The sequence below is a fragment of the Nothobranchius furzeri genome, chromosome 19 (genome assembly GCF_043380555.1).
Source record: "Nothobranchius furzeri strain GRZ-AD chromosome 19, NfurGRZ-RIMD1, whole genome shotgun sequence".
NCBI lineage: Eukaryota > Metazoa > Chordata > Actinopteri > Cyprinodontiformes > Nothobranchiidae > Nothobranchius > Nothobranchius furzeri.
In genome coordinates this window covers 15,242,840-15,314,928 of record NC_091759.1, presented here as the reverse complement: position 1 = coordinate 15,314,928, position 72,089 = coordinate 15,242,840, and the positions used below count along the sequence as shown (strand labels likewise).

The following is a 72,089-nucleotide window of genomic DNA, read 5'->3' as shown; positions in this document are numbered from 1 at the left end:
TAACGATGTTGGAGGAATCTGAAGGTGGTGAGTCATTCTGGCAGATTGTAATTAACACCTGTCTCATGCAGGTGTTCTGACATTGTAAACCTCACACACAGAACATTGTGGATGTGACAAAATAAATCAAGAAATGATTCCCATTCAGGCTATTAACAGCGCGCTGAAGATCTGAAGTTCAGAGTGCGTCTGTCAGAGGTCAGACGCGTTCCAGCGGAACCACGGCTCACGGGTGAGCACATCTGGGCTGGGCAGAAGTTATTTTACAACATCGGTTTAAATAGCGCCAATAACGAGAAGAGGTGACTTGAGCGGCTCATGGAGCTGTGCCGCACTCGCGCGCGCACACACACACACACACACACACACACACACACACACACACACACACACACACACACACACTGATTCAACAAGGGCAGGCTGCGTAAACTCCGGCGCGCCGTCAGACTGAAGGAAGAAATGAGCGCTGCCTCCTCTGTGATAAAAACTTTTAAGAGGTTTTATAACATTTTTCATTCAAGGTCATATTAAGATATTAGCTTCTATTTTGGGATGACGTATTAAAGTCGGGTCCGCTCCAGCAGTGACTCCTCATGAACCTGACTACAACTCATGTTACTGCAGCATTTGTTATTCCAGTCAGCGTGGCAGCGGATCGCAGATTCAGCCACACCATAAAACAGCAATAAGTCGGTCTGAGGCAAAAGTGAACCTCATGGCTATAGCTTTTCCATCTTGTCCCCCTATAGACATTTGATTACGCACAAGTAGGTGATCAGCTCAGGTTTACGCAGAGCAGAAGGAAGGAGAGCGCTCTGGTTAAACGTTCCTGCTTTAAGAAAACCGTTAAATTGCATTGTTTATGTGCTACCTGGGCACTCTAAATATTTATTTAAAATTAAATCAAAGGAAATTGTAATGGTATTGAATGCTTATTAATTACTATTTAAAAAATACATTATACATAAACATAAAAATGAAAGTGATGGGGAAAAAGGTTGATCATATTTTTTTAACCCTGTCTGTTGAGTGACTGTTTAGCGTGACATATGATACATATATATATATATATATATATATATATATATATATATATATATATATATATATATATATATATATATATATATATATACATATATATATAGCCATGCCCTGACGTGGGGCTGGGGGGTGCGTCGACATGGTCGAGACATAGAAGGGGGTGCGCGGCTAAATAAGTTTGGGAACCGCTGTGTTAGGAGATCGTTTTAGGCCACTGCTGTAAAAAAAATTAGGCACAAACCGGAAAAGCTTCTGCCGATCACAATTTGACAACGGATTATGAAAGATGGGATAACGTTCGAAACGCAGGGATTCTTCCTGATGTAAGAGGAAGAGTCTTTGTTTTGTTAGTTTTGGCGTTGACATCATCCTAGCGCGCAACGTTCTGTGACTCTTATAAAAACAGTAAAAATGGTGAACAACGCTGGCAGCGAAGGGCTTTACAGTGAATGAGTTAATAGTTATATTTATTAACTTGCCCAAAGTTAACGCCAAAGCCATTTCAAACAAAAGCTATTGTTGTTGTTTTTCTGTTTCACAGCTCTAGCATTTAGGCTGTTCGGCAAATGTAAAACAATGTGAATGGCCAGACACAAAAGTGTTCGGGCCAATGGTAGACCTGCTGAGTCTTGCTTCACACTTGTTTATAACCTTTCTAAAAACCTCTCCCAGGTTCCCCACTTAAACTGTATTTCTCATTCTCCTTTTTCACATAGTAATACCTTGCTTTATGATATATTCTTCCACTCTAAATGTACCATTTGTTATTTAAGTACAAATACTCATATGGGACTGGTTGTGCAGCACCAGGCTAAAGACCAAAGGTGACAGATCATTTGCTGCTGTGGCCCCCAGACTCTGGACGTCTCTCCCACTGAGATCAGTGGACTCAGGGGTCTCCTTTAAAAAGCAGCTGAAAACTCTCTTGTTTAACCTGGCTTTTGCGTGACCTTCATCACCACCCTCTCCTTGTTTACGCCTAACCTGGTATCCACTGATTTTTTTCCTTTCCTTCCCTTTCTTTATTTTTATTATGAATAATTTTTTTCTTCTAATTTTAACCATTTTTTATCATTTATTTGAAGACTCTTTTTAAATTTTTTTTTTGGGTATTTTGAATTTTTTTGTTCTTGTGAAGCGCCTCGAGATTTTTATCTTGAGAGGCGCTTTCTAAAATATAATTTTCTTTCTTTCATTCATATCAGGGGCATTTTAGGAGATACAGTGGCTTGCTCAGAACAGTGTGGTACACTGCTGGGGCTAAGGACCAAACTTCAGTCCTCAGATTGGGGACCTTTCTACTATAAGACTAAAGCCATCCCTTCACTGCTTAACGGCCTGAGCAGCTAAATGCATTTTTTTTGCAGCCATTCTTGCTATAACTAAAGAGGTCTCACCAGTGGCGTAGAAAGTTTGAGCTGGGCCCCGGTTGAAATTAATCTGAATAAAAATGAAATAGAGTTCTTAAACATGGAGCTTATATTTTGACCGTCAACATATAAATATTGGACAATGGGTTTCCATAGACTCCAATAACACATTTTTGAAGATAAATGGGAGGTGGCCACCACCGCCATTTTGACCGTGTCACAGGTTCCGTCAAGCCCAGACAATTCCACAAAAGGGAAGAGAGGTGAAGCTGAGGGTGGGGCTGTAAGGCTGGGATCAACTGACGACACCCGGTGGGAGCTAAGCTAACGGAGGTAGCAACCTAGCTACAACCGGAGTTAACTGTGCACAACACCAGAGCTTCTGAGTCAGAGATACGCCGGGCTGACCGCTGGGTAAAACCGGGTGGAACACAGAGGTCTCCGAGAGCTCCACAAGCCGGCAGCCGCACAGCAAACAAGCGCCGCTGCGATCTGAGATGCGCAGAGCTGCCGCTGGGGAGAACCGGGTGGAAAGGTTTCCATCCCAGAGCTCCACAAGCCGGCAGCCCGCGCAGCAGACAGAAGCCACGATCAGACAGAGATGCGCCGAGCTGCGGGGAGGGGAGAACGGGTGGAAAACATCGGTCTCCCGAGAGCTCCACAAGCCGATAGTGGGAACCCAGCTCCACCAACATGTTATATTTCAACCCATTTTCTAAAGTGCAGCATTATGTTAAATGCACTGGGTTTTACCCTATTACATTTAAATTTCATGGTTAAACAGTACATGTTAAAATCTAAGCTCAGCTCGGCAGTGACCTAAAATACATAAATATAATTTTACTTACCGAAAAAAATGAAGTGGAGACTCCTTGGACGCTCTATTAGTGCAATTAATGCCACAGCAAGTCATTTTGTCCAACAATTGCACAAATAATATTCAAACAAGAATACACAAACACAGAGACTCAAAATCCCGGAGCAGTTTCCAGGCCAGACCGAGGCTCTACTGAGGCCTTTCCACGGAGCTAGCTCTGTGGTCACGTGGGTCTGATGCTCATTAATTATACAGAATTTTAGGTTTTTAATACACTTAAACAGAAGAGTGAGAAAAAAATTCACCCCCCTCAGAGTTGTCATGAGTGTAAACTAGATCATTTAAACCAAAAACATGTTTTGGTACCAGGCTGTAAACATGTTTATTTCTGCTGTGAAATTGGTATTTTTAACATGGGAGTCAATGAGGATTTGCTCGCTTCTGACACCAGCCCCTAGTGGATGAGGGTGGAACTGCAATTTTTGGTACTTCCGGCATTTCTTCAATTTTTGACCCGTATTGTGGGGGCCAGATTTTGACTGGTTGAATTTGTTATTGAGCCTTCCTCCAGCTTCAGATCAATGCAGCTCTCTATAGCAAAGAATTGGAGCCTTTTGTCATGACTCGAGGTAAGTGCCTAACCCAAGACATGCAGAATCAGACTCGTCGGGCAGATTGAGTAAAAGAAAAGTTCTTTATTCATAAACGGGAACAAAAACAGCACAGGGAAGTCCTGTGGGAGTGAGCGGTGCAGCTCGAGTCCAAGTAGCGCTCGGGATGAATGAGGGAGGCGGGGGAGCCGAGGTCAGCGCTGGGCAGAGGGGGAGCGATCCGGGATGGGTGAGGTAGCAGAGAGGGGCCAAACAGGAACAATGGAGGAGGATGGGACTTGGTGTATGTATCCAGAGTTTGAAAACAGCGAGGGTGAAGCAGGTTGTGTGAGGATCCTGAGGGAAGGGAAACAAACACCAGACATAAGGGGTAATCCAAAAACGTAATCCACAAATCAGTCCGAGGTCAAAATCCAAGTATCCAAAAACGAGACAAAGCAAGCAAACAAGTACAAGAACAAAGGGCTGGGGCTACCTAAACTGGTGCAATCATCCGGCGTAGTGAGGTGTCTCCATCCTCCTTTTAAACCCGAGTTCCTGATTGGGATCTTCTGCAGCTGCCGCCCCCTCCGCTCCTCACCTGTGGGAAATCAGCTCAATGACAGTTAGAGTGGAGATGGTGTCACTCACCTCGGCTCGGGAACATGACACCTTTATGACATTGCTGTTGGAAAACCAAAGGCCCCAGAATCACCTGAGCATTTTTACATTCATGCATTTGGCGGACACTTTTATCCAAAGTGACTTACACAGAGGCAAGGCAGTAAGGCAGGTGACGTTTCTTGCCCAAGGACACAATGGTGGATTGACTAGTAATGAACTAGGATCAAACTGCCAACCTTCTGATTAATGGATGACCTGTTCTGCCTCCTGAGCCTCTGCCACCCCATTTGGAAATAGTTCTGACTGTTGCAGTCCAATCAGTATCTGTTGACCTTTCATTGTACAGTTCTGGAAGCATTGAGTTATTTTTTCAGAGAATACCGTAAATCCTCTAATACAGGCCCAGGCCTGTATTTGACTCAAGCTCATCAAGCTCCAGGCCTTTATTGGAAGGAGGGCCAGAATTAGAGGCAGGCCTCAATTTCTATTTGAGCAAAATGAACTAATGGTTCGCTGGAGTTTTTGACAATTACAATTGCGCCCACATTTTCAAAGTTAAACACTTTTCTTTTAACAACGGTAGTTTCTGCTTCAGCCCTCTCCCCCCTCCCCCTGCTTCAGCCCTCTCCCCCTGCGCAGTGGGAGGGTTACGCGACAGTGTGACGTAGATCTTTTCTATCAGAAGCTAATGCAGGAGATAGGTGTAGGATACTGATAGATAATTTGATTTTATCCCATATTACATTAAAGGACGACACACCCTTTGATAGAGAGAGAGAGTAAATTGATTATTTGTAATGTCCATGTGCATGACTCAACCAGCCCCCATGTCCATGTGTGTGGCTCAACCAGGCCCCACTCTGCTCCAGCCTCAGCCTTTACCTCACCAGCTCTGCATACCCGTGGTCTCTATCAGGAGACTAGAATGTTAGGTAATATTTAATCTCCATAACCCTGGAATCTGTAATAACACACATGACAACAAGGAAGACATTTTACCCTGAGTCTCCAGAACATGGAGAGTTAACGCAGAGAAACCTCCTCCGAGGCTTCCCCACGTCACTCCCGTGTGCTCCCAGTTCTTCAGGGGCTTTATTCACCAAAGGGTGGGGGGAGAAGGCGGACTTTCTCAAGTTACAGAGGTACAGAGTTTTCTCAATTAACATCCTTGCTCTACCTTTCATGAACAGCAACAGTTGGCCATCTTTTAGGCCTCAAAAAGGTAAAATTATAAAAATACCCAACAGATACTATTTTCAAGTTTAGCCTGCATGAAACGATTATAAATCAGAAAAAAAAACTTAAAAAAAATGTTTTTTCAGTTAACTACGCCTTGAGCCCAGCTAGCCATTAGAATGAAATAATACTTGATCTTGGTATTATGGTACCAAAGTGGATATTTTCACACTTCCACGGGATTTCACAGATTTCAGACATCTATTCTAGGTCACTGTTTTCTTCTTGATCCAATTTCTTGTAACCAAGATGTCTGGGTCACTCCAAACACAAGCTGCTAAGTCTTTGAGAGCAAGCCAGTGGTCACTCGTATCCTGTTATCTCTAACAGAGACCTGTCACGGCAGCCCGACACTGCTTAAGACATGACCGATGCGGATGGTCACGAGAAGACAGCTTGGCTCCCGTCTACACAACAGCAGGCTTTGTACAGAAAAAGACATGGATCAGTTATGAAGAACCTATCACTGTGAATCAGCTCCTGTGTTCACAGCATAAGGGGCTGATTCACAAGTGAGTTATCTTTCAACAAAGCCCTTGACAGTGTAGAAGACCCCTGACTGTGTTGCAGCAGTGAAACAGCCGTACAGACCAAGAGGGGAATACCGCTCAGTTCCCACAGCTCAACCCAGCTGGTTTAAACATGCTTGTTTGATTCTGAGGTGCTCTGCCTGATACTTTCATCACAACCGAGTACCAAGTCCTAATGCAGATGCAACGTAAAAGAAGACTTCCGTAGATTTCACTTTTAGGCATGTCAACAAATTAAATGGAAAGGTCCAGCTGCCACTGACAACCACATTAGGATCTTTTATGGTGTTTATCAGTTCAGACAGCTACAGTGTGTCTGTTTTTCTGTTTTGTATACATGCTCTCAAAAATATGTCCATCTGTAAATTTTAAATCTGAGAGGGGATGGACATTTGAAGACTGAAGCAGATGGTTCAGAACGACTGAGAATTGTTCTTATTGCCATGCTCCCAAAGCAACAACATGGTGGTCTGCACAGCAGAAGTACCTGCAGTATCATATATGAAAGTGTTGCATACACACACTGCCAAGGAAGTTATACTAGATCATTTATAGAAAAAGACAAATGGTATCTCTGCCTTTAAAAAGTTTTTTTTTCAGACAATAATTGTTTCACGAGCATTATCAGACACATGCATGCACGCTCCTTGGTTGACAGTTGTGATAGCTATATGTCTAAGGACTGAAACACACATTTTCATACTTTTTTGCGTTTTTCTACACAATGAACAACATTTACTTGAGTTTGTGCTGCTCAGATTTTTTGTGGCCGCGTCGATAGTGGGTGCTGCAGTACCTGCCTTGTTCGTGTAAAGTTGGGACACCATAGATAATCCAAAAGACTTTAGATGAAGGCAACCGGACATCTTTGGTTTCTTGAAGACGTTTCACTTCTCGGAGGAGCTTTGTCAGTTTTGACTGGAATATGGAAGAGTCAACCATATAAGCTGTAGCTGTCTATTGTCGTGTAACGAGCAGAGACTCACTCTGAATACCCCCCCCCCTACCCCTGATGAGTCGTTGGTCTCTATTGTGAGGGAGTCATTGTGTTGAGAAACCAAAGAAGTCCAGTTGCCTTCATCTGAACCCTTTTGGATTACCATGATCTGGATGATTGAGAACCTTCACCAGCAGACAAAGAGATAAAAAATGACAAAGAAAATCACAAGACAACCTAGGATCAGAAAAGAAACAATAGACATTATTTTAGTGAGGAGACTTTATTAATATCTGCATAATAAATGCATCAGTGCCACCTCCCATGTAAACACAGAAAGGAGTTTTTTAATAATACAGCTGCTGGCCACACTGGGTTTGTAAAAACAGGCTCATTTCAGAGGGTCCTGGCAGAACAATCATGACAGCAACACTCGATTACAGGGAGGGGAATATTACTTTTCAGTACATTGCAGCAAAAATTAAGCACAGTTTCCTTAATGTAATTATGTAATCATCTCATTGTATGGGATAGGTGGCGCCTTGATTCGACTGTGGGCAGGACAGATCTGTTGTATTGTATGTGTGACGGCGGACCTAACGTAGCTTCTGACTAAAGACTCTGGACTTGCGCTCAAGCATTGATGGAGACCTTTTCCCTGTGGACTTCTCTGTCACCTGGGGAGTGTTGCAGATTAATTCCCCGCCAGGGCAACAGAGGGTGTAGCACTTTTCTGGGGTACCCTGCCACCATTACAGTCATGTAATGACTAGATAGAGTATTTACTGACTCGGCAGCCTGCCCCAGCTCTTTTGTTGCTCTTGGTGTCGTGACGTTTAAAGACACATTTGGATGCCAAGAAAGTGCTTATTTTCAAACGGGGCGAAACATTATTCTAGGTTTTGTTTGAAAATACATCCAGGACTACAAATGAGCATCACCAAAGTGACATCATCGAACCAGACATGGAGACAAACAGAGGGAAAATGGCTGTTAAGTTCAGCAAAGTTCATATTCTTCCTTCGGGAGGAAAGGACCACCATAAATCTGGCCATGTGGTAAGTAGCAGCTATGCTAGGGGAGAGGAGATTCTGTGGTGACGTCACATATGTGACGTACAGACGTCTGATTTGTAGTCATGCTAATTAAAAACTTTTACAAGCTAATAAATCTCAAAGTACGTGACTGGTGTGGTGAAAACACACATCATTACTTTTCATTTAAAGTGCAGTACAACCTAAGTGCGATCCAGGGCGTAGGGCAAAGCGGATTAGAAATAGCTCTTTTAGCCTCGTTGACTTGCATTCGTTTTTCTTGTTCTTCCTCAGACCCATGAGCCGACCGGTAACGGAAGAGACTTGGGCTCCTGCAGAGATGATATTTCACAGTAGCATATTTGGGATTAAACAATCTGTTGTTGAAAAGCACTGCTAATCCAACTCCTTAGCCTTGTTGGCTCCTCTTCAAATCTGTATCTGCTTGCATCATCTGAAAACACAGAAACATTAGCATCGGGGATATGATCCTCCAAACACACGACATTCCTGATGTTCCGACTGGGTCCTCATTAGTGCTTCAAGCTTGTCTAATTTATCCGCAAGAGATCTCACATCACCTGTTAAAACCAACAAAAACATTAGTTTAAACTCCCTCTTCCTCCATCTCTGCTACATCCACGAATCATCCTCTTTAACTCATCAAGCATCTGGGGCCGCAGTTTGGGTAGATGTCAATTAGCTGCTCCATCTTGTAAACAAGTCTCTTGTTTCTATGGCTACACATCATGGCAAGTGACCAAAAAGAAGAAATGCAACATCTCCAAACAAAATCCTTCAATCTGAGAAATTGAAATGAAGTTCCCCCCAAAAAACTGTTTGTTAAAAACAGCTGCAGTAACAAGCTGCGCCTCGTGCATTATTCATGATAATGGGGTTTAGGGAAATAGAATTTGCATCCTTCTAACAGAAAGAGGCTGATATTGTAAAGATAACTGTGTGAACATCATGCGTCCTTGAACGTCTTGGGTTCTGATGATTCTAAGGCTTTCAGAGACCAATTTGCACATTCTGTTGCAGCTGTAATAAAAATATTAACAGCGTTGAGTTCAACAGGATCCCATTTATTAGCACAGCTGATTGACCTTAGAACACACACAGTTCCAGATGTTTACACAGTTGAAGCTGTTTTAGATTTTGGCCTGTCCCTTTGAAAATTCACAGTGACAGATCTGGCAGAGATGGTAATATGGTTCCTCTCATGCATCTGTGATAATGAGATGAGCAGGGATTTGTTACAGTCTGTGGTTTCTGCTGCTGCCATGAACGTTTGTGTCACCAAGTATGCCTCTCATTTTCACAAGCCTGGCCTGCCTTCAGTACTCGCTGCAGCTGGCATGCGTCGGTCCTTGTGAGAGGCTGTTTTTGGCGTTTGCCATCAGTGGTCACAGTCTGGCCGCAGGGATTTTATAGCAGAGACTGAAGGGGGCGACTCAGCATTAAATCTTGCTTTTACCAAACTGACAGATGCTGTCATATGAAAAGTAAAAGCTGTTTTTCTACATTCAGGCGCTGAGTTGTGGGAAAGAGCGATGAATCAACCTCTTGCCCCCTCTTGAAAAATGTCATATTAGCCATTCCGAATGCTCTGTGGTTGTTGCTCCATCATGAACTCGTATGACACTTGTCTTATTTTATAAATCACACAGTTATATGACAGCTTTTTATCTTTTTTTGAATGCATAACCTGAATTGACTTAAAGTATGTGAATTTAAACCTAAAAGACAGTCAATCTAAATCTAGTATTTAGGTCCATCTTCAGCAGTAAATTGGGAGCCTTTATCCTAGTTTACATGTACGTTAAATGTCTACTCTAGAATGAAGTACTCCATGCGCTGTTTCGTGGGACGGCGGTGGCAAAAGAGTTAAGTACCCATCTCATAACTGGATGGTTGTGGGACTGAGCGCCACAGTTGTTGTGTCCTTGGCCAAGACACATACCCCGTTTGTCTGCTGTGGGTGGTCGGAGGGAGAGGTTGTGCCTGTGTAAAGCAGCCTAGCTTTTATAAGTGTGCCCCAGGGTAGCTGTAGCTACGCTGTAGCTACGCTGTAGCCCATGGCCACCTGTGTGTGTGTGTGTGTGTGTGTGTGTGTGTGTGTGTGTGTGTGTGTGTGTGTGTGTGTGTGTGTGTGTGTGTGTGTGTGTGTGTGTGTGTGTGTGTGTGTGACTGATTGTGTTGTGAAGCACCTTGCAGGGTTGTGGAACCCTAGAAGGCGTTGACCTTTTACCATTTTGTGTCGACATTCTGTCGGTTAGCTTATAGCTACACAATTAGTGAACAAACGCTGGTGGGAGAGAAGCAGAGTTAAAACAGGACACACATAAGGGCAGAAGGAATGGACAACAAGGCTGCAGAACTGCTTATTTAGTACTGTAGCATAGACAATCTACATAATTAGGATTTAACGCTGTTTGCTATGCAGCTTTGGCTTATGAACTATATTTACATAGATATCCACAGATATTTATATAATCGATAGAAGTTCATACACCAACTGGCTTGATCTATTTTTAATCCAAATATTAATATTTTATTTAAGAGATTTAATTAATAGCAAAAGTTTATTTATTAAATCAGAAGACTTAAAGAGATCTTTGCTCGTTCAATGACCACATATACACCACTCTGTGTTTCATTTCAAAGAAGAGTCAGGTTTAAAAAGTTAAGAATTTATTACTAACAATTTAAAGATGACAATTTAAAAGACGATTCATAAATGACAATTTATAACAGCTTTGATATTAAAACTTAGTATTATAGCAACCTGTGTCTGGATGAAAACTAAAATGAAATGTGTGTGTTTGGATGTGTGGATGTAGTCTCAGAAGGTTTCTATCAGGGAGAGAAAATGCGTTCTGGGTGAAAGAGTTGTTTTCCAGCTAACTCAAGTATTTCTTAAAGGGAACAGCATTCCAGACGCAATCTGTGTTCTACCTCACCGTTCAGACGACCCTCTGTGTGGATCCGGAGGTCAAGGGAGGATGTGTCAGCCTCTGGGTACTCGGTCCGGTAGGGAAGACCCGAGTGGTACCGACTCTCTGGTCCTAGAGTTGCCGCAGGCACACAGGGGTTGAGTTTGCGTCTTAAATGAACTCTGAAGGAGTTTGTGTCAGCTGGTTGCAGGTGGCGTTTGTTGGAGCAATTCTATCGGCATGACAGAACAGCTTAGTGGAGGCTTCGAGCGGCCGTCTGAATCCTCTGGGACTCTCGTGCCACGGAGAGATTTTGGTGAGCTCAAGAACTGAACTTGAACTGAGGAGTTTAGGTTTTAACAAACGTCAGGACACGCCCTCTAAGAGATAGAAAGCTTTGGTTATGGAGCAAAGACATGTGAGAGCAGTTACCTTTAACCTGTCTGTGTCCTGCATGGTGTGTATAAGTGCACATAATCTTTTACTGATCAACATTACTGATTATCATAAATAATTATTATTATTAACCAAAGAATAATAATTAATTTCAGTAATTAAATACATTTATAATGAACCATGATGATTATTTATGAACCTTGTAATAAGACAGTGAAAAGAGTTAATTAAAAATGATTCTTTTAAATCTTGAAGTGTCCTTCGTCTTGCGGACGGAACAGCAGTCAGATAAAAGGCAGTCAGATTAAAGATGGTTTACAGCAGACTTCGTGTCTCCTGTGATGGATAATCTGTAAATAGAAGTACAGCCAGGACAGCTCGACCCAGCTGAGGAAGTGTGACCTTTGAGTCACAAATGAGGCCATTCATGTCGCTACAGTACTGTTTGATGGTGTTACACGTATTACTTTGTGGCGAGGATATTATCGATTTTACTTCCAAAAGTAACCTGTATCAGCTCAACTAAGCCATTTACATGCAGATGAAGTTGGTTTCCTGTTGCATTATCTAGATGCTTCAGCTGGATTAGAGCCAGTGTGCCTTTAGCAAGACTAAATCCTTCTCCGCTCGCGTCTGTACGAAGACATGCAACGCCATTATGCTCGGTGCAAGAGCTCTCCGACGGGCTCGAACAGGGTGACAGAGACATGCCCATTTTTTTAATTATCTGTCAAAAGCCTGCGATTGGTCAGGATGCTTCTGGTAAATCGTCAACAGCACCGCCATTAACACGTCAAAAAGTAAAAAGATATTTAGAGGCAGACCCTGAACACATTGAGGAACACATCGCAGAAAAAGTCTGAAAGTATGAAAGTGTGTTTACCCGTGGCTGAATGAGTACATGGATGTTACAATGTTATGCAGCAAGCATTTTATTCATGATTGAAAATGATGAGAAACGTGGGTTTAGAGGTGCCAATCGCATGAAGAGGTGCAGGAGAATGAGGAATAAACTGTAATGGTGACTGTAATGGTGGCAGGTCACCTCAGAATAGTGCCACGCCATCATTTCTCCTTGAGGGGAATCCCCAGCTGACAGAAACGCTTCTGTCAATGCAAGTGCATCTCTCCCTTGCGGAGCTGATGAAGAAGTAAAAACGTTTCCATGAATAAAAAAGTAAACAATTGCTGTCTGTTGTTATGGCAAAAGTTCTGTTTTCTTGTGTGTATGTAAATGCACTGAGTGGTGAATAAGATGAGCTCCATGAGTGAACGAGTTAAGGAACCGCCACTGTAATCCTTGAATCTAACTTGTGTTTTCACTTTGTTCTCCTGTCCTTCATGGCTCACATTCCTGAGCCAGGTCCAATCTGAAACACAAAAGTCTGACCCCTCCTCCACTTACAATACTCTCACAGTGTCCACCCCGCTGACTAATCTATGCATGTTGTTTTCCAGAGCTGTGAAAGAGTCTCAGTAGATATGGGGGCTTTTCAGCTTCCAGTTTAAATAAAGCAACTTTTGCAACCTTTCTATTGGTTTTATTTTGAGATATTTTTTCTTTTTTCTATTTATCGAAGCTGTAATCACATCCTGTTGCCACTATTTGTGTATGAATGATGTATTATTAGGGTACCAACATTTTTGAGTTGATCTGGTGGACAACGGGAGGTACATACAGACAGTAGCAGAGGCTTTTACCCATTTCAAAAGTTTAGCAAGAAACAACGTTTTATGTGTTACATCATGGATGAGATTCACCCTTCTGGCTCATTCATACATAACATGAACGTATACAAGCCTAACCTTCTGATATTTGTGTTGATTTCCTTTATATTTCAGTACATTGCCAAAGAGCTGAAGACACAAATAGCAGAACCTTTTGTAAACAGACGGTATTTCCAAACTGATCTATGATGCTGCCTCGCTTGGCAGAGGCGCTGCCTGTCGATAGGCAGGGCAGGCAATTACTATAAACCCCAGGGGCCCCCAGGGAGCCGACAAACTTGAAAACAAGTCAGAACCATTGTGACTCGATAGTGAGTAGCTAAGTCTGCCCCCATCTCGTACCATACCAATGATTTAGTTGCTTTATTTAAAGAAAATAAAAATGGTTGAAATCACGAGGCAAGATTTTTCAACAACAAAAGGTCACTTCATTATTACGCTCACACATTTGTTACTTTACACCAAAGATCTACGGATCTTTTAGCTTAACAGTTGGTCTTCTCACCTTCACTCTCTAAAGCTGCTCTGCTAACTTTGGATCAACTGCTGCTTTTGTTTCAGTCTAGGGCTGCAACAACTAATTGGTAAAACCAATAAAACTCGATGCAGAAATGCATCGGCAATGCTTTTCCTCATTGATTCCTTGTGTTGTGCAACTTTTTTTTGTGTTGTGCAACCTTTAAGAGTGGGTGGGCGGGAGGCGGGGTTAGGGGGCTACAAAGAGGGGGCCCGTGGGACGCCTTCTGAGTACCGCTGATTTAGGTGATAGCATGTTGTTTTGCACGCTGTTGAACAGGTTTCTAATCCTGTTCTGTTGTTAAAGTAAAAGGAGTGGAGAAAAATGTTTCCCTAGCAACGTTTAAATTTGAAAATGAATTTATTTTTTTGCTGATGATGTTCTTTTGAATTCAAGTCCAAATCATTTGATTTTGAGAGTCTGCTGATACAGAGCATCGATCTGATGCTTCACTAAAGAAAGCAAAGAAACAGATCCAGGATGTTTCTTATATTTTATTTAATTAGCTTTATTTTAACATTTGGCATCTCTGTTAACAAACAGAGCACAATCATCTTCTGTTGTTAAAGTATAGGAAGGAGAGAAAACATTTTTCCCTAGCTTATTTTGAAAATTTCCCATTAAGTCTGATTAATTGAGTCGAGACCCCATCCGATTCATCGATGATCCAAATAATCATTTGTTGCAGCCCTATTTGAATCTCCATCTGTTTCAGTGGCTGCAGGCTCGGTACCTGCTGGAACAAATCATTTTGCTTAGATAGGAAACTGCCCAACTACAGTGTGATTGTGCATCATTGTTTGGCTGGCTGAGTGGTTTGGACCTGCAAGTGCTGCCCTTCATTGCTAAAGCGTTTTGAAATTGGAGGTAGAAATGGGTCACAACACAAACAGCAAGCAGGAACGTTCCCTGCAGCTAATCAAGACTGGATGGGTTTAAATAGCAAACAGTCTTAAGAACTGTAAATGTGATTAACTGGACACTTTAAGTTTCAAATCAAACGTAACAAAAGGTCACTTCTCTGGCAGAAGTAAAAATGCTTCACATTTAAAACTGAATTCCACTTTCTTAATAAAATCCTAAGATTTCATCCATTTTCCACGGTGTAGATGATGTAGGACCTGAAATGATTTTTTATGATTGACCTATTTCAGCAGAATCTTCTCCAGAATTAAAGCATGCTAATATTTTAATATAAATACTCCAAGGAAAAATTTAGATTATATATCACCTTCTAAGGTAAAAACCAAAAGATACTTCCCAAACGCTGAATAAAAAAAATCTAAATACATCAAACATAAAAATATCTAAAACAAAAATGCTTTAAAGATCAAGTTCACTCAATTTTCAGTATGTCTGCAGTGGTCTTTAGTAGAAATTAATGCCTTGTGAGTCTATCTCTGTGGGGAAGAAAGCTCTGGTGCTCTTGTTTCAGGAAATAGAAGTTAGTCATGGGAGAGGTGAGTAGAAGACAACATGACTTATTTACTGATATCCACCTCTGATTGGCTAACAGCAACACAACATTAACATCTGACTTTATGTGCTCTGCAATGTTGATGTTTTATCTCCAGAAATAACACAAACCTGAAGGGGTTCTGCTGTGTGGTGGAGTTGCTAATGCTAATGGTTGGCTTCTACTATCATGGCGTACTTTGTTCTCTCCTGGATGCCAAATCAACAACAGCCTTCCCCATTGTGAGTCAAGATGGATGAGCAATAGCGTATTCTACAGTAGTTAAAAATTCATTGTGATGTAACATCGCAATGCTTGTGGGATGTAGCCCTAGACCAGGGGTCGGCAACCTGTTCCCATCAAAGAGCCATTATTACCTGTTTCCCACAGTAAAGAAAACACTGGGAGCCACAGCAGCCGCGGCGTTGTGGGCGGGGCCTACCCTCAGACAGCAGAGAGCTGCTCACAACAGGTGACAGCAGCCGGTGCCGGTCGCTCGTGTACGTCAGAGTTATCTTTCATAAGACGATAATCAATAAAACGATTTATATAAAGTGGATCCAGAATTTGTAGCCCGTCTCTGCCTACAATATTTAGATATTTTTCACCCTGTTGGTGGTTTTACTGAGCAGGTGCCACTTTTGTCATACGTTTCTTTTTAAAACATGTTTAGACTGTTCAGAATACAAATCCAGGCTCTGTCACGTTTGATTGTTGTAATTAAACTTTGTAGGTGGGGAAGGCCAGAAAAGGATCCGATCATTTTGTTTTTCCCTCATTTACAGTGACGGAGATAACGGCGCAGTGCGCCTGGCTCTGGTGGTAATCAAGTTTAATTTGATCTATTTTCACAAGAAAACAAAACAGTTAAAAGCAGGGCTTGTGTTGACCGGATAGTTCCCGTATTTGGCCGTTTATTTTGACGGAGAAAGAATAGAAAGAATTACCCCGACGCATGCAGACGAACTGACATTTTATTCTACACACATCACAGATGTAGCTAAATAACCCAAGAAATGATTCCCATCTGAACATCTGAGCTGGACACTGCTCAGCGCAGCTCGCTGTCAGCGTGTACTACATAAGGTCCACAGCGAGCTGAAGATGTGGAGAGGGGCTTGGAGCGCGTCGCAGAACCAGAGCGCATGCGGGAAGATTCCTCCCACTGAAGCGAGAGTTTTCCAAACCCGGTCTCTCAGAGAGACTTGTCACTTAGAAAATGTTCCCTGATTATGAAACTTTGGCTGAATAGCGCTTGTTCCTGTCTCCAATGTGGCGACACATCCAGGAGCCGTCTGAGGAGAAGCCCAGAATCTCACATCCTCGTCAGCTCAGAAAGCGCCTATATGATTACGCACAAGCGTGACCCGTCAACCCGGTCTCACAGTAAGACCGGGTTGGACCTGTTCAGGTTTACGCAGACAATCTTTACATTTAGAATTGGCTTACAGATGTAAAATTAATGCAGTAAAATATAAAGCATTTTATTTGAATATCCATTCATTATTTTACAAGCACAGAGAGCCGCATCAGATGGATGGAAGAGCCGCGAGTTGCCGACCCCTGCCCTAGACAATAGGGATGAGAATTCCGGCTCTTTTTAGAGAGCTGGTTCTTTTGGCTCAGCTCACCAAAACGAGCCGGCTCTTTCAGCTCCCAAGTGGCTCCTCAGATTTTCTGTTGCGTAGAGTACATTTATAACCAAAATAATGCTATACTATATGTAAAATGATTTACTTATGTAAAAAATGCAATATATCAAATATTTATTATTTATATGGATTTAATAACTGAACACTTGAAAGAAATGTCCACTTTCCGATTGCTGGCGCTCATTTTCTCACCATCTTCGTCGCACTCATCGACATATAAATATTGGACAATGGGTTTCCATAGACTCCAATAACACGTTTTTGAGGAAAAATGGGAGGTGGCCACCACCGCCATTTTGACTGTGTCACAGGTTCCGTCAAGCCCAGACAATTCCACAAAAGGGAAGAGAGGTGGAGCTGTGGGTGGGGCTGTAAGGCTGGGATCAACTGACGACACCCAGTTGAACTAGCTACAAGCTAACCTGAAGCTAACCCAAAGCTAACACGGAGGTGGAAGCTAAGCTAACGGAGGTAGCAACCTAGCTACAACTGGAGTTAACTGTGCACAACACCAGAGCTTCTGAGTCAGAGATACGCCGGGCTGACCGCTGGGTAAAACCGGGTGGAACACAGAGGTCTCCGAGAGCTCCACAAGCCGGCAGCCGCACAGCAGACAAGCGCCGCTGCGATCTGAGATGTGCAGAGCTGCCGCTGGGGAGAACCGGGTGGAAAGGTTTCCATCCCAGAGCTCTACAAGCCGGCAGCCGCGCAGCACACAGAAGCCGCGATCAGACAGAGATGCGCTGAGCTGCGGGGAGGGGAGAACGGGTGGAAAACATCGATCTCCCGAGAGCTCCACAAGCCGATAGTGGGAACCCAGCTCCAACCAACATGTTATATTTCAACCCATTTTCTAAAGTGCAGCATTATATTAAATGCACTGGGTTTTACCCTATTACATTTAAATTTCATGGTTAAACAGTACATGTTAAAATCTAAGCTCAGCTCGGCAGTGACCTAAAATACATAATTATAATTTTACTTACTGAAAAAAATGAAGTGGAGATTCCTTGGAAACTCTATTAGTGCAATTAATGCCACAGCAAATCATTTTGTCCAACAATTGCACAAATAATGTCCAAAAAAGAATACACACACACAGAGACTCAAAATCCCGGAGCAGTTTCCAGGCCAGACCGAGGCTCTACCGAGGCCTTTCCACGGAGCTAGCTCTGTGGTCACGTGGGTCTGATGCTCATTAATTATACAGAATTTTAGGCTTTTAATACACTTAAACAGAAGAGTGAGAAAAAAATTCACCCCCCTCAGAGTTGTCATGAGTGTAAACTAGATCATTTAAACCAAAAACATGTTTTGGTACCAGGCTGTAAACATGTTTATTTCTGCTGTGAAATTGGTATTTTTAACATGGGAGTCAATGAGGATTTGCTCGCTTCTCACACCAGCCCCTAGTGGATGAGGGTGGAACTGCAATTTCTGGTACATCCGGGTTGAGACCAATTTCTGAGCCGCATTGTGGGGGCTTGTTCTGGACACACAGTTACACATGTTGGCCAATCGCCTGTAGCTTTCACCAAAGCAAGAGGGGAGGGGGGAGGGGACGGCCCACAATGACGAGCCGGCTCCCATCGTTCACTTCAAAGAGCCGACTCTTAGAGCCGGTTCGTGCGCGACCGCCACATTACTACTAGACAAACAAGCGTGTTTTTGCATGGGTGCCTATGGGTCTGAGTTGCTCTGCTTGTCTCAAAAGTTTTAGTTTTGTCTCCTCAAGATTTTCAAACAGGAAGGAACTAAACACTGCTGTTGGTAGGGATGCTAATCGGACTTGATACGCAGATCGTGTGTCAGAGAGGACATTTTTTATCCTTTTTCCGAATCTGGGTAAGGTCAGCAACAAGATGAAACAGCTGGATGGTGGAGGTATTTATGTGGAAGAGTGGATTGTCAGTGTGGAGTATATAAAAGGGGCGCGTATATTTGTTCCACACATTTATCCGGTGGAACAGTTCTAGATTCAAGAATAATGAGCTGATACTAGCAACACTCTCAGATGTGGAGTTATCCAGGAGGGAGCCGTGTAAACGAAGAAGTCCAGTTGAACATCTCAGCATCCAAACGTCTACGAAAAAGGGCTTCTGTCCAGAGGTGGGTGGTATGTAAAAAGTAAGGACACAAATAATAACCTAAGAGTAAAATAAATAACTTAGAGAAAATGTTACTTGAGTAACTGAACATAAATGTTTCAATTTTATTCTTGTAGATTGTTTCTATCGATGTCTAAGCCCTCTGTCCGTGTTTTTCATTCAGCAAACGTCTAGCATTAGCATCCAGCAGTGCATGGGGACGTCAACTATAGAATACGCTATTGACTAGCTTTTCTTGTCGGAGCATTTCTATGCTTTGTTTCGATTGATGACTAATGCAGGAAATAGGCTAGAAGACTATTTCCATGTTCAACCTGCATGTTGATCATATTTAAAAAATTACAAGTAAGAAAATGCTTTCTTAGCTCGCTCCTAAAACACTCAAGTAAGCAAACTATATCTTATCTGTGCATTTCTCACATAACAAATGACTGTTTTCATGTATGTGACGCATGAAGGTATTTTCTAAAAATCACAATATTTAAAAGCATTTGTTTGAATTTAAATGCATTAGTTACTTATGTAATGTCCACAAATGGTCAGTTTTCACCTACAGATTAACCTACAGGTCATCGGTCATCTACAGACCTAATTCCATCCTATGAGGTGGATTTTATATCCTATCTACCAATAAGCCACAAGATCCTGCACTGCTTGTTGACATCCTGGAATCATAACATTGACATCCAGTTCTTTCCAAGGTCCCTCACAGAGCACCCTTTTATCTAAGACTCTGCTTCACAGAGGAAAGAAGAAAGAAGATTTAAAATTAAATATGAACTTCCAAAAAACGCATAAGCTAGATAATCATTAAATAAATGTTTGTTTATTGCTACTTATGCTAATTAATATATTGAAATGCTTTCATTAATCTGTGCTTAATGATTGGAGTTGAAATGAATATTGTGATTACGGTTACATTGATTGATATGTTTCAGCATGTTGATGTGACAAGGTCATCACCATTTGCACTCACACAAGAACAAGTATGGTAAAGTTAAACCCGTGACACATAAGTAGTCCTTTACCCAGATCAGAGCCTCCGGTATCAAGGAAGCCGTGTTTCTGAGATTCTTGGTAATATTCCTCAAACTTGTCAACCTCTGGTTGGCTACACAATCATAACATGAGAACAGAAAAACCAGATTACTCAGGTTTTCCCTCAGTTCTAGAGAAAGCTTCAGACCGGCCACCTGAAGCAAAACACTTCCTTAACCACCAAAGCTTTTGACACGTCGTCAAAACCTTTTTGCACCTGCGAAGCTAATAAAGCAAGCAGTTCCTGCAGAACGAGCTGATATTGTTTAGACTCCTTAAGAGTCCACCAGAGACGTGCAGTCCCATCCATCCGTCGTGACCTGAGACATCTCTGGACTGAAGCGTTGGTGCCACGGTATTCTACAGCCCTTCAGTGCCAGAGGTCAGCCGACCTCTCTGACCTTCGGATCCACCAAGAGGGTCTCTGAAAAACAGGTGAAGTAGACACACAGAAAGCGTCTGATGTGGTTTTGATAATAATCAACTTCGTAGCTTAACACAAACCAAATTATTTTACATCCAGAACTCACCTCTCCTAGATACGGAAGTTCTGACCAACATCGCATTCACACATAGGTTCCATCCATCACAGTAAATGCTTAGTTAACTTGTCGTGTTTTAATTGTTGGTAAAATAAATTCTTACTTTTATACTCCTGACTGTTTCCTGAATCAAAACGAAGTGTGTACAATCCCCTGATAAATAAGGAACCCTAGAATCTTCTGATTAAAGCACAATAAAGACCAGGCAGGCTGATATTCTATATTTAGATAAAGTATCACAGCTTATTGGTCCTACGTAGAGGTTATATATTTATTGAGCTCTTAAAGCACTCAATTTACCAAACCCTACACTTATGAGATGCACAGTAATTTTCACATCTTCCTCTTAATAATGTAGCTTTACTTTAGTGTTTTTGGAGACATCATGTTAAAATGTTTGTGCAGCACTCAACAAAGAAACATTAGCCTTGGTTTAGAGTAGGTTTGCTCCCTCATTATCCACTTCTTGGATAACACTCAACAGTTCATGCTAAAGTGAGCAACAGACTGAGATTTCAGACACTAATTGCTGTTGTTTTGTCATCAGTAAAATCTGCTTTTCTTTTTATTCCCTAGTTTCTGTAGAAAGAGCTTTCTGGCCTTGGACTCAACCAATTCCCCTGTGAAAAGTGGGGAAAACAAAAAATATGTTCCTATTGTTTTCTTCCTCCTAACCCACCCAGTTGAAGACTCACTTGGTTTTGTTTTGATTAAGGATGCCCCAAATTCTAGCTCATGAATTAGATTGGATCAGATCACTTTCATCGATTGGTATTGGATAGGTATAATAAAACTCAACCCCCAATTTCTATTTTTGACCATCTATTATAGACTTTAGGTGAATGAATGAATCCAGTGCGCAACGGCACGCAACAGGCTCCAGCAGGTGATGGCTGTGTGCTTTTTATTCCCAGCGGGGCAGGGGAACTCATTCCTGGTCCGGAGCAGGCCCGCAGCTGCGCGGTATAGCCAACATAATTTGGTATATAAGTCACTCCGGAGTATAAGTCGCAGGACCTGCCAGACTATGAAAAAAATTGCGACTCATAATCCGGAAAACACGGTACTTTGAGGCTGATGTTTTCATAGTTAGACTCAGTAACTAATATGTCAAATTCTAGTTGGTTTGTATTCTTTTAAGATGCACAATATTCCTAAAATTTATTTAAAAACATAGAGAATCATGTTTATGAGAGCTGCCATGTTGCTATGGCGATTTAATGGTTATGTCTTAAGTGTGAATAATTCCTATGTTACCCCCATTTTTCAAAATGGGGGTAACATAAAAATGTGTGAGAATCCCTCTCAAAATGTAGTCCATTTACAATTTAGCATATTAAACAAATTAATATTTTAACAGGCATCAGCATTGTAAGAAATGTGTGAATCAAGCTGAGTCAGAATTATTTGATGTTATTTAAAATCCAAGACGGCATTATTTTAAACTTGTACCGAAACCAACCACTAGGGGTCTTCTCTGTTTCACCTTTGACTTCCAAGCTCTGGTTGGATGTCTATAGTAAATATTTATACAGAGATGATTTGGCTGTGTTAGAATTTCTATGGTGACAAACCCTTTTCACTGAGAAAACCAAACGTAGTTCCTGTTCAGACCTGCACCGGGCTGAAGTGGTTCCAAGTCCACAGCTTGAAGCACGAATGTTCACACCTGTTATTAAAATCTGTCTGGACTGATCATGTCTGAGTCACCTGCTCTACATGTAAATAAATACGTAACCACGTCAAACAGTAGGCTGAGTCAGCATAAACATGACATCAGCAGGTCCACAGATATTCAGCCACTAATCACTTCTCAGACAGCACAGTTCAGTCATCCGAGTCTCGTTTTTGTGGAGTCATTTCCTCAACTTGGCAGCAGCGGAGTGATGCTGTTACAAGTCAGGTTTGTGAAGTGCAAAGAGTAAGGTGAATAAATTGAATAAAATCTGGGAATTATGTGCCTTAAACGAGCTGCTAAAAAAGTCTGGTTTGTGACATCACAAACGGGGAACTTCTAACTTCTCTTGGCTGGAGGAGCAGCAGCTCCACTTTGAGGCCCTCTGGGATGTCAGAGCTTCTCAGCTTATAGCAGCCTACACGAGGGATGGGTGAGCATGGCCAGCTCCAGCTTGTTGTCTTAAAGTGACAGAGCCCTGAAACGGCTCATTCTGGAAGGTATTGAAAAGGTTACGAATAAAACTGCTGAGAATGCAGAAATAAATACTTTTGTATAAATCATGGAGCATATGTTTTAAATATAGAAGTCATAATAGGCCTTTTCAAGCAATACATATATTTTTCCTTCCCAGAATCCATACATTTCCTATAATTCATCATTATTTCACTCAGCATTATCAAATGCTGGTATCAGAACATGGAAAACACCACAGACCACCAATCAAAAAACATGAGCAATGGTCATAGAAGGAGAAAACAGTGTCAGATTGTCAACAAACAAGAAATTATTTTACTCATGTGGCAGCACCAATATCGTATCATAGAAAGTATAATAATTTTACAAGATGTAGTAAAAAGGCACCAGCCTTTCTTGCAGTACAAATCAATCTAAATCACTTCAGCTTGTAATGCTGAGCTCAGAAACTGACATTCACACTAATCTATCCATCTGCAATCAATAAAATCCCTGGGATGCACCCCCTGCTGGGACATATGTATTTTAGTTGTATGTGATACTTGCATGTCTAATCAGAGCTGACTGATCTGTCTCTGCTGGATAACAGCAGAGAGCCAAGCACATTTATGCGTGAGGCTTATTCTTGGCTGATTATTTCCTCGACTGTGGTAATGGCTGAAGATGAACAACGGAATCCATTTTTTCTGTAACAGGCTTAGTGTGAATCTGGTCTTCTTTGCCTCAAGGAAAAACCCACATAGACTCCCTTTATAGTCAAATGAGAAAAAAGCCATTAAATGATCCGTGTAAAATCGGTATTTCATGCTTGCTTCTGGTGACTACACTCAGCACGCAGCCTAAACAACGCTAGTCCGTCTCGAAAACGGACCCTGGATTAGGAAATAAACAGTTAAGAATGAAATTACAAATTCTGTGAACATCATTCAATCATGCACGTATTGTAACATAGTAAATACATTTAATTTGCTTGATATTAATAATAGATAAAAACATGAAGGATGCAAGTTTACAACAGGTAGCAAAACATCCTTTTTGATTTGCTAAAAAAGCACAAGTTATAAAACAAGACTCTTTTAGATTATCGCAGTATTCTAGACAAAACATCCAATTCTTTATTTGTACTCGTTTCTAAAAGGTACAAAATTAAGACAGAAATTCATACTGACAGCTTTGTCCATGACAGCGACGTTAAACGAGGTTATGTCTGGGATATTTTTTATCCAACAGTAATAAAAAGAAATTAAATACCTTAGTCCTAAAACTACTCCACTCTAATATTATTAATATAATTGGTTAATTTGAACATTATTTTCCAACCCTTTACACCATCTTCATTACACATTACATGGTTAATCAGGCAGAACAACATTCCTGCAGGAAGTGCCCCAGGCTACATCGGGGACATTAGTTGTTTTGGAATAAAACCTACAAAATTCTGTTAAAAATGTGAGGATTTTTGGTCAAAAATTAGGTTGAATTAAATGTTTTGATTAAATTGATGTTTTGCTGAAAGGACTTCCAGATGAAGGCGAGGCAGGAAGCAGCATAATTTACTGACTCCCATGCGGCTTAACTACCCCCTGATATTGACAAGTTAAAACATAATTGACAATAATTATAATAGTATGCCAGGGGGTAGTAAGAGGAGGACAAGAGGAACTCAGCTACAAAATGCGGAGGAAGAGGTTTTTTCACCGAAAGAAGCTGACAGCGCTAGCAAGCTAAAACCACACAGAGCTATGGAGGCCATTGAAGCGAACATTCTCACGGAGCTGAAAGGAGTTCAAGCTAACTTGAAAAAAGAAACAACTGAGCGGACTGGGCTGGTGAAATCAGAAATGACAGAGTTTAGAAAAGACATGGGAAGACGACTTGACAAGACTGCTGTGGACATGAAAGAGGCCACAAACAGGATCGAGGAAGTCGAGCAGAGGGTGGCTGGCATGGAGGAAATTGCCGCAGATGCCAAGGACGTCCTCGGCTATACTCTCCAGCTGCAAGAGGACCTCCAGTCACGTATATCTGACCTGGAAGCCAGTTCACGCAAGAACAACATACGTATTCATGGCATAGCAGAGGGAGAGGAAGGGGACATCATGTCTGAGTTCATCGAGACCTTCATGAAGAAAGAACTCTCCCTAACGGACAGTAATTTGGGCATTCAGCGCCGTCACTGTTCCCTGGGCCCCAAACCATTACCGGGAGCCAACCCTAGATCCATTGTGATATATTTCTTGGAGTATAAGATGGGAGAAAAGATCCTCCGCTCGGCGTGGGCTAAAAAAGAAATCCAGCTAAAAGGAAGTGTCACGATTGGGAGCCAAAAGGAGGTTAGGACCCAAAAATACAAAAAAGCAGATGACGCTTAGTGGAGCAATAATGTAAAATCCTTTTATTAATAAGTCCAAAAAGGCAGGAGCCAAAACACAAAAATCAGAGTCCCAAAATACAAAACCTAGAATCCAAAAACGAAGATCAAATCTAGAGGGGGGGATGAGACAAAGGTGACAACAGAACAATGACCCAACAACAGACAGAGATGCAGACATGGTTATATACACTGGGGCATGGTGGGAGGCAGATAGGCTGCAGGTGTGTGGGGAGAGAAACCAAGTGAAAGCAATTAACTAATCAGGGAGGAAACTAACATGACCTAAGAGTAAAAACCTAAAGACAAGAAAAGCAGCAAAAATAACTAATATTCTAAGGGGAAGGAAACTACAAAAACCTGTGGGAAAACATACTAAAGAGACTAATGAAATGAGAAGCTGAACCTATGAAAACTCCAGAGGGGTGACTGGGGGAGACCAAAGGAACAGGACCTGGGAGGGATAATCTGGAGGGCTGAAGACCAGGGGACACATGAGGAACACAAAGAGACACATAAGGGGATTCTTAGAGGGGAATAGAGCACACAAGGAGACACATGAGGGAGACGCCGACACAGACCATGACAGTGCCCCCCCCCCCCCCCCCCCCCCCAAGGGGCGGATACCAGATGCCAAAAACACGAACAAAACAACACCACAGACAAAAAACAAGACAAAACAGGACACGAGAAACCACAGGGTGGGAGAGGAGGGACCAAACAAAAAACAACCCAAAAGGGCGGGCGAGGAGGGAACAGAGAACTCTGGGAGGCCGGCGACAGGGAACTAGGGAACAGGGGACTCTGGGAGGCCGGCGACGGGGAACCAGGGAACAGGGGACTCTGGGTGGCCGGCGACGGGGAACCAGGGAACAGGGAACTCTGGGAGGCCGGCAACGGGGAACCAGGGAACAGGGAACTCTGGGAGGCCGGCGACGGGGAATCAGGAGCCGGGACCTGGGAAGCCTGGGGGGCCGGCGATGGGGAGTCAGGAGCTGGGAAGCCTGGGGAATGGGGACCCTGGAGTAGAACAACAAAGAGGGAACTTCAGAGGAAGACGACAAAGAGGGGACTTCAGAGGAGGACAATGTAGAGGGGACTTCAGAGGATGACAACGTAGAGGGAACTTCAGAGGAGGGGGACGAGGAAGGCATTCAGGAGGATGAGGACGAGGAAGGGATTCAGGAGGAGGAGGAGGACGAGGAAGGCATTCAGGAGGACGAGGAAGGGATTCAGGAGGAGGAGGAGGACGAGGAAGGGATTCAGGAGGAGGAGGAAGAGGAAGGGATTCAGGAGGACGAGGAAGGGATTCAGGAGGAGGAGGAAGAGGAAGGGATTCAGGAGGAGGAGGACAAGGAAGGGATTCAGGAGGAGGAGGACGAGGAAGGGATTCAGGAGAAGGAGGAAGAGGAAGGGATTCTGGAGACGGGGACACAGGGAACTCTGGAGACGGGGACACAGGGAACTCTGGAGACAGGGACACAGGAAACTCTGGAGACGGGGACACAGGAAACTCTGGAGACGGGGACACAGGAAACTCTGAAGGTGGGGACACAGGAAACTCTAGTGGAGGGAACGAAGACTCTTGAGGACGAGGGGACAAAGTCTCTGCAGGATGGTAAGGGGACAAAGTTTCTACAGGATGGCGAGGGGACAAAATCTCTGCAGGATGGTGAGGAGTCAAAGTCTCTGCAGGATGGTGAGGGGACAAAGTCTCTGCAGGCTGATGATGGGACAAAGTCTCTGCAGGCTGGACCGGGGACAAAGTCTCTGCTGGCTGGACCACAGACGAAGTCTCTTGGACAGACTGGACCGGGGACGAAGCTTCTTGGACAGGCTGGACCAGGAACAAAGCCTCTTGGACAGGCTGGACCGGGAACAAAGCCTCTTGGACAGGCTGGACTAGAGACGAAGCCTCTTGGACGGGCTGGACTGGGGACGAAGCCTCTTGGACGGACTGGACCGGAGCCTCATGGATGGGCAGGACCAGAACCTCGTGGACGGGCTGGACCGGAGCCTTGTGGACGGGCTGGACCGGAACCTCTTGGATGGGCTGGACGGGAACCTCTTGGATGGGCTGGACTGGAGCTTCTTGGATGGGCTGGACCTGAACCTCGTGGATGGGCTGGACCGGAGCCTCGTGGACGGGCTGGAGCTGATGATGGTTGCGACGCCGTCAACGAGGACAGTTCATCGAAGGAGCGGGGATGACGTTGGTAGAAACAGAGGAGGATTGACGGCCCACCAGAGAGGATGCGGCAGCGCAGTCAGGAACAGGTGATGGAGTGGAAGCTCGGCCCATCGGAGGTGCCACGATGGTGCCAGCTGAAGCAGGGGGTAATGAGATGTGACAGCCCACCGGAGACGAGGAGGTGGCGCTGTCCGGACCAGGTGAAGGTAAGGTGACTTGGTCCATCGGAGATGCCACGATGGCGCCGGCTGGAACAAAGGGAGGTGAGGAGTGACAGCCCACCGGAGACGGAGAGGTGGCGCTGCCAGGAACAGGCGAGGGTGTAAAGGCTTGGCACATCAGAGTTGTGGAGATGCATATGGATGGTGGTGGTGGTGATGGTCTGTAGCCGAAGGTCACCAGCAGCTCCTTGGCGAACAGCCAAAACGAAACCTTTTCTATGGGGTGGATGTCGAAGTATTGGGTGGCCCACCGCAAGGCTCTGCCTCCCAGGCAGAGCACCAGGTATGAAACCTTATTAAACTCAGAGGAGTTCAAGTCCACGCAGCTCGCCACATCCTAGATAAATGTCCGGCAGGTCTCTTGCTCTCCGTAATAGCGATACATCTGGGTTATTCGCTGGGTCATTCTGTCACGATGGGGAGCCAAGAGGAGGTTAGGACCCGAAGATGCAGAAAACCAGATGACGCTTAGTGGAGCAATAACGTAAAAATCATTTTATTAATAATAAGTCCAAAAAGGCAGGAGCCAAAACACAAAAATCAGAGTCCCAAAATACAAAACCTAGAATCCAAAAACAAAGATCAAATCTAGAGGGGGGAACGAGACAAAGGTGACAACAGAACAATGACCAAATGACAGACAGAGACGCAGACATGGTTATATACACTGGGGCATGATGGGAGGCAGATAGGCTGCAGGTGTGTGGGGAGAGAAACCAAGTGAAAGCAATTAACTAATCAGGGAGGAAACTAACATGACCTAAGAGTAAAAACCTAAAGACAAGAAAAGCCAGCAAAAAATAACTAATATTCTAAGGGGAAGGGAAACTACAAAAACCTGTGGGAAAACATACTAAAGAGACTAATAAAATGAAAAGATGAACCTATAAAAACTGCAGAGGGGTGACTGGGGGAGACCAAAGGAACACAGGACCTGGGAGGGATAATCTGGAGGGCTGAAGACCAGGGGACACATGAGGAACACAAAGAGACACATAAGGGGATTCTTAGAGGGGAATGGAGCACACAAGGAGACATAAGGAAGAAGGAGACACAGACCATGACAGGAAGACGTATGCATTTTGACCAAGACTACCCTAGTGATATTTTAGCTAAACGTACAGCGTACAACTCAGCCAGGAGGATTTTAAAAGAGAAGGGACTCCGCTTCCAAACCTTGTACCCATCCAGACTTTGAGTGTTTATGACAACATGCCTGTGGTTTATAACAACGCGCAAGATGCATCCGAGGACCTAAAGAAAAGGAAGATGGTGGAAGGTGGAGCGGACGACCCGGCAGCACATACCTCCGCACCCAGATCGAAGACACTCTCCTGGGAAAGAGCGAGCGGGACACCGCGGCAGAACTGAGAGACACGGGTGAAATACATCCAGGAAAACTCCAGGGATTTAAAAGGAATGATGGCAACACCTAAGCTTCTTCCGTAGCAAGAATGCAGCTTTCCTAAGGAAGACATGGAGTAATATGCTCTTCCTCCAAGTGGATGCTGCGGTGAGTGAGGATTGTTGGGTAGCAACACGAGGGGCGCCCTGGACACCCAAGGGTCTTCCCCTCTACTTTGAAGTTGGACATACAATTCAGATATGGAAGGGATCTCCAGACAGTCCTCTCCCCAACCTTCTCCACCAGCTCCTCCGGTAGGACCCCAAGGCGTTCCCGGACAAGACGGGAGATGTAACCTTTCCAACGTGTCCTGGGTCGACCCGGGGGCCTCCTGCCGGCAGGACATGCCCGAAACACCTCCCCGGGGAGGCATCCTGACCAGATGCCCAAACCACCTCAACTGGCTCCTTTCGATCCGGAGGAGCATCGCTTCTACTCCGAGTCCCTCCCGAATGTCAGAGCTCCTCACCCTATCTCTAAGGCTGAGCCCGGCCACCCTACGGAGGAAACTCATTTTGGCTGCTTGTATCCGCGATCTCGTTCTTTCGGTCATTACCCAAAACTCATGACCATAGGTGAGGATTGGGACGTAGATCGACCGGTAAATCGAGAGCCTTGCTTTCTGGCTCAGCTCCCTCTTCACCACGACAGATCGGCTCAGCGTCCGCATCACTGCAGATGCTGAACCAATCCGCCTGTCGATCTCCCGATCCCTCCTACCCTCACTCTTGAACAAGACCCCAAGATACTTAAACTCCTCCACTCTAGGTAGGACCTCTCCCCCGACCCGGAATTGGCAAGCCACCCTTTTCCGGCCGAGAACCATGGTCTCAGATTTGGAGATGCTGATCACGAACCTACCCAGCAAGGGCTGAAGGTCAGAGCTGGATGAAGCTGGGAGGACCACATCATCTGCAAAAAGCAGAGACGAGATTCTCCTGCCACCAAACTCGACACACTCCACACCACAGCTGCCCCTAGAAATTCTGTCCATAAAGGTAATGAACAGAACCGGTGACAAAGGGCAGCCCTGGCAGAGTTCAACCCTCACTGGGAACTGGTCCGACTTACTACCGGATATGCGGACCAAACTCATTCTCCAAATCCACAAAGCACATGTGGATTGGTTGGGCAAACTCCCATGCCCCCTCCATCACCCTTGCAAGGGTATAGAGCTGGTCCACAGTTCCACAGCCAGGACGAAAACCACTTTGCTCCTCCTCAATCTGAGATTCAACTATCGATCGGACCCTCCTCTCCAGTACCTTGGAGTAGACCTTTCTAGGGAGGCTGAGGAGTGTAATCCCCCTATAGTTGGAACACACCCTCAGGTCACCCTTCTTAAAGATGGGGACCACCACCCCGGTCTTCCACTCCACAGGAACTGCCCCCAATGACCACGCAATGTTGCAGAGACGTGTCAACCACGACAGCCCTACAACATCCATAGCCTTGAGATACCCAGGACGAACCTCATCCGCCCCCGGGGCTCCACCGCTGTGTAGTTGTTTGACTACCACTCGAGTTCAGATCAGGCGGGCCGTTCCTCCCAATCACACCCCTCCAGGTGTCGTGTCGGGCTGCAGTCTTTGAACCCACATGAAAGAATCACTAGCCGAGAGAGAGGTGAGTACAAATATAAATGTTTTATTATAAAAAAAATTAACAAGAACGAAGAGCGCTGATCCAAACTGGGCCAGGGGGAGTATTCCGATTCTAAAACAGAAGATAATGAAATGAATACTGAGAACCAAGAAAACACCATGGAGTAATGGTGGCGGAGTCTTACTGTGTGAAGTGGGGGTTTGAGCAGGAGAGGGAGGCAAGTCCGGTCTGAGCCGGAGATGGTTTGGTGGAGAGGAATAGCAGGCAGTAGAGTAATCCAGAACAGGTGAGCAGTGGAGAGCGGGAGATCAGAGGAGTTGAGTGGCGTTGGGTAATAATCCACTTCAGGCAGCAGGAAGCAGAGGCAAGAATCCAGGGCTGGTACTGGAGCAGACAAGGAGGATAAACTGAGCACAGGGGAGAAAAAAAAACACGAGGCTAGATTCAAACAGGAGCGAGGAGAGCTAGAGTACCCAACAATAGAGTATCAACCGGCGCTGAAGTGTGGCAACACCGCTCCTTATATCCTCTGGCCTGACTGATTGTAATCAGCTGCAGCTGTGGCTCTCCAACCTGCTCACCTGCAAACACTTAAGAGCACAGCAGCAGAGAAAAAGCAGAGCCATGACACCAGGTCAAGCTGTCATTGCCCACGTGAGCATTGAAGTCCCCCAGCAGGACAATGGAGTCCCCTGATGGAGTACTATCTAGCACTCGTCCCAGGGACTCCAAAAAGGGTGGGTACTCTGAACTGATATTTGGCCCATAAGCACAAACAACAGTCAGGACCCGTTCCTCGACCCCAGGAGAAGGTTCCAGTCCTGTGGAAGACATCCTGCCTTGTTCCAGTTACAAAGAAAACTCGCCCATCAGTCAATGACGACTACAGACCGGTTGCCCTGACATCCCACATCATGAAGGTCTTGGAGAGACTCCTGTTGGTCCACCTGAATAAGCAAACTAGAACATATCAGGACCCGCTGCAGTTTGCTTATCGCCATGGAGTTGGAGTTGAAGATGCCATCATCCAGCTGCTTCAACCAACCCACTGTCATCTGGACAAAGCAGGCAGCACTGTGAGGGTCATGTTCTTTGATTTCTCCAGTGCATTTAACACAATCCAGCCTGATGTACTTTGCCAGAAACTCCAGAAGACACAGGTGGGGGCCTCAACTATCGCCTGGATTAAAGACTACCTGACAAACGGACCACAGTTTGTGAGACTGAAGAACTGCACATCAAACCAGGCGATCAGTGACACTGGAGCACCACAGGGGACTGTACTCTCACCATTCCTTTTCACCCTGTACACCTCAGACTTCCAGTACAAGTCAGAGACCTGTCATCTACAGAAATACTCAGATGACTCTGCAGTTGTCGGGTGTATCAGAGATGGACAGGAAGCTGAGTACAGAGAGCTGGTGGAGCGCTTTGTGCCATGGTGTGGAAACAATCATCTGACATTGAACATGAACAAAACAAAGGAGATGATTTTAGACTTCAGAAGAAACAGGGTGGAGTCAAACACTGTTTCCATTATGGGAGAAGAAGTGGAGGTGGTTGAGGACTACAAATACCTTGGAGTTCACCTGGACAACAGACTGGACTGGAGAAAGAACAGCAAAGCCGTTTACAAGAAGGGACACAGCAGACTGCACTTCTTGAGGATGCTTAGGTCCTTCAATGTCTGTAAAAAGATGCTGCACATCTTCTACAAGTCTGTTGTTGAGAGTGTAATCTCTTCAGCCATCATCTGTTGGGGTAGCAGCATCAGAAGCAGGGACCTGAAAAGGCTCAACAGCCTAATAAAAAAGGCTGGTTCTGTTCTGGGGACGACTGTGGAACCACTGGAGGAGATAATGCAAAGAAGGATTCTCCAGAGAATCAAGAAAATGATGGACAACCCTGAGCATTCTCTTCACAAGACTGTCCGACAACGGAAGAGTGTCTTCAGTCAGAGGCTTCTTCAGTTTGGCTGCAACACTGACCGCTACTGGAGATCCTTCCTGCCAACAGCCATTGTAATATAGAACAACTCTTTGATGACTTGATTATTATTATTATTCTGAGCTACTACAGCAATCAATTTCCCTCTGGGATTAATAAAGTATTTTTGAATTGTGACTGTGTTTGTGTATGACTGTATATGTCAGTTGGGGCCTTTGACTCCTCCCCTCTCTTGGGACTTCTTTTGATGATATAGATCTTCGTCTCCCCTCCCCCTGCCACACCTGGTGTGGAGTGCGGTGCCTTGGTCTGCCTGGGTCGTGGCTCCCTGATCAATCCCGGTGGCTGCCTGGTGGGGTCTGGGTCCTTGGGCTCTGCTGGGTCCCCAGCGGGGGTGGTCGCCCATGGGTCCAGGGTCATTGGGTCCCGGGCTCGGCCGGCTAGGGGGTGGGAGGCTGCGGGCGGGCCTGTGGGCTAGCCGCCGATATCTCCCGGGACTCTGCCGGCTGCTGGTTGTGGCCCCCCGGGGTGATCCTCTGTGCCTCTCGAGGGGGACAGGGGCTTTTCTGGTTGCAGTCTCCCTGGAGTTCCTGTGCTCTGGGGCAACTCCTGGATCTCTGGGACATGGAGCTCCCTCCATCTCCTGCACATCTTTAGGGGGCAGATCTGTGGCCCCTCACACTCTCTGTTGGACGCTCCTATAGATAAACCTTACATAAACAAGTGCGTGTACACACACAGGTGCTCACATGGTGCTCTCATAAGTATGCACTTTGGCACGTTCAACCCATGTCTTAAGGCTATGGTGGGCACTTAATGCACTGTGATTTATTATCGTGTGATTGTTCAGTTAAACAATGTTGATTATATAGTTCATCATCAAGTTGATGCAGTGATAGCTTGATCTTGTTGAATTGTTGTTGTGTCCCTTTTTTTTCTTCTCTCTTTCTGCAGGTCTAGAAGCAGATTCTTGTTCATTATTTTTTATTTTTGTGAACCCCCCCCCCCCCCCCATCTTTTGTCTCTTCCTTTCTCTTTCACCTGTCTTCGTGTCTGATCGTAATTAAAAGGCATTCAAAAACAATAACAATAAAGTTTTAAGTATCAGGCGTGACATTAAAAGCAGACACTTTGATAATCCACCTGAGAGTAAATCCATAAGGCTTGTTACCAGCATTCAGACATCAATAGACTGTGTGCATCTTAGCATATGCTACTTCCGGGGGAAAAACTCCTGTAGAGTCTTTCGCTTCCGTTGTGAGCCACTGCAGGTTTGCCGGAGCATGTTTACGCTAGGATTTACAGTCGGGTTTTCCATCAGAAGTCAGCCAAATGGCTGAATTAAGCGGCGATTTAAACTTCTCAAGATGTTTCGGACATTTGCCGAATATATCTGTAGATGATGTTCATCGACTTGTTGATTTTTTTCCCCCGCGCCTCAGAGCAAAAGAGAGAAAGGATTCAAATTTTACATCTCTCAGTATTTGTATAATTTCAAAGGTAAGTCACAACAACACATCCTTCATTAATACTAATATATAGAGACCCTTAACACCGAAACAGCCATTTATTTTCTTTATCTTTTGGCTTTTTTCACGGTTTGTTGATATGCTGTGTGGTTGTTTGGTTAGGGTTAGCTCATCTGAGTGTAGCAGGGGAACATCTGGCTGTTGACTAACGTTCCCCCGTAGTTTGAATGCCTGTTTAAGGCATATTAACTGTCACTATACAGAGATGCGCTCCTTAATGTAGACGATGTGTCTTCTCATTTTGTAATGCATTTCTGCTTGTGTGTTGAGTGATGTAAACAACAAATCGATCACTCTTCAAATGTAAAAATTGATCATTTGATTTTTTTTTCATGAAAATATCTGCTTCAAGTGTCTGTATATATTATCTTTGTATTACAGTTCCTGCACCTATAACTTACCGAGTTATGGTGAGTCCAATCGTCACAATATTTTTTATGTAACTTTATATGTTATATTTATTTTGACCTTGTTATATTTATTGCTCCTCTGCCATTCCATCACAGGGGAGGGGGAGGTCCAGGAGGGGGAGGACCCAACCTTACCTGGATGTCCCATGTCTTATATATTCTGGAAGTTGTGCAAATGCAGGGATGGGCATAGATATTCTGCTGGGGTGGGGCTGGGTTGGTGCCCTCGGACTCCGTGAGGCTCTGTAATGCTGCTGCTTTGGGCCCTGGCAGGATGGGCTGGGGTCTCCATGCCCTGTGTGACATTTTGACAACAGAGGTGCCTATTGGGGCCAGTAGGGGAGCTGGCTCCCTGGAGGGCTAAGCCCAACCAGCCATTCCTCCCCATCCCCGCATATTTCTCTCCTCCTGCTCCCTCACATCATCACACAAACATACACATAGGACCTTGGGGGGTGGGCAAATCAGGGAGTGCGGGTATGGATCCCATTTCCGCATTCCTGTGGCAACCTGCCCCCCAATTTTATTTGCACCTTATACACTTCCACTGACGACATTCCACACAAACACACACTTAGGGTCTTGGGAGTGAGCACATTCCACGGCACTTAGCAGGGGGATATCTCAGGCTCCTCCCGGGTGCCGGTGCCCACTTCCAATTTTAAACCGCACTTAGACACCGAGGGCTGAGGGTGTAAGTGGGGTGGTGCGGTGGCATCAGCTGGCATAGGCCGGATGATGCCCGCACTGCCCACTCACCACAGCCATGTAGTACACCTCATGATCACACAACACTATATTGGAGCAGGCGGAGGGAGACTAGGGGGTCTTAGCCACCTCTGTTGTTGCTTGGCTTACTGGGGCTGGAGGCTAAGAGGGGGATCTGGCCGTCTGGTTGGGGTCTGGGGTGGTGGGTTGCTGTGCTGAGCGTTGGGCGGGGGGGCCTGCTCATCAGCACCCCAGCAGAAAGGGTCAAACTCTGGTTACCGGTAATGTTGTACCCAGTGTGCAGCAGTACCGGGACCAGAGTGAATAGGGTGTGTATGGGGAGCATGAGTGGGTGTCCGGCGTGCATTTTTGTAAGTCTTTGGTTGTATGTGCATGTGTGAGCATGAGGGAGGGAGTGTGTGACTGTGTTTGTGTATGACTGTATATGTCAGGTGGGGCCTTTGACTCCTCCCCTCTCCTGGAACTTCTTATGATGATATAGATCTTCATCCCCCCTCCCCCTGCCACACCTGGTGTGAGGGGCTGTTCCTTGGTCTGCCTGAGTGTTTGTGGCAACCGGGTCTGGGGGTTTAAGATTTTGGCATCTGCCGGATAGATCCCAGTGGCTGCCTGGTGGGGTCTGGGTCCCTGGGCTCTGCTGGGTCCCCGGCGGGGGTGGTCACCCCTGGGTCCCGGGTCGCTGGGTCCCGGGCTCGGCCGGCTAGGGGGTGGGAGGCTGCGGGCGGGCCTGTGGGCTAGCCGCCGATATCTCCCGGGACTCTGCCAGCTGCTGGTTGTGGCCCCCCGGGGCGATCCTCTGTGCCTCTCGAGGGGGCCGGGGGCCTTTCTGGTTGCAGTCACCTTGGGGTTCCTGTGTTCTGGGGCAGCGCCTGGATCTCTGAGACTTGGAGCTCCGCCCATCTCCTGTGCATCTTTGGGGGGTGGATCTGTGGCCCCTCACACTCTCTGTTGGGCGCTCCTATAGAGAAACCTTAAATAAACAAGCGCGTGTACACACACAGGTGCTCACATGGTGCTCTCATAAGTATGGGCTTGGGCACGTTCAACACATGTCTTAAGACTATGGCGGGCACTAAATGCACTGTGATTTATTATCGTGTGATTGTTCAGTTAAGCAATGTTGATTTTATATTTCATCATCAAGTTGACGCAGTGATAGCTTGATCTTGTTGTATTGTTGTTGTGTCCCTTTTTTTCCCTTTTGTTTTTTTTTTTGGTCTCTTTCTGCAGGTCTAGAAGCAGACTCTTGTTCATTATTGTTTATTTTGTGGACCCCCCCCCCTCCCCACCTTTTCTTTTCCTTTCTCTTTCACCTCTGTCTCCGTGTCTGGTCGGAATTACAAAGCATTCAACAACAATAACAATAAAGTTTTAAGTATCAGGCGTGACATTAAAAGCAAACGCTTTGATGCTCCACCTGAGAGTAAATCTGTAAGGCTTGTTACCAGCATTCACACATCAATTCTGCTTGCTTCACAGCCAGACAGGACACGGTAAAAAAAAAAAAAAAACATCGATCACTCTTCAAACGTAAAAATTGATCATTTGATGTTTTTTTTTCATGAAAATATCTGCTTCAAGTTTCTGTATATATTATCTTTGTATTACAGTTCCTGCACCTATAACTTACCGACTAACGTCATTCTGTTACTAACTTTACTAAAAGTTTTGTTTTTCTGCCGCGTCTGAAAACAATCACGGCACAGGAGAGGTGGTGGTCAGGGCAGAATGCTTCTTGTCCATGAAGAAGACCGAGAAAGCTCACAAACTCAGCGTAAGATCTTAAAAAGAGGCAGTGTGAAATTGTTGTGTTCAGAGTGTATAATGAAAAGGTTGGATGCAAATTATAGGATGTTGCTAGGATCATGTCAGGCTGTCATATCAGGGACGTGCTCAGAAATTAGTGCATTTGACAAACATGCTATCTTTAGAAATTGATTATATTTCTAGGGATATTCAATATTTATATTAAATACATTGAAATATTGTACTTTGTAGGTGGTACTGAAAGATTCACAGCCTGTGCAACTGCTGGACTTCGCCTGCATGTGTAAGGCTGGAAAAGCTTTATGCAACCACTGTGTTGCTCTTCTCTTTCAATCTGCACACTATTCGCAGTTCAAAGTCCAAGTTGTTCCCCCAATGTTAAGCTGCACTAAAGGTGAACAACAGTGGCATAAGCCGAGAGTTACGGTGAGTCCAATCGTCACAATATTTTTTATGTAACTTTATACATTACATTTATTTTGACCATAGTTTGATAGGGGATAAAGCCTGGCCCTGTGGAGAAGATGGTTGTCCTCTCAGCCAAACCCAAAACAAGAAAGACCACAGAGGGAGTGCGGTAAGTACTGGCTACTGATGGGGTTTCAGATAATATCACAGCATTTTATAGGGCAATAATATTTAATACAGAATGGGGGGCAGTTTGTTTACTGTTTTCAAACGGCAGATTCTCATGGTGATATATATAGTGATGGCTAAATGAAGTTTTCTGAATCACCTGAAGCTTGTATCAAAAAAGGTTCACTACTCTGGGCTTCCTAACACAGGGCTCTAGATCAGTGTTTTTCAACCACTGTGCCGCGGCACACTAGCATGCCGTGAGAGGTTTTTTGACGCATGCACAGGAGCTTCAGATTCAAACACGCCATCAGAGGTAATATAGTGAGTTATAGGGCCTACCAAGTAATAAATGTGATTGGTTTCAACATTTATGTATTGATTACAATTTTCTGTATGTGTGTTCTTAACATTCAGGAGCAAACTGTACAAAGGCCTTCACTGGGCCCTTCCTGACCTCTCGGTTCTGCGGGTTTCTGAAGTCTACCAACCTTTCTCCGATGCTGACCGGCCTATGATCTGCAGCATGGGAATAGGCGAAGACATCCCACTGGTGGACTCACTGCTCGGCAAAGTGCAACAAGGAAGTCCACTTTCTTATCAGCAACCACCCAAAGAGAAAGTGAAGACCCTCCATAATGCTCCACCTCCTCCACCATTGCCCCTGCAAGACTACAGACTGAAACCATCAGAATGCATGTTTGTCTGTTCCAGGAAGCAACAGCTGCACATGAAAAGTCTTGAGGTAACCCTCGATATGTCCCAGGGCATAGAATGTGCTACGCGAGAGCAGAGTGTGTGTGAGCCGACTGGCACAATGTACAGAGACCACAAGTGACTGCATCTCGATTTAGAGAGATCTGTCATGTGGGTGAGCTCTCCGAAGAGCTGCTGGCTGAACGCATCTTGAAAGGTACTCGCCAGACAGGCCCAATGAAGAGGGGTTTAGAGTTAGAGGCAGATGCTATCTGGGAATACTGCCAGATAAAACGAGTTAACCATTACAAATGTGGATTTGTGGTGCACCCGGCTGCACCATGGATTGGTGCATCACCAGATGGTATCATTTTTTACCCTTTAGAGCAACCTCAATTTGGCCATTTATAAATAAAATGTCCAAACATTAAAAATTATGTAGACGCACCTTACCTCAAGGTCATCAGTGGGACATTGCAGCTTAAACCATCACATGCCTATTATTGGCAAGTTCAGGGCCAGCTGCTAACTACAGGGATGAGTTGGTGTGAATGTGTGGTCTCTGCTCAAGAAGATGTGTTCATCCAAAGAATACAGAGGGATGAGGGTGTGATGGAGACAATGAAGAGTAAGATAGACATGTTCTATTTTCATGTGTTCATGGACAAATTCCTTGCACTGTCATAAATGGTTAGCTTGTTATTCCTGACTTAAATGTCATCAACACACATGGTCTGCAAAGGCATTTGTATTATTTTCCATGTTGTTCAATTTTTTTATGCATTAATATCTGCAGAGTTTGTGTTTAAACCATTACATAAATGTTCATATGTTTGCTGTTATAAAATTCACAGTATGTTAAAATATAGTTGATCATTTGAAAATTGAGTTTTTATTTCCGAATTCCAGAAAAATAGTATTTATCATTTTTAAATCTATTGCAGTCAATAAGAAGCACACAACAGAGCAAATGACAGTGCTGTTAAAGGAAGGCGGTTTTATTTGCAAAGTAAACAATAAAACATCTATCATTGAACTTTATTTAACCATGGAAGGGGTGTGTTAGCTCTTCATCAATTTTACTTAAAAACAAAATCAGCTACTTCTATTGTTGGGGAATAACCAAATACATGAATTTAAAATACATATTACAAAACCATAAAACAGTTACTCAAACTTAGTAGTAACACTTTCATCTCCATTTCAATATTAAAGGTAAGAATTTTGTATTCAGTAACGAAAAGAACTGCAGATTATTTTTCCAAATACTGGCTACCTCTCCCTACTACTAAACAGACAATACCGACTTCAAGCTTTTACTCGAGCACCCATTTTTTGACCAGGGGTCCGTATTGGTAGTTTGTGAGGAGACATATAACAGTAAAATTTGGTTAATACTTCCAGAAATGGAAAGAGGGATGACTGTGTCAAAAAGTTTGTTTTCTTTAACCCTCCCGATGGGCCTCTCCACGTGGAACCTCAGACTGGGTTCTAAGCACCTCCACCTCTGACATTTGGGCTTGCTTGGACAAAAAGGCTGGGCGATGGACTTTCCCAGGCACTAGCTCATTGATCAGAAACCCTTTGTCCACCATTACATCCATCTCGGGCGTTAGGAGGGAGGAGATGCAGGAGTGACGGAAAATTTCTTTGTCACTTATGGAGCCTTCAAAAAGTGCTGAGACAAATGTGAGTCTTCCATGGGGGGACATGCCAATCAACACTTTGAAGGTACAGTTCAACTTGTAAGCTGAAAACGCCTCGCTCTGGAGCAGAAGGGAGGAGGGTGTTTGGCACCTCATTTCAGTACAGTCAAGAATGACCTGAGTATTGTTGTAAGGGCCACTGAAATCTTTGGGGCAGTTCTCTCTCACTCTGTCAGGCACCATCCAGATGGAGACAGATCCAAGCAAGGTGTACAAAAAGTTGGACCATGACACAAGTATTCTACTCACTGTAGCTCTGTGGATGTTAAACTTGTGACAAAGTTCCCTTTGTGTACAGCCGGTTGCCAGATAACTGAGGAACAGAGACAGCTCGTCAATAGGCAACAATTTCTGGAAGAGAGAAAAAAAAAACGTATGTAGTTTTTTGTATAATAGAGTTACTCCCTGCTGGGACTAACTCTGCTATGCCTTTTTTTTTTTTTTACCTTACCCCAATTATCCTCATGTAACACCCTTTTCATCTAATGAAATGAGCGCCGTTCTGGCTGCTCTTGTGACTGCCTGTACCTGTTTTTGTCTACATGTGTGTGTGTGTTTAACCTTGGTCAGGTTGTGTTGCGGAGTCAAGTTCCTATGCTCGGGGTCGCTGGAGCGCTGGCATAAAGCTTATTCTGATTCTGATTCTGAGATGCTCGTATGATGGAAATCTGCGTTTAAATGGTGGGCGTAAATTTTATTTTTCTGGAGCAATTGCAAACTTTCAGATCAAACTTAAATGGAAACAAAGGGGTGCCATCATGAAATTATTTTAAAAACCAGTATACACACACACACACACACACACACACATATATATATATAGATAGATAGATAGATAGATAGATAGATAGATAGATAGATAGATAGATAGATAGATAGATAGATAGATAGATAGATAGATAGATAGATAGATAGATAGATAGATAGATAGATAGATAGATAGATAGATGATAGATAGATAGATAGATAGATGATAGATAGATAGATAGATAGATAGATAGATAGATAGATAGATAGATAGATGATAGATAGATAGATAGATAGATAGATAGATAGATAGATAGATAGATAGATAGATAGATAGATAGATAGATGATAGATAGATAGATAGATAGATAGATGATAGATAGATAGATAGATAGATAGATAGATAGATAGATAGATAGATAGATAGATAGATAGATAGATAGATAGATAGATAGATAGATAGATAGATAGATAGATAGATAGATGATAGATAGATAGATAGATAGATAGATAGATAGATAGATAGATAGATAGATAGATAGATAGATAGATAGATAGATAGATAGATAGATAGATAGATAGATAGATAGATAGATCTACAATGGTATAAGTATGTAGGGTAACTTAAAACCTTCAGGATTACTTACCTTGTATAGTACTGAATGTCATCGCGTGATGTGGCAAATCGCTGCAGTCCAAACCCCTGAGTGAGAAGGTATGACTCAAGCTGCTGCCTGAGCTCCTCGATCTCCCTTGACATAGATTCGTATTTAATGCGATCTACGACAATCAAAGAGCTTGCTGCATAATCTTGATCTTCAGTCATGGGGGTGGAGGCTGGATCAGACTCAGCATAACCCGCGATAGGGATATCGGTGTTTCCATCCTCTGTGTTGTTGTCCTCGGTTGCCATAGCCACGGTGTCAACAGGCCGAGAGCAGCGCTCCCAAACTCCGGGTCGTTCTGACTTTTTCATGTAGTCATTCCAGTGGAATAACGACGGAACAACTTTTGGCTGAAGACATCGCTTTCCAGAGGAAGACAAGAAGATCTCGCCAGTCTCAAAATGCCGACTACACACTCTAGAGATGGCCGTAACTCTGAAGCGGTCCCGTCTGACTTTTATCAGCCATTGTGCCCGCAACTCAGGATCTGGAAAGGAGTGAAAACTAATGGTTTTGTTAAATCTCCCCCAGCAGTACACAGCGGGACACAGCAGTGATGAGTGTTCCCACTTTCTGCTCTTTGTAGCTTAATGCGATCATTCCGTTTTTGTAATTTTGACATGACTTTTGAGTCAGCGAACAGTAGCGATACAGCAAAACAAATGCACAAAAAAGTTAGCGGAAATAAACAACTCTACATCCGGTCTCAAAACAGGAAGTTAGCATTTTCTCGTGCGCAGGGTCTATTCTGTTTGCTTCACAGCCAGACAGAACACACACACACACAAAGAAAGATGTTTTTTAAGCCTCTTATCAGACAAAAAGCCTTTATGTCTGACAGTACTGGCTAAGCTAACCAAGAGCAGCCAAGTGCAGTTCTGCCCTCTTTAAAGTTAGAATTCTGACTTCCTTCGAAGAATTCTGACGTTAAATTCTGAATTCTGACTTTTTTTTCAGGATTAATAAGGTTAGAAATCTGAGAATTAAGGCAGAATTCTGAGGAAAAAGTTAGAATTATGGAAAAAAGGTGAGAACTCTTAGATTAAAGACGAAGACAAAAGTTAGAATTCTGACTTCAAGCTCTGACTTCTGACTTTTTTCTCAGGAATATTAAATATCTCAGGCTCAAAATAAGTTTTGATAAAAGGACGAACAACAAAGTTCTTCAGGGGTACTTCTGAGTTTAAAAATGCTCATGAAATACGTGTGTGAAGTAACCAGGTAGGTAGGTTTTCAAGTTGAAAATCTGCAACGCCTGCCTCCAGAGGGTTAAAGTGAGAATTTAGACAGAATTCTGAGGAAAGAAATGATGAGAATTCTTAGACTAGAAACAGAATTTTGAGACAAAAGTCAGAATTCTGACATTTTTCTTAGGATTATTAACATTTTTTTTTTTCATCATTTCCTATTTAGTCATGTATTGTTATTTTAGAATCTTTAAGACTGCTGTCAATTGTCCATCAGACTTTTATTTGTACAGTAGTTTTATGGTTCCTGGGGTTCAAAGGTTAAGATTTATGCAAAATTCATTTATATGCGGGTGGGAAGCTGCCACTGGCAGATAGTACCCACGCCAATCTGAGGCTCCCACTATTAGGTAGGTGTGAGAGTGACATCGTTTCAGTTGGCCAATCGGTCCATAGGTGGGTGCGTTGGGTCAGCTCAGCATGAAGTAGACCACAGAGAAGCTGGGCCGAAAGAAGCGGTCAGCTCTGTACAAATAATGCACGGACAATGCTAACATCAATGCAATCACTCCGCCCGGCACAGACCGAGTTTACCGTAATGTCAATGGGTCAGGGGCGGTTCAGGAAAACATAATACAATGTTTAAGATGGTACATATTTATGTTTTACACAAACATGCACTTTAACGTGGCCAGAAATGTTCTGTTCTCTGAAATATGTTTGGCTTAATTTCCCCAGACAAAGCAAATGTGAGAAACTTGGGAAAACGTGTCATTGCACTGTCTACTCCAGTTTGACTGTAAGAAACTGATTCCCTGGAGTAAAATGTTTTTATTAATAGCCACTGCTCCTCCTCATTATCATTCAAGCAAAGACACAAGCAGTGATGGAGTAATGAAACATGGCCCCAAGAAGATTCACAGACACACTGATTGTTGCAGAAACCCAACAAACAAGGAGAAGGAACTTAATCATATCAATGCCTTTGCGTTTGAGGTATTTCTGCTACACCACCATCTTGGAACACACTTCTAACGTTTAACTAAAACAGTTGTGTCAAGAGAGCGATAACATTTCGAGTCTAAGTGAAAACTAACACTTTAGGTCTGACTTGTGTTTGAGCCAGCTGAGATGAACTGACATTTCTGTGCAATGAGCAAACAGAAACAGGGGAACTCTCACCCTAACCAGCTGTGTTTGGCTTTAGCTGGTCTAGCCTGGCAAGCCATCCTCTACACTGTATATCAGCGGTTTCCTTATTTAGCCACACACCCCCTTCTATGTCCCGACCATGTCAACACACCCCCACATCAGGGCATGGCTATATATATATATATATATATATATATATATATATATATATATATATATATATATATATATATATATATATATATATATATATATATACATATATATATATATATATATACATATATATATATATATATATATATATATATATATATATATATATATATATATATATATATATATATACACAGGTGCTGGCCAGTAAATTAGAATATCATCAAAAGGTTGAAAATATTTCAGTAATTCCATTCAAAACGTGAAACTTGTACATTATATTCATGCAATGCACACAGACCAATGTATTTCCGATGTTTATTACGTTTAATTTTGATATTTATAGGTGACAACCAATGAAAACATCAAATCTGGTATCTCAGAAAATTAGAATATTCTAAAGGCCAATGAAAAAATGTTTGTTTCTCTAATGTTGGCCAACTGAAAAGAATGGACATGAAAAGAATGTGCATGTATAGCACTCAATACTTAGTCGTGGCTCCTTTTGCCTCAATAACTGCAGTAATGCGGCGTGGCATGGACTCGATCAGTCTGTGGCACTGCTCAGGTGTTATGAGAGCCCAGGTTGCTCTGATAGTCGTCTTCAGCTCCTCTGCATTGTTGGGTCTAGCGTATTGCATCCTCCGCTTCACAATACCCCATAGATTTTCTATGGGGTTAAGGTCAGGCGAGTTTGCTGGCCAATCAAGGACAGGGATACCATGGTCCTTGAACCAGGTGCGTGGTTTTGGCACTGTGTGCAGGTGCCAAGTCCTGTTGAAAGGTGAAGTCTGCATCCCCATAAAGTTGGTCAGCAGCAGGAAGCATGAAGTGCTCTAAAACTTCCTGGTAGACGGCTGCATTGACCCTGGACCTCAGGAAACAGAGTGGGCCAACACCGGCAGATGACATGGCACCCCACACCATCACTGACGGTGGAAACTTTACACTGGACCTCATGCAACGTGGATTCTGTGCTTCTCCGCTCTTCCTCCAGACTCTGGGTCCTTGATTTCCAAAGGAAATGCAGAACTTGCTTTCATCAGAAAACATAACTTTGGACCACTCAGCATCAGTCCAGTCCTTTTTGTCCTTGGCCCAGGCGAGACGCTTCTTGCGCTGTTTCATGTTCAAGAGTGGCTTGACACACGGAATGCGACACCTGAATCCCATGTCTTTCATGAGTCTCCTCGTGGTGGTTCTTGAAGCGCTGACTCCAGCTGCAGTCCACTCTTTGTGGATCTCCCCCACATTTTTGAATGGGTTTGTCGTCACAATTCTCTGCAGGGTGCGGTTATCCCTAGAGCTTGTACACTTTTTTCTACCACATTTTTTCCGTCCCTTCGCCTGTCTGTTAATGTGCTTGGACACAGAGCTCTGCGAACAGCCAGCTTCTTTAGCAATCACCTTTTGTGTCTTGCCCTCCTTGTGCAAGGTGTCAATGATTGTCTTTTGGACAGCTGTTAAGTCAGAAGTCTTCCCCATGATTGTGGTGCCTTCAAAACAAGACTGAGGGACCTTTTAAAGGCCTTTGCAGGTGTTTTGAGTAAATCAGCTGATTAGAGTGGCAGCAGGTGTCTTCTATATTCAGCCTTTTCAGAATATTCTAATTTTTTGAGATACCAAATTTGGAGTTTTCATTAGTTGTCACTTATGAATATCAAATTTAAATGTAATGAACATTGGAAATACATTGGTCTGTGTGCATTGCATGAATATAATGTACAAGTTTCACGTTTTGAATGGAATTACTGAAATATTTTCAACCTTTTGATGATATTCTAATTTACTGGCCAGCACCTGTATATATATATATATATATATATATATATATATATATATATATATAGATATATAGATATATAGATATATATATATACATATATATATATATATATATATATATATATATATATATATATATATATATATATATATATATATACATATATATATATTAGACGTCAAGCTAAACAGTCACACGACAGACAGGGTTAAAAAAATATGATCGACCTTTTTCCCCATCACTTTCATTTTTTTAAATAGTAATTAATAAACATTCAAAACCATTACAATTTCCTTTCATTTAATTTTAAATAAAGATTTAGAGTGCCCAGGTAGCACATAAACAATGCAATTTAACGGTTTTCAAAGTAGGAACGTTTAACCTGTGCAGCCAGAGCTCTCTCCTTCCTTCTGCTCTGCGTAAACCTGAGCTGGTCACCTACTTGTGCGTAATCAAATGTCTATAGGGGGAAAAGATGGAAAAGATATAGCCATGAGGTTCACTTTTGCCTCAGACCGACTTATTGCTGTTTTATGGTGTGGCTGAATCTGCGATCCGCTGCCACGCGGACTGGTGGTTCCGCTGGAACGCGTCTGACCTCTGACAGACGCACTCTGAACTTCAGATCTTCAGCGCGCTGTAAATAGCCTGACATGTTTAGAATGCTGTCCCACAGTCAGTGTGCTAATATAATAATATAATAATGCTAAAACGCTCAGATGGGAATCATTTCTTGATTTATTTAGTCACATCCACAATGTTGTGTGTGTGAGGTTTACAATGTCAGAACACCTGCATGAGACAGGTGTTAATTACAATCTGCCAGAATGACTCACCACCTTCAGATTCCTCCAACATCGTTAAAAATGATCAAATACGGAACATATCTTGCTATTGACAGTGTGCGCAGGCCAGAGCGCTGAAGCTCGGCGCATTGTTAATAGGAAGCTAGGGCACATGCGGAGGACACGCACACAAACATGCAAAATATACTACGCTAATGGTGACATATGACAGACTTCTCTGAGCTCAGCAGCCATTACACTTTTCACCTCTCGCACCCGCCGCACCCCTAGCGGCAGCTCTCGCACCCCCAGGGGTGTGCGCACCACACTTAGGGAATCCCTGCTGTATATGAATATACATGGTCTAGCCACGACACATAAACCGATCTCAGTCGTGGTGTGGAATCTACGGTTGCCTTACAAACTGTCTCCATATGCTACTGGAAAGCAAACATCATGATGTCAGTAAACTAGGCAGTCTGCCATACACTGCTGAACATACTTTTACTTAATAAAGGATGTAAGAACCTCTATCTGCTTTTGACTAAAAAATCCCAGGTCTAAACAGTCCAAAACTGATGCCAAAGCTGTTTCAAATGAGCCACCATCTTAGTTGTTCCGCTCTGTCGCACCACCAAACCGATAGAGCGCTGTGATTGGCCCACCAAACCGATAGAGCGCTGTGATTGGCCCACCAAACCGGTAGAGCGCTGTGATTGGCCCACCAAACCGGTAGAGTGCTATGATTGGCCCACCAAACCGGTAGAGCGCTATGATTGGCCCACCAAACCGTGGGGCATTACTCCACCAAATTGGAAAATACATTGTCCATCACCAAACTATTCTTGGATGTTTGGGAGGAGTTCTTCTGGGAGGATGTTCAGGTACCATTATTTGTGAGGTTCTGAGGCTAAACTGGGAGTTTGTCCACTCCGTCACTGAAAAGAAACTCTACACCTGAATGGTTTCAGGATGCTTTATTGTTGACATGACAGAGGATTGATGGTAGCACTCACATTTTCATCTGTGAACAATTCATTTTCCAGATGCCCTCAAATTAGAAAGGGGATTTATCTAAGAAAATTACTTTACCACGTGTTCTTAAAATTCCAATACTTTTAGCCAGTTATCAGTTGTCTGTGGATATTTTTGCTTGAAGAGAATGGGCGTTTTTGCTGCCCATCGTGACACCAGGCCTTTCTCTTGAAAGTCATCTACCGACTTTGCTTCAGAGGGACAACCACATGGCTGTAATTCCTGACCAAGGCCTAAACTGTTGGTGCTCTGATCCCACAGGATGATCAACTTTAAGAGACATTACTGGTGCTGCTGCACTTTCTTGTCCAGTAGCCTTCTTCATTAATACCGGGGAAAATTATGACAGAACGATGTTCTAAACAGTGGTAAAAAATAAATAAGTAATTAACAAATACCACTGAAGAATGTATTGTTTTAAACATGTTCAAACTACATTTTAGTTTATGTAAAACATGTTTCAAACATACGTTAATCAAAATAAATGAAAACACAATATTGAGAAGAAACCACTAAGAAAACTCTATGCACTGTGATGCTGCAAAGTGACGTGATAAGATGAATTTCCCAACAAAAGTAAGACTTTGATGCAGTTTGCAGATTAACCTTAGGTCTCTTGAATACAATCTGAACACACGCAGGCCAAGTCACGTGAAGACAGCACATCTCACAGGTGTGGTTAGGTGTGTTTCGTGGCTGTCACCCAGTCTGTTTTATTCCCTTCGGAGGTTTGTTTCTTTCAAATCTTTTACATCACATTTGGCTCATAAATGGTAAATGGCCCGTATATGTGTAGCACCTTCTTAGGCCCTTCATACTCTAGGGTTACTTGCGGAGTAACACAGAATGGAGTTAAAAGTCCAGCTTGTCCAAAATGCCGCAGCTAGAGTTCTGATGAGAATTAAAAAGAGAAATCACATATCTCCTGTTTTAGCTTCCCTACATTGGCTGCCTGCTAAATTCAGAATAGATTTTATAATCCTTCTTCTCACATATAAACCTCTTAATAATCATGCTCCATTATACATCAGTGATCTGATTGTTCCATACGTTCCCAACATAGCACTTTGCTCTCAGACTCCAGGTCTACTGCTCATAGAATATCTAAAAATAGGATGGGAGGCAGATATTTTAGCTATCAGGCTCCTATCTTATGGAACCAGCTCCCAGCTTTAGTCTGTGAGGAAGACACCTTGTCTACTTTTAAGAGTAGGCTTAACTTATTTTTATTTGATAGTGCTAATGGTTAAATTCTGATGCTGGCCCAGATCTGGACGAGTGGGGGAGTAGAGGGAGGTGTAGTGTAAGGTGGGGAATGCAGTTGATAAAATGGTAAATGATCTGTACTTGTATAGTGTCATCTTAGGGTTCTACAACCCCCAAAGAACTTCACAACACAGTCATCCACCCTAGGGGTTGTATGAACTAGTCGACTAGTCAACTTCACTGCTCTGTAGTGACTTTTTATGCCTATTATCGACTAGTCGCTGTCATGTGACCGACAAGATGCAGTCCTCGGAAACGCAGGTGACGAGCCCCTGCGCGTCGGGAGGCGACGCGCTGTGCCAGAGCGTCTGTACTGACACACGCGGTAAAACGGACATTTAACCAAATGGTGACCTTTACCCTCTTGCAATTTAACCTTCCTCTCACCCCCATCCTAACCTTAACCAGTCTGCGCATGCAAAGCTCTGATTGTTGACGTGCTCCAGACATCTGCGTCCTGAGCACGGCCACAATAACATTATCAAATTAGGTGTCACCACCTCAAAAACAAATTTAACACGCGATTGTTCATGTCGGCTCATTTCCTTTTATGTTTTCTGTCATTTATTCTTTTATTTGTGCCTGATGCGTTTCGCTGCTGTGGAGCGAGGCGCATCACCTGTTGTCCTCCAGTGATGCACCTCACTGATGCGGCCGGCGTGCTGCGCACACTCCGCTGTTTTTACGGTCGGTAGATCTTTTAGAACTGCAGTTCAAAGGTAACTCATGAGGTGAATATATATGAACCCAGGTAGCAGTTTTTCTTTAGGATTGAGAGGAGATGCAGGAAGATAATAAACAGGCAAGACAGAAAAATAGTCAAATAAAAACAAGTTAGTTTTTGTACCTGCTGGTTGCAACAAACAGACACCATTGAAGGTAATCAGAAGTGAGGAACAGAAAATGAAATAATTATTTTAATGTTTAGAGCAGCGGGAACTCCGAGAGGCTGCAGGCGCATCAGTGAGTTTGCGGCAGGGGGAGGGGGGAGAGGGCTGAAGCAGAAACTACCGTTGTTAAAAGAGATGTGTTTAACTTTGAAAATGTGGGCGCAATTTTAATTGTCAAAAACTCCAGCGAACCAATCTCAGCACAACTTCTCAAACTTTTCTTAGAAAATTCTTCTTATAAAAATTTGAATGTTCAAATCTGCTGTTTAATTTTAGTAAACCTTTTTTTTCTATTGTTGGGACAATATTCAGTTCAAAAGCTCAAATATTCAAAACTTTCAATGCATAAACTGCAAGGCTACGTGCTGTGTGAGAGTGATAAACAGCCATGCCAATAAAAGTCAGAGGATTGAACTGTGAGAGTGTCTCAGGTCGCTCGGCATGTAGCACCATGCTGAGGCGTGCATACTGAGGGTGGGGGAGGGGAGGTGGCTCTCTAACTATCTTTTCTCTACCAAAGCACTCAGTTTAAAAAAAAGAGGAAGAAGCCAACGGAACGCAAACAAAGACTCAGCCCAACGGCTCTCTCACCACACTGCCAGGAAACCAGCTTGAGTTTAGATAGAGGGGCGAGAGGCGAGGAGGGGGGGAGGGTGCACCAGAGGAGGGGGGAGGGGGGAGGGGAAAAGGGGGAAGGAGACCAAAACCCAGCAGGTGTGCTGTAGCAGCATGCTATGTGTCAGCATGGCCCGGTGCCAAACCCTCTGCAGCACACACGTAGACGGTGAATTTTCAACAAGGTTACAAGATGATTTATCTTTCACCTCGCTGAACGGGCTGATAATTCACTCAGAGCTGTGCTTTGGCAAAGTCCCTGCATCTAATATAATCCTCCTCCGAAATGTCCACACCCACTCATAAACGATCAACATTTGTCAGAGTGACTACAGATTACAGCGAGGTCACTCAACTATCAGTTCGGAGGGGAAATTAGTTCAAAACACGCTGCTTAATGTAATTTCAATGCTTGTTTCACTTCATCTGTTTTCTGTTGATCTTGTTAACATGCTTCCATTTTTACCGTTTGTAGTCAGGATGAGTTACAACCAAGAGGAACAAATTTGAGTATGTTGTAAAGCAAGATAGAAAATGTTTCGAGCATAGCAGGATTATAATTGAGAGAAACAGTGACAACATTAAGTCTGGAGGGTCTGACTGAGAGTACGGAACGAATGCGGTGCAGTTCCGGTACGGAGTGTAAACTGTCATTAAATAACAGCGAGTAGGAATTCAACACTTAAACACCATCTTCAGTTCCTGTTGTTTATGCAGCAATAAAATGTTAACTCACTGGCGAATGTCAGCTTGACTGTTGCTGTCAGTGTTAAGTGAAATTTACAATAAACCATGTGACCTTTCTAAAAGCGCGGACTTTTACAGCCCAGTTGGATTTAATGTTTCTAGTTTAGTGAGTGGCCGCAGCTTTACCAAGTCACGCAGATTCTGATCCCAGGTCAAAACGTACCATCAGCATGTCCCAGTTCTGACAAGTGTGTGTTCTGATAATCTTTGACTCATGATGCCAGACGTTCCTGCTGCTGCTTTTCTTTGAAAACTGATTTGCTTGCTGATTTATTTTTATCATTAAAAGATACTGGAATTCTATTAAGCTGCTCATAACGTACAATACGGTTTACTTTTATGTAGCTCAAGTAGTAATATTGAAGAATAACCTAAAAGTAGATCATGGGTGGATAAAAATCAGCCATTCATTGTGATAATGTTCCACAATATCATTATTTGCTTTTAGATATCTAAATTCTCACCACATCGCTGCTAGTTTACTGTTATGGTAACAGTGTGAGACTGGTGTTTGTTTACAGCAGCAGGGGAAGAACCTCAGCTGGTTTTAGGCAGTTTTCAACACCCCACTCCTTTTTATTGGTCCTGATCGACAAAATGCATCTGCAGCTCACTGCTGACGTACTGAGAGAGCATTAATCACATGGCAGGTTTTCTTACTGCACTATGGCTCATTGTTTCATTAATAGTGAGTCAGGTGTCTTGAAGGTGTTGTGGATTTACAAGGATTTTGCAAAAGGTCACTTTTAATTAGGTTAGTAGATAAGTGGACTAACTTAATTACAGATTATTACTTCACTTAGTCATACTGTATCAAAATTAAAAGAAAGGGTGAATCAAATGATGCAGAATCCTACTGCACTGGACTTTGTTGAGTATGCTGCCTTTGTGTCATTAATGCACCAAGATTGTCGGTTTAAAGAAGTATTCATCAGCAACAAACCTGGGATGGTTTAAAGATGTTAATGTAAAGGAAACTGGACTCAGCACACCACAGGGCCACCCCAAAAAGTAAAGGTTTATAAGTGTCAAGATTAATGTTGAGTCGTAAAGTTGAAATAGTTATCTCCCCAAAAAAGTTCAAAGCAGGGTCTTCCTAGTGAAGCCCATTGTGCCTGACTGTACGCTAGTACGTTCTTGTGTATTTGTCAAGTACTTTTTTGGCAAGTACAGCAGAAAGTCTGTTCTATAGAGTATGGAAGGATGCGGATGAGGGTGGCATTTTGAACAGAACCGTATTCCGTTAAGTCATGGCTAAAAACTTATCTGATATACAAAATAAGAGTCTAGTTTGTCCCTTGAATAACAAAATAATAATGATTATGCTTTATTTATATTATAATTGTTCCACTTTTCATGAAAATTTATAAAATACCAGCTCTTTCCACTGTTAAATGAGGGAAAAAAGTTTTTTCATGAAATTAGAGCTATTTAAGGCAACACTGCTTTTATTTTGGTAGTGGGTTAGATAATGAACATTTTGAGGCTTCGTGAAGAATCAGGGGAAAAATGCTCAAAGCAAATTTTACAATTAACAACAATAACAGACAACTTTATTTTTCATTTATTTAGATGTAATAATTTGTACTTTTGATATATAAACACTACAGTTTAGAGCTTTCTCCTCTGCCTTTTTCCATTTGAGGTATAATGGTTTGCGAGGCAATGCATTACGGGAAACCTTGATACAACGGACGGAGCAAGAACACATTTGGGAACTTTGAGCGTACTTGCCATGATGTATACTTAAGAGTGGAACAGTTCTTGGGCCAACATTCTTGATATTTCACAAGTACATGAGTACACAAGTTCAGATGAGTGTGCATATTGAGAAACGGCCATTATTACTGTAATCCACGCCATCCAGTACAATTTGGAGGCGTTTCTGCTTTAACACACCTGATTTTAATCAGCAGGTGATTAACCGGCTTCAACAGAGCCTGATGAGCTGATGAACAGGTGACTCAACTTTGTTGAAGAAGGGAAACCTCTAAAACGTGCTGCATAGCGGCTGCCGAGGTCCAGGGTTCCCTACCATGCTGTAACTAGTGGTTCTGAGTGTGTTTTCCCTGATAAATCCAAAATGTTGTATAACATCATCCGAGTGAGAATAAATCACTGCTCTGAATGTTGATCAGTAAAGAATGTTAAAATTAAATGGTAGAAAGCCTTCCCTATAGCACCTTCTGGAGTCCTAGGACCCCCCCCCCCCCCCCCCCCCCAGATGCTTTACAACACAATCAGTCATTCACTCACACACACATCACACTCTGGTGGCGATGAGCTACAATATATCCCTAGCTGCCCTGGGGTCACTGACAAATAGGCTGTCGACACCTCACTGGCACCACCGGTCCCTCTGACCACCACCGGCAGGAAATGGGGGTTAACTGTCTTGCCCAAAGACACAAAAACAGCAGCAGATTGAGTGGGGCTCAAACCAGCAACCCTCAGGTTGTGGCCAGGTGTACTCTACTCCTCTGCCAAAGCACAAAGCACTAATATTTCAGATGGCGCTGCATGCAAAACTAATAGAAACATTTGATCTATTTTTTATTTTTTTAAATGTTTCAGTTAATTGTTTCTAAAAATGAGGTTTTTAAAATTTGATCTACACAAAGGTCACATGATCGGAGCTCGTAAATGTTTTTCAGTGGCAGCTCAGGACGCTGCAGCTTACGAGAATCTAGAAACTTAAATTCACTTTAGTTTAGGTTCCTTTTGAATTTCAGATGAAGTTCTTTTTCTGATGATTGACTTATTTTCTAAAACAATATGCACATATCTAGCTTTTTCTTATTTTTTAAAGGTATTTTTCCTCTTGAAATGAAACTAAACAGTGGTAGAAGAATGTGTCAGTATACTGCAAAATGAAGTAAGCTAGCTTGAAGGCTAAAAGTTTATTTTTATTTTTATTTAATTAAAAAAATTTTTTTTTGCCTAAACTAGAAAACCTGTATCAGCTTTTGTTTTGGTGATTTAGGTCAAACTGTCTCAACGCTGTAGAAGACACCGAGGTCAGATATCACAATGTTTTGCATCAGAAAGCTAATTAGCATGTTTTATTTTGATGTTCTGCAAGAATGATTGTGGAGCTCTCAAGCTCCAGAGTTGCACCGAGGGTTTATAAATCAGGAAATGATTAACCTTATCCCCATGTGCCCTTTTCCACATCTCCTTTTTTCAGATTGTGGATCCGGGGGATTTGTTTTACTTTACACCATGTGTGGAATTCAACAACTAGAAAATCAGACGTAACAAAAGGAAAAAAAAAAAAAAAAGTCAAACAGCTATTTTCTTTTACCACGAGTGTTTAAACTACGATAATGTGGAAATACTCAAAGTCCAAAGCTTCTACAGATGAATTATGAAATCCAGCTGATGGACTCACGTGCATCTGTGGTGTTGTCCACCCCCCGCCCCCCATCCACGTGCATATCTGTTAGGGTAGGAGTGAGGCTACTTCGAACACGTGCTCTGTCTTCACAACCCCCCTCCTCTTCAGCACCACCTCTCCACTGTCGGTCTGTTTTCCTTTGTGCAGCCCAACTTGCTCTGTGTGATTTACTGGAGCCTGGGAGACATGTGATCGCTCTGCTGGATACGGAGAACTCCAGGCAGCCACTGTTTTCAGAGGAGGAGGAAGAGAAAGAACAAGGAAAACATTCTGACACAAGCAGCCGACTTATCAGCACATTCTGTACACCAGCGTTCCCTGGCAGGGCTGACATTATCAGTAACTGTCTAATATAGAGCTTTCGCAGCTAATCATTTTAGAGTGAAGGTGAATTTCAGCAACTGTCTAAAACTTGGTTCTGTGTAAAATGAACACATTGTTGACAGCTTCCTAGATGGCCTCAGTGTGTAGAAAAGCAGATCAGTCACCAGGACTGATTAGCTAACGGCTAGTCCACATGTAGTCAAGACCAAAGTCTGAAAATCTGAAAATAACTCTAATCCTTAAACCTATATTTCAGTTTATCCAACATTCATTTATAAAATTTTCAGCTTCACATTAGCTGTTATTTAATTTTTAGCTTTTATTCTGACACAGACAGGACGTGTAAAGGCTAGTTTTATTTTTCTCTGTCTACGCTGGTGCTCACAACGCCATTATTCGTCATTGTAGGGGCTCTCAAACAGGCACGCATAAGGACGGATGGAGTGGAACCCACGTTCTAAATATGCGTTTAAAGCAGTGGAGACCACAAGCCGGTAATTGTTCCGGATTTTGCTCCCTTTAACTTTGTCTGTTTGACTTTACAAACGGCATCCCATAATCTTCCTCCTCCAACCCCCATAAACCCCCTGCGTGTCTTCCTAAAACTACGGCAAGCCTAAAGGACAATATGCATCAATAACAGCACGAGAGTCTCGTGTTATGTAAAACATTTTAGTATGTTTTTAGCTTTGACATGTTGCTAATGCACGTACGGTGTAAGCAGTCCGGTTACATTCAAGCTTTGGGTCGTGCAGTAAATGTTAAATGGCCTGTATTTGATATAGCACCTTCTAGAAACCAGGAACCCCCCAAGGTGCTTTACAACACAATCAGTCATTCACCCATTCACACGCTGATATGGATGAGCTACATTGTAGCCCCAGCTGCCCTGGGGCGCACTGACAGAGGTGAGGCTGCTGAGTACTAGTGCCACTGGTGCCTCCGACCACCACCAGCAGGCAAGGTGGGTTGGGTGTCTTGCTCAGGGACACAACGACAGTGACAGACTGAGCGGGGCTCGAACCTGCAACCTTTCAGTTACGGGGTGAGCGCTTAACTCCTGTGCCACCGTCATTCAATGTGAGCTTTGCCACCACAGGGAAAGTTGCACAGTGCTTATCAAGATCAAACACCTTCAGTCCTGTTGTCTTCAACTGTTTTGTCATCACATCTGTCCTGAAAACAGGAACACCTCAGAAGTGTTGATAGTTTTATTATTTATGGAGTTTAAAGAGAAAGTGCTTAGTTTTTCTGAAGATGCCACTGTGTTCGGATCTTTCCACAACATACACTTAGAGTGTTACACATGTCTGCACACATTTATCATGCTGAATTAAACAATTGAAACTATTATGTTACAGTTTGGGAATAAATGATCTCGAGATGAAAACTAAAGTGATCACCCTGAAGAAAAGGAACAGGAACTACATTATTCATCGTCTCATGAGTTTTCAGCAGCAGGTCAGCGGCCTTGGAGGGAAACTTGTTATCCCGAGCTAGAGCAGCTGGGCCAAACAAGTTTTCTAACATGACCTGCATGAGGAGAGCGCAAACAAAATAACAGGGCAGAGAAAAGGCATTCCAAGAGTGCTAAGAATAGCAACGTGGACCCGGTGCTTCCAGCACAAAGTTCACAACTTGTCTTTAAGGCAACGGGGAGAGTGGAAATCTGAGAAAAGCTCTGTTCCGTGTCCACGCTGAGCTGGAAGGTCCAAACTGCAGCCACACACCAAGTTCACTCAAAAACAAACATGATTTACTCAAGGTCTGAATGATAACTCTGTTTTGCACTCCAGAAATAATGGATCAATAATGACCAGACAGCTGATTACTTTCTAGTTCCCATGATGTTCTGTGTAAAAAACTGAATTTAGCATTAACTGAATTACCAACAGTCATATATATATATATATATATATGTATATATATATATATATATATATATATATATATATATATATATATATATATATATATATATATATGTCTTCCATTCTATTTCTTAGTTTTCTCCTACTACACATGCAGAGCCAACAACGTGGCTGTATAGCATGTTTGTGTAAATAATTAATGCTCCCATTAAAATGGTGAAACAGCTTTTGAGAAAGTGATGATCAATATGCCTTGAAGCTCATTATTACCACATAACAGAGAAACTGTAAACTGCACGAGGGCTCCACCATCTTTTTAAAGTAATTACATTTTCTCTGTCCAATGAAACTTGGATTGGTACTAATCCATCATTAACTCTTGTGTTGTGTTCAGGCTGCGTTTAGAAGCTTTATTTCTCTTAAACAGGTTCTTCACTCATGTTTTATTACATTTTCAGTGGTCTCTGTTAGGAATGGATGCCTTAGGTCCTACTCTGGGGGAAAAGCTCAGATGCTCCTGTTTCAGCTGGAGGAGAAGGTAGCTTCAGACGGCAGGATTAGGGGTCTTCACGTGCTGCATCTGCAACCATGCCTCTTTTTACATCATGGTTTAGAAATGTACCTGCCATAAGTAAAAATGCCCGCTGTTCTTAGTGTAGCGGAGGATCTTTTACTTCCAGGTGGATCATCTGAACAGGTCCGCATAACTGACAACCAATCTGGTGAAGCTCTCACACAAGGCTGTCGTCGTACGTGATCGTTCCTGGGTTAGTTTTCCCTTCCGGCGCACATTGTAATCTTTTCAAAATGGCAGAGGGTTGTAAGAGACCCTTCGAAGTCCATGATATGAAGACAAAGGCCTCTGAAGTGAGAAATAAGACCAGAGTTTCTTTAAAGACCCTTTTTCGACTATGGCTTGCGCTGAAAGCGTAGGCTGGGATCCCCACAGATGCCTCTGTTGCCGGTTTTCTTCTCGACAGGTAAGCTAAAGTTCGGCATACTATTTGGAGAAATTAATTTCAGATTACTCCTAGAAGAAGTGCTGCAGGACAGGCAGCTACTTGTAAACCGAGCATGCACGAGGATAACTGGGCGTTCTTTCTCATGCACATTGGAGAGGTCGGTTTTTCCCTGAAATTCAGAAGCATCCTCTGTCAAACCTTTAGTGTTATTAACAAGAGACACAGAAAGTGGGTGCTTGTCATATTAACATGATGCCAGAATGACACTAAAATCAGGTTTATAAGGCTTTACATAGAAATCCACGTTTGTGCAGTTTGCTGGCTTAAACAGGTTTGTAGTTCAGAGTAGTGTGGTGCAGGTTCCTACATGCACACAAGATAAAAATAACAAGCTGGATGAATTATTAGCCTATCCAATCTAATAAAACCAATCCTGGTCTCCTTGGTCAACTTGCCACTCTTCATTTAGCATGTTGTTGTTTTTCGTTCACTTTTATTCTGGTAAAATTAGCAACCAGCTTCCTAGAGTACAACATGCTGAGCAATGCAAGGTGGCTGCAGAGTGACCAGCACGCTGTGATAAAACAATACAAGAGTTTTATCATTCGGTATTAAAGTGGGGATTGCAGACACCTAACTTACAGAATTTATACTGGTGGATAAAATGTGTTCACGGTGAAAAGCCTCTCCATTGGGCATTCAGACTGAAAAGTCTATATTTGCTTTTCACAAAGAAGGTGAGAAACTTTATCTCCAAAAGCTTCACAGAAAATGTGGAAGATTAAATTAAATCTTTGAAAACTTAATTTTATCATAACGATTAATGCCCAAGAACTAAAAGAGGACGTGCCAGCGTATCTTACACCATAAAGGGGAAGTGATACGAAAGAATAACCACCATTACACCAGTTTCCTGTTGCAGCTTTACTTTCAGTTGCGTTGTGTTGATGGCAGTTGGCCGTATTAACTCAGACCTCACCGTGTCTACCTCCTGCTTCGGAGAGAGGAGATATAATAAGCAGTGCTAACAGGATCAGGCCTGATCCTGGCTGGCAAGATGTGCAAAGGTGGTTTATCAGAAGTGGGAGGGGGCTGGGACGCCACATAATGTTGGCCAAATGGAACCACTGAAGCAAACTGCAGCTTTCACCAAGAGACTGTGGAATCTGAGCACAAAGTCCCCCTCCCCATGCAAACACAGACATTAGGGGAGAGAAACCACTTTAAGCACACATGCATGAGCAGATGTGGTTGTTGCACACACTCAAGCGCAGACTAATAAAGCAACATATGCTCCTGTTTGTGCCACCTGAAGCAGCAAGGGGGATGCCCCTCCTTGTTCTGTGTAGAGCAACAATAGGGTGGAGCATAAACGTAGAGCTCCCCTCTATTGTGACTCTTTCAAGGAACTGAACAGAGTGGTTAGAAAAACACACAACTTTGTTTTAGTCGTCTTTGTCTTCTGTTGAAAATGGACAAAACCTGACCAGAACAAACAAAACGTACTCTCAGCAGTTCTGAAATAAATCTTAGCTTGCTTTTTGGTCCAGCTGAGAATAAACCAAATCAAAAAACTGATGATGTGTGACACTTTGTTCTCAATGGAGCTAGTTTTGAGTTTCTGTTGACTGCTGGACAAGTTCTTCTGTGGACACAACTGTAAAACTTCATTATGCAGATCTTTAATGATCAATTCAGCTTTTTTAGCTGAACCTGTATTTCTGCTTAGATGTCAGCACTATAAGTTAAATGTGAGCGCCATCAGACTAAGTCTGTTATACACAGGTAGGTAACTGTGTTTGCAGAAGTAAACACGGATGCCACACGTATCAACACGTGTGTATTGGTTCTGAGGTTGTGCAGTTTGTGAGCAAGTCGCCAAGGGAAGCTTGTTTTATCCGTTGTTTACATGTGATCTTGCTGCTTCCTCCTCTGGTGCAAAATTGTGCAGTCTGTCGTTCTTCCGTGACACAAAGGTTTGATAAAATGACGGTCCGAACTGAGTCCACTTTGAAAACAACCTAAAATGAATCTGATTTGAGACCACGTGTGAAAGTGACGAGGATCTGATTTGGAAAACTCAGATGTTCTTTTTCCTGTCATTTAAAATCAAACACGGATATATTTTCTTTTCCAGACAATACGTTTTACAAATGTTTCAAACAATCAGAAATGAGATTCATCTTAAAAATATTTCAAAATAATCTGTCCCTGGTTTCTGTTTTTGTAGAAATGTGGCTTCTTTACCTTCTTGACACCAAAAGTTCTCAGTGTGCTGCAGATGTACTCACACCTGCCAGATGCCATTACTGAACAAGCTGTGCTCTGGTAGTGACCTGATCCTGCAGCTGGGTCAACTTTATGAGACAGTCGTGGTGCTGCTGGAATTTCTCAGTCATCCTGAAGCCTTTTCTTCACAAATGCAGCAGGAATCGGTGCTGCAGAATAAAGTTTGTTTCTATTGCAAAGGGACTCCTGTTCTTTTTTAATACAATTGGTCATTCTGAGTTTTGCATGCATGCTGAACATGAAAATGGTCTTCTAGCCGTATTTCCTGCATTAGCCATCGATAGAAAATGGACACTCATTTCATTTATTTATAAAGCGCCTTCCACGACCTTATCAGTAGACCGAGGTGCTGAACACAACTATAAAGCTCACGATAAGAACAAATATAGTGTTGTGAATCATTGAAAATAAGATACAAAACAAAATCATACAACATTAAAAGAACGTTGAATAAAAACAGGAAACTATCATAAAACGTTTTAAATGAGCTGAAATACAATAAAAAATAATAAAAGATCATGGCAGTCTTGTGATCCCTAAATGAGTCTTCAAGCCAGACTTAAAAACTAGAAGCGATGGTGCTAGCCTAACACTCAAAGGTAACTCATTCTAGAGCATAGGAGCCAGAACCTAAATTGCAAACCCCCCCCCCATCTGTATTTGGAGTGGGGGACCACAAACAGCTTCCACTCGACCGTGCAAAGAGATCAAGTTGGGATGCCTGTGCAGTAGTGCTGACAGATAGGAGGGAGAAGTGCCTTCAAACTGGAATATCTTACATTTGCCTCTGTACTGCACCAGGAGCCAGTGTAAGGCCACCAGCACTGGAGAGATGTGTTCCTGGCATCTGGTGCCTGCCAGAAATCTCGTAGTTGAGTTCTGGACGAGCTGGACCCTTGCAACTGCACCCTGACTCAGACTGGCATACAAGGCAGACACAGGGAAACGCTCGGGTCAGAAAAATCTAGGCCCTTCTGCATCTCTCATGGACTCACCCATATTGGCTCACAACCACGGGAGGCTGTGTTTATTTTGTGGCCAGAATACGTCTTGGCTAGTAGAAGCTAACCATTAGCATGACACTGCAAAAATAAATAAAAAAAAATGATTTATAAGTTCAGTCAAACAACTACACAGCGGCGGAGCCCCGGGGGCGGATGAGATTCGTCCTGGGTATCTCAAGGCTATGGATGTTGTAGGGCTGCCATGGTTGACACGTCTCTACAACATTGCGTGGTCATCGGGGGCAGTTCCTAGGGAGTGGCAGACCGGGGTGGTGGTCCCCATCTTTAAGAAGGGTGACCTGAGGGTGTGTTCCAACTATAGGGGGATCACACTCCTCAGCCTCCCTGGAAAGGTCTACGCCAAGGTACTGGAGAGGAGGGTCCGATCGATAGTTGAATCTCAGATAGAGGAGGAGCAATGTGGTTTTCATCCTGGCCGTGGAACTGTGGACCAGCTCTATACCCTTGCAAGGGTGATGGAGGGGGCATGGGAGTTTGCCCAACCAATCCACATGTGCTTTGTGGATTTGGAGAAGGCTTATGACCGTGTCCCCAGGGGCACCCTGTGGGGGACGCTCCAGGAGTATGGGGTGGGTGGCCTTTTGTTAAGGGCCATTCAGTCCCTTTACCAGAGGAGCGTGAGTTTGGTCCGCATAGCCGGTAGTAGGTCGGACCTGTTCCCGGTGAGGGTTGGACTCCGCCAGGGCTGCCCTTTGTCACCGGTTCTGTTCATCACTTTTATGGACAGAATTTCTAGACGCAGCCGTGGTGTGGAGTGTGTCGAGTTTGGTGGCAGGAGAATCTCGTCTCTGCTTTTAGCGGATGATGTGGTCCTCCTAGCTTCATCCAGCTCTGACCTTCAGCTCTTGCTGGGTAGGTTTGCGGCCGAGTGTGAAGCGGCTGGGATGAGGATCAGCACCTCCAAATCTGAGACCATGGTTCTCGACCGGAAAAGGGTGGCTTGCCACCTCCGGGTCGGGGGAGAGGTCCTACCTCAAGTGGAGGAGTTTAAGTATCTCGGGGTCTTGTTCACGAGTGAGGGTAGGAGGGATCGGGAGATCGACAGGCGGATTGGTTCGGCGTCTGCAGTGATGCGGACGCTGAGCCGATCTGTCGTGGGGAAGAGGGAGCTGAGCCAGAAAGCCAGGCTCTCGATTTACCGGTCGATCTACGTCCCGATCCTCACCTATGGTCATGAGCTTTGGGTAATGACCGAAAGAACGAGATCGCGGATACAAGCGGCCGAAATGAGTTTCCTCCGTAGGGTGGCCGGGCTCAGCCTTAGAGATAGGGTGAGGAGCTCGGACATTCGGGAGGGACTCGGAGTAGAACCGCTGCTCCTCCGGATCGAAAGGAGCCAGTTGAGGTGGTTTGGGCATCTGGTCAGGATGCCTCCTGGACGCCTCCCCGGGGAGGTGTTTCGGGCATGTCCTGCCGGCAGAAGGCCCCCGGGTCGACCCAGGACATGTTGGAGAGGTTACATCTCCAATCTGGTCCGGGAACGCCTTGGGGTCCTGCCGGAGGAGCTGGTGGACAAGGCCGGGGAGAGGACGGCCTGGAGCTCCCTAATTGGGATGCTGCCCCCGCGACCCGGACCCGGATAAGCGGAGGAAGACGAAGACGAAGACGAAGATTTATAAGTAATAATAAAACAACAACTCATTTTATCTTATCTTTAGTCTAGAAAGAAAAAGAAAACTAGCAGTAAATCTAACTTGTGTGGCAAGGTGGAGAAACGAGGACCCGGGCAGGATTTGATCCCCAGACTCCAGTGAGAGTCACGAGCGCTAACCCCACGTGAGATTCGTTCACTAGTGTAGCTGCCAGCTGAGCAGCTGATGGTGATGATCCTTAATTGGCTCACAGAATCCATGAATAAGCCACACCCTTCCAGAGGGAAAAAACCTACTTGGGTTAATTTGTTTGTAGGAGAAGACGACACTGTTTGAAGTTTGAAATTATTTCTTTTGTCTAAATTTACCTCAGCTGCACGTTGCCCACTGCATCTCCGTGTAAGTTTTGTTGTATTGATGCTTTGTTTGGGTAATTTGTTTGACACTCCATTTTAACAGAGAGGTTAGAGCGTTAAAGCTTGTACTCTGTCGTTTGAGCACTGTGATCTCCCCTCCTTGTTAAGCCACCGGGTCCTTTTAAACACCATGTGTAAATAGCTCACTCCAGTCCTCATATTTTTGGTGGCCCCTTTTAATGGGACTTGTTGAGGTTCTCCCTGGTTAACACCTGCAAGAGCTTGTTAAATTGGTTATGGTGGCTGGCACACTCCCTATTTATAGCAAGGGGGAGTTTCTTTAGGTTAATTTCTGATGTCTTGTTATAAAACTGTAAACCCCGTGTGTTAATAAACCTTTTACTCAGCCATTGTTGGAAAACACTCCTCTCCCGACACTCAGTTGCTTCGCCTCATTTACCTTAAAGTCTTCCTTAGTTCAACTATACTGTGTTCACCCCCTTACCTACGTCTAGACGGAAAGAGGGGATGTAACATTGTCCATCACCTAGTCAAATCTACAGATGAAGCAGCTTTATGAGGAACTATTATTTTGTTTAGCACCCTTGGCCAGCAGAGCAAGGTAAATGTAAGAATATAATCTATTTTCTGTTATGACATTGAATTTGTGTTCACCTTTATTTATGCTTTGTATATCTTTAAACAGTTTTCACGGTGCAACTCATGGTGCGACCAGAGAAACAAATAAAAGTTTATGCACCAGTCGAGGCTCTCCGTCCTTTTCTTCATGGTACCAGGGGCAGCTACAGCTAGTTTTAAGCAACGTTTTACTCAAAACAAGATTTTAAAATTTTACCTTATTTTAAGTCATGATATTTTTGTTTTCTTCTTAGACTAAAAATAAGATAAAATGTCTAAAAATTAGGCTTTTAAAAACTTTCTGAGAAATCTGTTTTTGCAGCGTGGCAACTCCACAACATGGCAGAACTCCTTCGGACTTGTGTTCAGCCTAGTTTATACTTCTCCGTCTGCAGAGGTGCAGAGACACGCGAGGCCATTACCCGTGGTCGCAGGGGCTTTCCATCAGGCCCACAAGGATGGACTAACCCCCAAATTTCACTACCTCCGCTCCGCTCCGACACAAACGCCGGAGCAAAATCGGTCCCGTTGTAGTTAATCAGAGCAATTCCACTACTGCGGCCGTGCTCCGGCAGTGCAGCGCCGTGCGCCGCCCTCTGTTCCGGCGTCCGGCAAAAATAGAATCGATCCTATTTTCACCGGACGCCGGAGCACCTCCACAGTAAATGGACAGAAATCACAACCGCCCAACAGGAAAAGGAGCAAGCACGACTTCCGTTATTTCACAAATCGATAAACAAAAGGCGTTTTTTGTTTCATATGCACAGGTTTAACAACTTTTAACAACTATCAATGGCGGCTGAACTTTAAATGCACAAAAATAAGCCATAAATACAGTTTCTACTGTCAAAGTAGTCACACTTTGTTGATCCAAACACTGCTGATCTCTCAACACAAATGATGGGCAGATTAAACAGTTCATTTCGATGCTTCTCCCACACAACGGGTGTTTGGATCTAACTTCTGCGTTTATTGCTCAGACTGTATCGCAAGATCTCGAAAATCCTGCGCATGCTTGTTTGCCCCCCTCAGGTCTCCGCACCGGACCGGAGCCGTTGTAGAGTGGGTACCAGTAAAAATTGAGTTCGGAAGCGAGCGGCTGCGGAAGGCGGGGGTGGAGCGGAGCGGAGGTAGTGGAATTTGGGGGTTAGAAGAGCCCAGTTTTCTAACTATTCGCCAGAAGCTATGGAGACCGCAAGTCTATGATTGGCCACTGATTCTGCTTCCTTTAACTTTGTACACAGCACTGCCTTTCCCCCTTCAAAAAACTAAAATGAGAGCCAAAGATATCTAGTGGCAAACAGAGCAGATTGAATAATGTCTCACGGGCAAGTCTCTATTCCTTCAGTCACAGTCGTATTGTTTATATCATCAAAGATACGCAGCAAACCCTTTTTTCGCGGCAAGAAATGACGGAAAAGGTGGTTTGGAGGTGGTGAGTGCATGAAGAGGTGGAGGAGAATGAGGGACACATTCGTCCGCGTTAAAAGTCTCCGAAATACAAAAACACAATGTAAATATACTAGAAACATGACTGTAATGGAGGCAGGACACCCCAGAAAAGTGCTATGCCCTCTGCTTTCCTGGCAGAGAATTGCTTCACAACACTGACACACCAACGACGAAGTATAGAAGTCTCTGTCAGTGTGTGTTTGTGTGAGTGAAAACCTGCTAACAGAGAAGTATAAACTAAGCGTTATTTGTGGAGACAACATATCAGTGAGTTTCATTGTTGGTAACCAATCAGAGATTGGTTGCATCTGATGAATATTAATGAGCAAAGCTCCAAATCCTGCATTTTGCCACCTCTCTCTCTCCAGAGTAACTTCTACTTTCTGAAAGAAGAGTGCCAGAGCTTTTTATTTCACCAATAACGACTCATGAGATATTCATTCATACTAAAGACCACAGAAAAGTGTAGACCCACTTTAAAACCTTTAGGTCACGGCTGCACATAATGAAGCAGTTTATTGGGAGCTTGTCACAAATGTGGTTGGAGACCAGCTTGTATGTGTATTACAGCGACTAACCCCAACCCTAACTATCAGCATAGCTTTCATGCATTTCTTCAATCTTCCAATTTTCATTCTGTTAAAGAAAAATGAGAGATTCTAACTGAACCCTTCATCATTAGTGCTGAACAATTTCATTGCCACTGGTGTGTTGACTAAGCAATGAGACAATGAAATGTGTCCATGTAGATGTATTTCAACAGCTCCTGTTATATAAACATCGTGCATCTTAATTGTCATACATTTTCCAACGAGACTGTCTAATGAATACGGCTGAATGGGCACAGCAGCAGTTTTCCTTTCTCTACTGCACACAAAAGCACACATTTTATTGCAACTTAGAGGCAATTTATTCCAGTGACCTTTCAACAGATCTATTTGGTGGAGCTCCCCGTTAGTCTCTAGCCCTGGCTGAGGTCAAGCGATGGAACGTGAGCTGCTGCTCTGGCTGTGGTCTGTTGTTATTACTTTGCATGCAACTGAAATTTCCAAGTTTATTGACAAAAATTGTATTCACTGCGCACACTGAGGTGAACAGCAGAGAGTGGAAGTGACTAGACATGGGCGGGGCAATGGAAATCACAGGGAACACAGAGAAGTGAGTCATTTGATGCGAGGGAGAGTGGGAGGCAGAGAGAAGATCAGTGTTCTTGTCTTTGTTCTACCAGTGGCTCTTAAATGATAACCAATCTTTCTTTCTTTCTGCTCATCATATCCTTCATGTTGGACCACTTATTGAAAGTATAGATGAGGTCCAGTCTGCATGAACATCAATTACCTGTTAGACCACATTTTCTGTCTCATTTATCCTAACGAGTTATTCTCCGACCAGCCTACAAGGTCAGACTAAACATCAGCTGATCCCCACAATAAGTGGCATCTAACAGCACTTGGTGTTTTAGCCAGACAAGACGTTTCATCCTGGTTTTATCTCATTAACATGATGTAAGAGGAAGTTGTCATGTGACCTTCAATACAGTCCTAATAAATAACTCTTGACATTTGCATGGCACCTTTTAATCAGCTTAGTTCAATCAAGCATTTTACTTTGTGTCTGTGTGTTTACTCGTAGACTCACAGAAAATGAATCGGTCCTCATCCCACCTTAAGGCAGAAGCCACCCTACAGAACACGTTCCTTTCAGCGACTTGTATCTGTGAAATCCTTCTTTCTGCCATGATCCAATTCTGTTGACCTTAGCTGCAGGTTTTAATGTGAACAGACCAGAAGGTTCAAACCAATGAATCCTAAAATCAACAGTTTACCAGTGAGGAACGACTAACCTGGACTTTCCACAGGGTTCATAACGCTAATAGACAAGTTTTCCCTGAGACTTCAGCGTTGCATTCCTTCCTACCGGGATTGATTCAGACGTGCAGCGGCTGTGAACGCGTTCCATGCAGCTGGTCCAGCAAGATCACAAAATCACAGGTGGATAGGAAGATGATATGTGATATCACCAGTTCACCTGAGCAAGGAGACAGACAGCAGCATGCATCCAAAAGGTCTGTCATTTTTACAGCTCTGGCCGGTCTGGTAGTCAGTCAGTCACAGCGCTCGATGTGGTTTGGTGGGTGGGATTTGGCGACAGAGCGGAACAGCTTAGACAGTAGGGATGTGTGTTGGTGACATTTGGGCGATACGATACGCATCACGATACAGGGGAGACGATATCACGATATATTGCGATACATTCAGTCAGATGTTATTAGCAATTTTTTAGACTGAATTTACAGTTGGAATATTCAATAAACAGTCCAAACTGATACTTAACATGTTTAATGAGTTATCTGAACCATAACAGAAGGAATTACATTTCAATGGTGGAAACAAAGCCCATTACACACTGCTGCCAAACTAGCAGCTAGCACTAAAAGAAAAGAAAATACACGAATGTTTGAATGTAAATTCTTCAAAAATTAGATAAACAGCTTTTGAATATAGATATAATATTGCAAGAAAATATAGCACAATATGTTGCCATATAGATATTTTCCTACAACCCTAATAGACAGCAATGGCTTGTTGAAACAGCTTGGCATCAGCTTTAGATTATTTAGGCTTGAGCTGTTCTTTGTCCTTTATTCAGAAAAAGGATGTATTTGTGTCTTCTTCCACAGTGTATGACAGACTGCCCCCATTGACTGACATCCGTAGCAGCGAGTATGCCATGTTGTTTGTTGTCCAATAGCATTTTGGAGACAGTATGGAAGACACACGAGATGTGTCTATGGGTTGTAGCCGGACTATATATCCACATTTATAGGATAGCTTGCCAGGCTAGACCCAAGTGGCTGGGGAGAGGGAAGTCTGGGTCGGTCTGCTTGGACTGCTGCCCCGTGACCTAACCCTGGATAAGCTGAAGAAACTGGATGGATGGATGAAGTTAAGCAACACAAAATCTGTACGTCTTTTATTTTGAAATTTGCAAGATGCTTCACACTACTCCAGTGTTTGATTTCCTGTCCGGCCCAATCGATTGCTGAGCTTGATGTGTTCTGGAGGTATAGTGCATAAAAAGTAAACAAAAGGTATAAATTTAGCTAAGTCCTTCTACACCACCCTTCTGGGATTCGCCCGCTACAAGCTACTGTGCACCTGCTGGAAACAAAACCACTGGATATTACAGCAGCTATAATCTGCCCCTTGTGCTTCGCAGATATAATGCACCATTTACTCATCTAGTGAAAAGCTGGGGTAAAACTGAAGACATGTGCTCAGATCTGGGAGTGCCACTTAAATGGTACAACACTATTTTGCACTCTCTGAAGTTGGGCAACGGAGATTGTCCTGACTCCTGTATCCAGTGCATCACGGCAATCAAGTTGGGTGGAAACTACGCTGTGGGTTACTGTCTCAAAATGCTACCTTGCTTGACTTGGCTTTATTTTAGCAACTTGCCTCAGTTGGACAAAGCCTGAGAGAACATCTGTCCTGATTTAACAGTTAACAGATTCTCAGTGTCCACAGCTCAAACACCTAGTTTTCTTCAGAGCATAAATGTTCCTGATTGTAGACGGACTAAGGGTTTAAATCATTAGCAAAACAGAAAGTGGAGTAAAAATGGTTAAATCAAATAGTACAAATGCACAGAAGTGAACATAACCCGTTAGAAAAATAGAAGCAATTCCAAATGTTCTAAACTCACACAACGCTATTGTAACAATCATGCTATCAGTTTGTCTTCTTTAAAAAAGATGGCAACACTTTGAGCTTTTAACAAAACATTTGCAATTCACATTACTGAAAAAGAGCATTTGAACCAGTTATAATCTTCTAGCTCGTGTTTGGAAAATAAACCCAGCTAAACTAAAGTTGGCACACTGAGCTTCCACGTCGACAAAGAGGAACCCCTGCGAGCCTCACCAGGCAGTTTTCACACCTGCGCCTTCACCGATGCGGACAATCAAGGTAATTAATACATGGAGGACACTTTCACTGCCATCTCAACACCGCTGAAGAAGCAAAGCAGGGTAAAAATAAACCTTAGCTGTGCCACTGCCGCTGCTGAGTGGTTCCTTTCTAATTTAGACTAAAACTGCTGATCAAAACATGCTAGAAAAAAAAAAAGAAAACATTTAGCTGATTTTCAAACCTTCACATAGGGCAGATTCCAGTGCAGCAGAGGGGTGTGTGTATGTCAACAGGAGGACATGCTGAGCTCTTGCTGAGGGAGGGCCTGACTCAACAGGGCGGAAGGCCAAAACAAAAACAACAACTGGTGTGAACTGGTTCAGGACCAGAATGGAGGTGGTTGGACTTTAGTCGGGCTGTAAAGAACGTCTGATTTGAACACAAAAAGATAAACCTAATCTTTTCCTTGTAGTATTGATGTTGTGGTGAAAAAACAGCTACCTGAATTTGATTTCAAAAGCAAGTATTAACCCTTCATTTGGGAACTCTGAAATAATCTCAAATTTCAATCCTAGAGTGTTATTGTGGTATATAACAAACGTTTTCTTCTGTTGTTAAACCCTGTTCAGGTAAAAATACAATCCCAAAATAAATAACATGTTCATGTAAAATAAACATTAACTTTGAATATTAGACAAGACTTTAGAGTAATTTAGCACATTTTTATCACCCTGGAATAACAAAAACTATTTTTATTGTTCTTGTTGTACTGTGTTAGTGTACAGCACCATGGGCTTTCACAAGGGAGGTGGAAGGTGCTTTAAAAATACTTGATGAAGAATATTTTACACACACACACACACACACACACACACACACACACACACACACACACACACACACACACACACACACACACACATATGTGTATATATATATGTCTCTAATGACCTTCTGACTCACAGTGATGCAGGGGACTGTTCTGTTCTGGTCCTGCTGGACCTGACTGCAGCCTTTGACACTGTTGACCATCACCTGCTACTGGAGAGGCTGAGAGACTGGGTAGGCCTATCAGGATCTGCTCTGGAGTGGTTCTCCTCTTATCTCTCTGAGCACTCCTTTTCTGTGGTCGTCTCCAAGTTTAGGTCCTCCACCACCTCCCTTACCCATGGTGTCCCACAAGGTTCTGTGCTGGAACCTCTGCTTTTCCTCCTCTATCTGCTTCCTCTTCAGCACATCCTGAGCTCCTTCAAAGGAATCTCCTACCATCTTTATGCAGATGACATCCAACTGTACATCTCCTTTAAGCCCCATGAGATGTCTAAGCTGCAGCTGTTACACACCTGCTTAGACTCTATCAAAACCTGGATGGTGGGAGCTTTCTTCAGCTGAATGAAGATAAGACTGAGATCCTCATCTGTGCCCCAGACAAGCTGGTTCCCAAAGTCAGAGACTCTCTTGGTCAGCTTGCTTCCCACACCAAACCTTCTGTCAGGAATCTTGGTGTGACCTTTGACCCAGCTCTCACCCTGGATTCTCATGTCGGTTCTCTTGTTCGCTCTTCCTTCTTCCATCTCAGGAATGTTGCTAAGCTGAGTCCCATTCTGTCTCGCTCTGAACTTGAGACAGTTCTCCACACATTCATCTCCTCATGCTTAGACTACTGTTACTCTCTTTTCACGTGTCTGAGCAGAACCTCCCTGAACCGTCTACAGGTGGTTCAGAACGCCTGTGCTCGGCTTCTGACCAAGTCCTCCAAACACACCCACATCACCCCGCTTCTCCTCCAGCTTCACTGGCTGCCAGTCAACTTCAGGGTTCATTTCAAGATCCTGGTTCTGGTCTATAGGGCCTTACATGGACAAGCACCAACATATATTGGTGATCTTCTTAGTCCCTACACCCCCAGCAGGTCCCTGAGGTCCAGTGATCAAAGCCTCCTGGTTGTGCAGCACCAGGCTAAAGGTCAAAGGTGACAGATCATTTGCTGCTGTGGCCCCCAGACTCTGGACCTCTCTCCCCCTGAACCTGAGATCAGTGGACTCAGTGGTCTCCTTTAAAAAGCTGAAAACTCACCTGTTCAGGTTGGCTTTTGCATGAGCGTCATCACCACTCTCTCCTTGTTCTGCTTTCTACCTATTCCGCCTTTCCCGGGACCCACTGATTTCCCTCTTTTCTATTCATTTTCTCTCTACCTCTCCTTACATTTTAATCACTATTTTTTTCCTCATTTAAAACATATTTTTAATAATTATTTAAAATATTTAAAACATTTTTGTGAAGAGCCTTTTGATTTTTATCTTGACATGCGCTATATAAAAGATCATTTTCTATCTTTCACAACATAGAGTATATTATACAAACAGAGTACTGTGGATTTTTTTAGTGTTATTGAAATATAAATATCATTTCACATCAAATATTAGAACATTTTAGAATTTCTGGGTTAGTCTAGTCTAAAGTCGCAAAAATAATGACTCGAGTCCAAGTCATGTGACTCAAGCCTGACTGTAACTAGCTTGATCTCTGATGACTAGTTAAGTTAAATAAATTAATCGTAAGAGCCGATGAAAAGGCACACTGATATACTGTGATGGGAAGTGTCTAAATAGGGTTGAAGTCAAAAACACCAACATAAGCATTTCAAAAGTGTCATGCCATCCCATCATATTTTTGCAGCTTAATGCTTGTCCCTTCTGAAACAATAATGGACAAAATGTCTTCTGTGAATGCTTCAAACCTCAGAGTCGGTTAGTGAAACAGCTTTTTTCCATCTACTGCCTTTTTTCAAAACTACAACTTAAAGGACAAAAACAACCCAGTGTGTGACAATCATCAGAACAAAACAACCTTAGCATGAGTGATAAGGAACCTGTAGTGTTTTAGAGAAGATCATCCTCCTTGGTTCCTTACTGCAGGTGCAGAGACCTCGTCCTACTAAAAAACACAAACTTATACAGACATATCCGCTCCAGTTGCTGCAAACTAAATGGTACAAAAGAAATTAACAAATGTCAGCTGACGTGAACAAAATAGGTAAATCCGTTGTTTTTGCAGTAACAGCTGCACAAATGACATATTTTGGTTTTCTTTGAAGAACAGTTCTGCAAAAAAAAAAAGTTCTTTTATACAGATTTTTAATCAGTGTCAGATGGTTTTTAATCTGCATATTATTTAGTGATTCTCAATAAGTGAGTAATTATTTGTGATATTAGATGCAGCACCTTGTTGATACTTGAGCATCCTCCCTGCCTGCGGTTCAGGGGAGCAGGAGTTAATGTGATACCTGCAGCGGAGATGGAGGAAATAAAATGTGCCCTGCTGTTGGGTTGCTTTGGTAGCAATAAAACATTTGATGGAAAGAAAGGTTGCCT

At 43.3% G+C, this 72,089-nt stretch overlaps 2 protein-coding genes across 5 annotated transcripts; one reads left to right on the top strand and one right to left on the bottom strand.

The window, feature by feature from the left end:
* Nucleotides 1-27,815: 27,815 nt before the first annotated feature.
* LOC129164544 (uncharacterized) lies at nucleotides 27,816-33,417 on the bottom strand. Of its 3 annotated transcripts, none has more exons than XM_070547666.1 (3): nucleotides 30,977-32,006; nucleotides 30,688-30,887; nucleotides 27,816-30,614 (listed from the first exon to the last, which is right to left on the bottom strand). In XM_070547666.1, the coding sequence occupies exon 3, from the start codon at nucleotides 29,992-29,994 to the stop codon at nucleotides 28,717-28,719; it is 1,278 nt and encodes a 425-aa protein (XP_070403767.1). In that variant the 5' UTR covers nucleotides 29,995-30,614; nucleotides 30,688-30,887; nucleotides 30,977-32,006; the 3' UTR covers nucleotides 27,816-28,716. The 3 variants fall into 3 exon arrangements, 2 of the variants coding, with proteins under 2 accessions (XP_070403767.1, XP_070403768.1); XR_008564089.2 differs by having other exon boundaries at nucleotides 30,530-30,614; nucleotides 30,977-33,417; XM_070547667.1 differs by lacking the exon at nucleotides 30,977-32,006 and having other exon boundaries at nucleotides 30,688-30,962.
* Nucleotides 33,418-37,245: 3,828 nt separating this feature from the next.
* Nucleotides 37,246-39,022, top strand: LOC107394363 (uncharacterized). Of its 2 annotated transcripts, none has more exons than XM_015973289.3 (3): nucleotides 37,246-37,311; nucleotides 37,383-37,462; nucleotides 37,879-39,022. In XM_015973289.3, the coding sequence occupies exons 1-3, from the start codon at nucleotides 37,261-37,263 to the stop codon at nucleotides 38,297-38,299; spliced, it is 552 nt and encodes a 183-aa protein (XP_015828775.3). In that variant the 5' UTR covers nucleotides 37,246-37,260; the 3' UTR covers nucleotides 38,300-39,022. The 2 variants fall into 2 exon arrangements, with proteins under 2 accessions (XP_015828775.3, XP_054600937.1); XM_054744962.2 differs by having other exon boundaries at nucleotides 37,261-37,311; nucleotides 37,375-37,462.
* Nucleotides 39,023-72,089: the final 33,067 nt, after the last annotated feature.

Excerpts from the sequence above, each read along its gene's own strand:
- LOC129164544 (XM_070547666.1), bottom strand. The coding sequence starts at position 29,994 with ATGAGTTTGGTCCGCATATCCGGTAGTAAGTCGGACCAGTTCCCAGTG.
- LOC107394363 (XM_015973289.3), top strand. The coding sequence starts at position 37,261 with ATGTTAAGCTGCACTAAAGGTGAACAACAGTGGCATAAGCCGAGAGTT. Across the intron at positions 37,312-37,382 it reads GGCATAAGCCGAGAGTTACG|GGGATAAAGCCTGGCCCTGT; the intron begins GTGAGTCCAATC and ends ATAGTTTGATAG. Across the intron at positions 37,463-37,878 it reads AAGACCACAGAGGGAGTGCG|GAGCAAACTGTACAAAGGCC; the intron begins GTAAGTACTGGC and ends CTTAACATTCAG.